Source organism: Arvicanthis niloticus, chromosome 19 (genome assembly GCF_011762505.2).
Source record: "Arvicanthis niloticus isolate mArvNil1 chromosome 19, mArvNil1.pat.X, whole genome shotgun sequence".
NCBI classification, from domain to species: domain Eukaryota; kingdom Metazoa; phylum Chordata; class Mammalia; order Rodentia; family Muridae; genus Arvicanthis; species Arvicanthis niloticus.
The window spans coordinates 42,164,295-42,236,383 of record NC_047676.1 but is presented as its reverse complement, the minus strand read 5'-3'; the positions used below and the strand labels follow the sequence as shown (position 1 = coordinate 42,236,383).

General features: G+C 42.9%; 1 long non-coding RNA gene across 2 annotated transcripts; it reads left to right on the top strand.

Annotated features, from left to right (window-relative positions):
* The first annotated feature begins 26,463 nt into the window (after positions 1-26,463).
* LOC143435086 (uncharacterized) lies at positions 26,464-48,748 on the top strand. 2 transcript variants are annotated; one of them, XR_013105070.1, is made up of 3 exons: positions 26,464-28,461; positions 41,213-41,304; positions 48,365-48,748. It is a non-coding gene; the product is annotated as an uncharacterized LOC143435086 (long non-coding RNA). The 2 variants fall into 2 exon arrangements; XR_013105069.1 differs by lacking the exon at positions 26,464-28,461 and having other exon boundaries at positions 35,528-41,304.
* Positions 48,749-72,089: the final 23,341 nt, after the last annotated feature.

The window sequence follows — 72,089 nt, the reverse complement described above, 5'->3', positions numbered from 1 at the left end:
GTTATGTGACTATCCTTGACAGGGGTTGAATGAAACCCAGAAGTGACAACTTGCTTTGTGTATAGAAAAGGAACTAAGTGTCAGGTGACGACAGTAGGGCAGCATATGTCTTCTGCATATTAGTAGGTCTACTCTATCCTCTACCTGCAATAGAATTCAACAAAACCTTTCTGTCCTCCACCACAGCTGTTTTAAGCTTTATAAAACAACTTACCATCTTCAGAGAGGAGCAAGAAATGCATATCATGTAATGCACTCAATAAATTATAGAATGGACGATTGCTGTTCTTTTAATAAAACCTTATTATCCCCCAAAGCTATGTCAGATGCATTTGTTTTACTTTTAAATGTTAAAAAAAAAAAAACAATGGGCTTTCTATTATAAAAATAAAATAACAAACACATGAGGGTAATGACGCTGTTTCTAAGGGGCATTGATGTTAATGTTTTCCTGTGTTTTCTTAGAGAATGTCCCATTTTTGTTGTTGCTTGGTTTAGCAGGGTAGGAATGGAATCTTAGCTATAATGAATGGATGCAGTAATTTTACAATTTCAACTTTCATCAACATTAGTTGGGTTTCAGTTCTGCCCATGCTTTGGAGTCCCGTCATTAATATTGGTTCTGGGAATGCAGAACAATCAGGGCTGAACAGAATATTCATGGTGATAAACTTGCAGAGATGTGCAAAAGTGAGATAACTCAGCCTCAGTTGCCCTGTTGGATGCGTTTAGAAGCTCATCTAAGGACTCCGCCCAAGTGTTCTTCTGTGGTGTTCATGTAAATATATGAGCAACATAGTCCCCGCACAATGAGAAACCAGAGAAGGGCCAGGGTAGCCTGGAATTCTTGCAAAGTAATTTGATGTGAAATCAGATGAATCCTTAGAAAAGAGTAGGAATTACTCACCTTAGTAAGTATGAGGGGTTGACTATCTGCATGCCCCTCCCCCACTTGTATGTTGAGATCCCAGTCCCCAAGGTAATGGATGGTCTTAGGCAGTGCAGCCTTAGACCTTGAGAACTGACGCCTCACAAATGGTGTTCCCTGTTTCATAAAAGTAGCCTAAGAAAGATGCCCCTTGTCTGGTGTGAGGACAGACTAAGAAGAATCATTTCCTATGATTCAGGAAGTAGACCCTCATTTCAGATGCCATTTTTTTTTTTTTTTTTTTAAATCACCCGGGTCACAAACTTCTCAAACTTCCAGAATCACAAGAAATAAATTTCTAGTTTATGTTCCTTTGTGATGGAAGCCATAGCACATGAAGACACTAAGTGACTTCAAGTGACAGCAACGTGGATAAAAGTGTATGCTTGAGAGTTTCAGTCTTAGGCGCAAATACTGAGTTCACCAACTACTGGCTCTGCAGCCTGAGACAGCTCTTGTTCATTTTTTTTTATTATTCTGCAAATATTTATTGAGTAGTAACTCCATACCAGGTATTTTGTGTGCTGGGAAAACAGCAGCAAACAATAGCGGTTCCGTTCTCCTGTGATCTTGACATGTGAAAAGGTTCGGATAAAAAGTAAATAAAGCCTAGAAGAGTTAGGCGGATGGGTTAGCAAGTATGATTAAAATACATTGTATGCATGTATGAAACACTCAAAGATTTAATAGAAATGTCAAATATGTAAAAAATGTAAATCTATGTTGAAGCAAAAAGAAATGGGAATCATGGAGGAAAGTCTAGTACAGATTGTCTGTCTGTCTGTCTGTCTGTCTGTTTCTGTCTCTGTCTCCCTGTCTTTGTTTCTCTCTGTGTTTTTATCTGTTTCTGTCTCTTGTCTCCTTTTCTGTCTCTCTCTCTCTCTCTTGATCTGTCTCTCTCAGTCTTTCTCTGTGTCTCTTTTTGTCTCTGTCTTTCTCTCTGTGTGTGTCTGTTTCTGTCTCTCTGTCTCTCTCTGTGTTTGTATCTGTTTCTGTTTCCTGTCTATTTCTCTCTGTGTCTCTCTCTTTTGATCTGTCTTTCTCTGTCTCTCTGAGTCTTAAATGTCCCTCTGTCTCTCTCTCTCTTTGTGTCTTTGTCTCTCTCTTTAGTACTAGACTAGACAGATTGTCTGTCTGTCTGTCTGTCTACCTGTCTATCTATCTGTGTGTCTCTCTCTTCAGTATTAGAGGTCGAATGCAGGGCCATATACATGCTAAGAAAGTGCTTTCATTTGAGCTGTATCCGTAGCCCTTTATTTTTTAATTTACTATTACTATTATTATTGCAATGCTGGACATTGAACACATGTGAAGCCATTGTTTTACCAATGAGCTGCATCCTCAGATCCTCTTTTCTATTTTATATTCAGAGACAGACTCTTACTATGTTGCCAGGACTGGTCTTGAACTCACACAGTAGCCCAGGAAGGGCTTGAACTAATGATCTTCCTGTCTCAGCCTCCAGCGTAGCTGGAATTACAGGCATATACAGGCTACCAGGCCTGGCTCACTTTACTCTCTAAACAGAATAATGATAGCAACTCCCTCAAAAGGTAGGTAGAATTATATGAGGAAATGGTAAAACTTGAACAGCTGAAGCAAAATATTCCCTTAATAGTATAGATATTATCTTGATTCTCCCATCTGATAGACAGAAGCAGGCCAATAAGAAAGCAGTTGATTACCCTCAAACTTTCATGCTGTTATTGTACCATTAAGAACATTGTGATTTAATCCTAGCACTTGGGAGGCAGAGGCAGGCGGATTTCTGAGTTCGAGGTCAGCCTGGTCTACAGAGTGAGTTCCAGGACATCCAGGACTACACAGAGAAACCCTGTCTCGAAAAACAAAAAACAAACAAACAAACAAACAAAAACCCAAAAAAGAAAGAAACATTGTGCTGGCTAGTTTTATGTCAGCCTGACAGAAACTAGTGTTCTCAGAAAAGAGGAGCCTTGTTTGAGAAAATGCTTCCAATAAGATCTGGCGGAAGCACGCCTATAGGGCATTTTCTTAATTAGTGATTGATGTACTCATTGTGGTTGGGGCCATTCTTGGGCTGGTGGTCCTAGGCACTTGGGAGGTAGAGGCAGGCGGATTTCTGACTTCGAAGCCAGCCTGGTCTACAGAGTGAGTTCCAGGACAGCCAGAACTACACAGAGAAACCCTGTCTCGAAAAAACAAAACAAAACAAAAACAAAAACAAAAACAAAAAAGTAGGCTGAGCAAGCCATGAGGAGCAAGCCAGTAAGCAGCACCCCTCTACAGCCTCTGCATCAGCTCCTGTCTCCAGGTTCCTGCCTTGTTTGAGTTCCTGTCTTGACTTTCTTCAATGGTGGACTCTAATGTGGAAGTGTAAGCTAAAGAAACCCTTTCCTCCCTAAGTTTCTGTTGGTCATGGTGCTTCATCACAGCAAAGACAACCCTAACTAGGACATAAAACAGCTTCCCTGGCAGGTTGGTATTGTAGCATACATGCTATGTCCAGTGCGGGGTAAGATTATTGATAATTTTCTCTCCTGGTGGGCTGCATAATACCTTTTTACTATGGAAGTTAGACATCAAGGAAGAAGTTTCCTAGTCAGTTTAACACTGATTTCTCAGTGTCCTACAACTAAAGTGTATGATGTTTTCAGCAATAGGATCTTAACCATCTAATAATAGTGGACAATCAATAGCAGTAGCAGTAGCAGCGGCAGCGGCAGCAGCCAGTGCTGTTTTGGAGGCCTGAGGGGCATCCCTGACCAGTAATTCATAGGAAGAAAACGGCTCATGCCTGGAGCTGAGATTTTCATTTAATGATCCAGAAGACATGAGTTATTAAATTAAAATGTCTTTTGCAGACATCAGTGTCTACCCATGCAAAGTATATCCACTTAAATGTCTTGCAGCAGCAGCAGCAGCAGCAGCAGCAGCAGCAGCAGCAGCAGCAGCAGCAGCAGCAGCAGCAGCAGCAAACAGCTAGCTTATACAGTAGTAGATTTCCCTAAGGCTTTTCTATACATTCCTAGTTTTCATTCACACACTCCCATCACTTCCTCTCCCCCATTCCCTTACTCCTATCCCCACTTAAATCGTTAATCCCCAGTATTGTCCCCTTCACTCATTAATGCATCCCCCATGAACCTTTTCTGGTTTTCTGATCTCTGTCGACACTCTAAGTTAAATATGCAAAGCTAAAGATTCAGAACCAGGGTCTAGATGAGAAAGAGAATATGTAGTATGTGTCTTTCTGGGCCTGAGTTATCTCACTTGGAATAATAATTTCTAGTTTCATCCACTTCCCTACAAATTTCATCATTTCACTTTCTTTATAGCTAAGTAATATTCCTTTGTGTATATGTACCACAGGTATTCTTCTTACCTCTGTAGGCGGGCATCTAAGTTGATTCCACTTCCTAGCTATTTTGAATAGAATGACAATAGATGTGGATGTATAAGTGTCTCTAGAGTAGGGTATAAACTTCTTTAGGTATATGCCCTGGTGTGGTGTAGCTGGTCATACTATAGTTATAGTTACGCTATATATAGGTGGCCATACTATAGTTCTATTTTTAGTTTTTAGAGACTCTAGACCAGTGGTTCTCAACCTTTGGGGGGGGGGGGGGCATCAAGCAACTCTTTCACAAAAGTCACAAACAAAAAAAAATCCTGCCTATTGGATACTTCTAATTCATAAGAGTAGCAAAATTACAGTTATGAACTAATTTTATGTTTGGGAGTCACGACAAAGTAACTGCACTAAAGGGTTGCAGCATTAGGAAGGTGAAGAACCACTGCTCTAGACTGACTTGCATAGTGGCTGCGAGTGTATCCACTAATAATGGACAAGGGCTCCACTTTCCCCAAATCTCCTAAGCATTCGATATTGCTTGGTTTCTTAATGATAGCCATTCTGACTGGAGTGAAGTGGGATTTCAAGGTGGTTTTAATTTGCATTGATAGCTAATGATGTCAAACACTTCAAACACATCATTGGCCTCTTTTGAGCACTTGTTCAAGGCCATAGGCCACATTTTGACTTGTTGCTTGTTTTCTTGGTATTTACTTTCTTGAGTTCCTTGTATATTCTGGATACCAACCCTCTGATGGATATTGTAGGCTTCAATTTTTCAAATCCTACTTTTAATAAGGGTTCTTAAATGCTTTAACCTACCTTCTAGTTAACCACCTACCAGAGTCAGTGGGGGAAAAAATGTTATTAGGATACAGGGAAAGTGGGCCTGCTTAGAAATTGTTCTTTGGAGCAAATCTAATCTGTGTTGTTAGGAAATCAGCAGTCCAGTTCACAGAAATCAGTAGCTTGATTCACTCGCAAACACCTCATGAATATACCAGCAGTCCAGTTCAGTAGTGTCAGGATAGTAAACACAAATCAGCAGCAGTGGCACGACCCAGCAGAAACATCCAGGCTTCCACCTAATCTGCACGGCTCAGTAGGAACGGCTAGGATCAGCAGGGACCAGGAGAAGTTCTCTACCATGCCTCTTCCAATGAAGTGAGGATCAGCAGAGCTGAGGATGGGAGATCAAGAAGTGTTGCAGAGCTAGCTATGCAAGCAAGCCTCCATCCCTGTCTGTTGAGTCCCACTAACACTCTTCCGAAACATCACAGGTCCTTCCACAGGTCTTGCCTCAACCAAATACCACATGAGTCTGTCTTAGCAAAACTCCACATGAGTCTGTATCAGCTGACATCACTCTGCCAATTGGCCCAAGTTTACAAAAGCGGCAAGAAACCTCCAGAACACCACCAGGAGGGTTTTTTTTTTTTTTTTTTTTTTTAATTGGTTTTCTTTCTATGAAGCCAGGACAAGTGAAGCTCAGTGACACATTGTAAGGTGAACTAATAACGTGTGTTGTTAGCGAAGAATCCCTCATCACTTGTCCTTTCATGTGCTTGCTTTAGCAAAACATCCTTTCACCCGTGTCTGCTCCAGGAAAACACTTCTTCATGTATCTGTCCCAGCAAGACACTGTCCCACATGACTGACTTTCCAAAGAAACCGAAGTTTCCACTACAAGATGGGTTCCTGCAAACATTTTTTCCCATTCTGTTGGGTGCCTCTTTATTCAACTGACAGTTTCCTTTGCTATGCAAGATCTTTTTAATGTCAAAAGAGCTTAGTTGTCAATTATAAGCCTTACTTCTTGAACAAGTGGAATCCTATCAGAAGATTCATATTTATGCCTAGATCTTGAAGTGTATTTCCTTCCCCTTGCCCCAGCAGCCTCAGAGTTTCAGGTATTATGCTGATGTCCTTGATCCCTCTGGAGTTCAGGTTTGTACAGGGTGAGAGATACAGACCTAGTTTCTTCTGGATGTAGATTTACAGTTTTTCCAGGACTATTTGTTGATAATGCTGTCCTTTCCACAACGGGCATTTTTGGCATCCTTGTTAAAATCAGGTGGCATGTAAAATTGCATGGCCTTATGTCTGGCCTCTATTCTATTCCATTGATTTAACAATTTTTATACAGTGTTATGCTGTTTTTATTGCTACAGCTTTTTAATACAACTTGAAGTCAGGTATGATAAGGTCTCCAGCAGTATTTTTTTATGTTCATGACTGCTATTGTTATAAAGGGTTTTTTGTTCTTATATATGAACTTTAAGATTTTTAACATTTCCATGAAGAATGCCACTGGGATTTTGATTGAGATTTCATTGAATCTGTAGATTGCATTTGGTAAGATGATCATTTTAACAATGTTAATCCTACCAATTCATATGCCTGAGGAGGTCTTTCCATTTTCTAGTGTCTTCCTCAGTTTCCTTTCAGCATTTTTCAGTTTTCATATAGATGTCTTTTATATCCTTAGTTAAGTTTATTCCAAGGCATTACTTTAAAAAAATATATACTTGTTTCTATATCCTGTGTATGAATGTTTTGCCTGCATGTGTGCCTAGTGCCTCCACAGGAACGAAGAGGGTATTCGTCCCCCAGAACTGTTACATTACAGATGGTTATGAGCAAGTGGATGCTGGGAATTGAACCTAGGTCCTCTAGAGCAGTAAGTCCCCTAAACTGCTGAGCAAGCCTTTCAGCCTTCCAAGGTCGTTTTAAAAAGGATATTGTGAATGATTGCTTCCTCGATTCTTTTTCATAGTGTGCTTGTCATTGATATATTGGAAGGCTATTGATTATTAAATATTAACTGGATCCTGCCACTTTTTGAGCATGTTTCTCAGTTCTGAGTTTTAGGCGAAGTCTTCAGGGTCTCATGTATAAATCATCTGCAGATGATATCCTTTGATTTATTTCCTATTTGCGCCTTTTCCTGTTTAGCTTCTTCTCTCATTTTATTGCTTTAACTAAGATTTCCAGTAACAAATTGTATAAGAGCAAAAATATAGACCCTTTTTTTTGTTCTTGATAGGAGAAACGCTTCTAGGCTTTCCCCTTTAAATAAAATGTTGTCTGTAGGTTTGTCATATATAGCTTTTATTATGTCGACATGTGTTCCTTCTATTCTGCATTCTTTCAAAAATTTTAATATGAAGGGATGTTGGATTTTGTCCAAAGTTTTTCTGCATATATTAAGATGGCCATGGGATTTCTGTCCTTGAGACCATTTATGTAATTTATAACATTTATTAATTTGCATATGTGGTACCATCCCTGCATCTCTGGTGGTGAAGACCATATGGATGTGTTTTTAAAAATTTGGTTGGCAAGCACATTGTTGAAAATTTTTACATCCGTGTTCATTAGGAAGACTTGTCTATAATTTTTTTTCTTTGCTGCATCTTCGTCTGGTTTTGGTATCAGGGTAATACCGGCTTCCTAAGGAGAGTTTGGTAGTGGGTCCTTCCTTTAGAATTTTACAGAATAGTTTGAGAAGCATTGCATTAGTTCTTTGAAGAATGGCATGGTGTGAACTCCCATTTTATAAGTTTTTGATGTGGGAGGGAATTAGGCTTGGTGAAGATAAAAATTAAGTATTAGATCTGGTTGGGAAGAAAAAAAAAAAAAAACAAAAAACATTCTGGTTGGGGTAGGGAAAGTATCCGGAAAGGGAAAGTCTGGGATACAGATATTTCACTTTTAAACATACAGATGTTACAGCTAAGAAGTAAAAAGATGTTGGGATAAAGATAAGAAAAAGAAAAGACGTGGGAACAGGAGGGGGAGTGCACTCGATGTGGCTGGCGAGTGTAGTAAAGACTACCCTATAATGAGCCGCTCAAGAGCCACGAGCAATGTTCCCCAAACATAGCCAAGCAGTCTATAGACAAATATGCAAAAGTAGAAATCAAATAGCTGAAAATAAGGCATAAAAGGAGTATGCATGGACCGATTGCGGGCACAGCTGCACTGAGATGAAAGGCAAAGGTCTCAGCTCTCTCTGGGTCTAGCAGTTTCCATGTCGTGCTATGTGGTGGAGGGGAATGTGGAAGCCATTGGTCTGCAAAACCTCAGTGTTCATGTGGTTCCTTCCGCTTTGGGGAGGTGAAGGAAGGTGGTCCTTTCCTGCTAGTTTCCTCAGACCCCTGCAGTCCATAGCAATCTGTTCCGGTCCTGCAGGTCCTGTGTGTGTGAGGAACAACACCTCTCTTGCTCTGAACCAAATTCTCCAACCTCTCGCCCCCATTCCCATTTGTACCATGCTTGGCCAAACTGCCAGCCCTTCTGACATTGGTAGAAATTGTAATGCATTTAAGAACAACTAGGCCATGTTGGAAGGATGAGAACTCGGGGTCTGTCTCTTTACGCAATGCAACGTTCCATTTTGCTCTTTAAACCAAGGTTCTATCTAACAGGGAAAAGTAAATAAGACACTTCTGTTCAGCTTCATAAGGATGTTTCTGTGGATACAAGGCACTCCCTGGCTTGGAGGGGTAATATTAAAACTCATTAAACTTTGAGTAGACAGAATGCACAATGGCGCTATTATGAAGACACTCAAGAGACAGCTTGAATGCTCCGCCCGCTTGGCATTTCTAGCTAATGCATCTTAAAAACCAAAGTTCCCACATTTCCATTGGTCCTACTACATTCTGGAACCTTAGTGTTTTCCATGCAACGTCTGAGAAATGACTTGTCCTTTTTGTAAACGGAATCAAGCGCTTAAATCAGTTTTCAAATGTTCATGTACCAGGAAATGTGTGTGTGCGTGCATATGTGTGCATGAACGTGTGTGTATTTGTATGTGTGTGTGAGTGTGCATGGGTGCGTGTGTATGTGTGTGTGCATATGTGTGCATGAACATGTGTGTATTTGTGTGTGTGCATGTGTGCAGGGTGTGTGTGTGTGCATGCGTGTGTGTGTGTGTGTGTGTGTGTGTGTGTGTGTTAGAAGTGATAGAAAATTGGTATAAAAAGCAAGCATGTGGAGGATTTCTGCACAACTTTGGGACATACTTACTTCTTTTAATGCTTGTTCTATACTCTTTCTGTCAGAATTCCCTCTGGAACATGGGTCTAAGCCTCACTGACCTGCCCTGATGTCCATGAGTGTTTTGACACTCCCCTTGGCATTTTGATAGATGTGGTTCATTTTGTTTTGTAGATGGTTTCATTTAAAATGAGAACTAGTTCTCCACAGCGTTTGTCAGACAGACAAGACTTTTACATACCCCAAGGCCTCTTGATGGTCTGAAGGGATGTCGGCTTCTAAGTTTCTGAGACCCAGGGTATATCTGGATGTGTTCGCATTAACATTGCTGTAAAGAGATTGGTATTGGCAGAAGAATGTGACTATGTGACATCCCTGTTTGAGACACATTTCCCATTTCACAGGTATGCATTAGGCTGTGTGGTATTCTTTCTTCTATTCCTGGCTTGTGTGCATTTGTGGGACTCAAGATGGCTGAAGCCAGTGGTCAACATTGTATTCAGGTTTATCTATGACTGTCATCCAGTTGCTTCTGACTATTGTAGGCCTCTCATTTCCTAATCATCTTTTCCTGGTTCTCTCATCCCGAGTTTCATGGAATACTGCAGGGTCTTAAGATTCTGTTTTGCTTTAATTTCTGTAGCTGTAATGAAATACTCTGACAAAAGGGGGAGAAAGTGTTTATTCCACTTATAATTCCAGGTTATAGCCACCATTGAGGGGACATCAAGGCAGGAACTCAAGCAGCCAGCCATATCATGCCCACAGTAAAACAAAGAGACATGATGCATCCAGCCTTACATGCTTGTTGGCTTTTATCTAGCTTTCTTTCTCTTTTACTGTTCAGGACCTTCTGCCTAGGGAATGGTGTTGCTCATAATGGACTTGGTTTTCCTAAGTCAATTAGCAATCAAGACAATCCCCCACCGACAAATCTGATCTAGATAGTTCCTCATTGAGACTCTTCCCAGGTGATTTGAGGCCGTGTCAAGTTGACAATTACCCAGCACAGACCCCCGAGAGTGATTTGGATATAAAGGTCTTTCTGTTGCTATTTGTTGAAATTTTTACCAGAAGAGACATGTGTTTGGCTCATCTTTTTCACATTTTAACAAAAACTTAGATAATCTAAGAGAAAACCAAGATAAATGTGTTTTGGGGAATATAAACATCCAGGATGTCACTCCACAATGTGTCACATACCACATATACTGAAAAGAAAGGAAGAAAGAAAGAAAGGAAGGAAGAAAGAAAGGAAGAAAGAAAGAAAGGAAGAAAGAAAACAGCTCTTGTGAATCCATAAAATTCCCTTTCTGTTGAAATGCTCTTATAGATAACTATATACTAATTTTTAGTTATACAAATAATATGCCTGCATTTTTATTGCATAAGTTAGACATAAAATATAAGGTTATAGCTTCTTTCTCATCTTTTGACCTGGACCTCTATTCTAGGTTCTTCCCTGGAGGAAATTTCTCTAAGTATCATGGTATAACTCTTTATATATTTTTTCTCTGTCTTCCTAGATATGTGTGTGTGTGTGTGTGTGTGTGTGTGTGTGTGTGTGTATAGCTATATGCCATTCGTGTTCTTTAACACAATGACTTCTGTTAAAGAAAAGAAGTCTGCCAGTGGAAAGGGTAGAACCATGTGAGTAGGAAACACTTTGGAAGGCAGAAGGGAACTTCCTGTGCAGGGAGAAGTCTGAGCCTCAGAAACTTGTAGTGTCCCAACAGAACAGTGGAGAAAATCTGCTTTGCTCCTGGCATTTGGCATGGCTTTGGCTCTAGACTGGGTGGTGCTTACCTTTGGCTATGGATTGTCCAACACACCGTGATAGCTAAGAGCTTCTAACTGCTGGTGGTGCTGAGGAAACCATTTTTTTTAAATAGTTCATGCTGAGGGGACAATAGAGATCAAGAAACCCAAAGAATACTGGCTTTAGAGTAGACCAAGTCCCAGGGACAGCTCTGAGGTGCCGTGTCTCTGCCATCTCTGATGGTGGAGCAACCATGGCCTTGTCTGATTCACTGCGGAGATCTGGGATTTTTAGCGATCACAAGAGAGAACCATTAACTTTGCTGGAAGGGTTTAGAATAAATCAACTTAATCTATTAAAAAACAAACAAACAAACAAACAAACAAACAACAAAAACACATGTAACCAGTGAAGTGGAGAGAAGAAAGGTTTAAAACCACGAGTTGAGACATCTTGAAAAAGAGAAAGGAAATCTAAGAAGTTCATGTAAGAGCAACTGAAAGTAAGCTATGGTCCCATCCAGTTATATCACAACTTCATTTCTGCATGTAGGCTTGATCAAGATCACAGAGCTTGACAGTAAAGTCGGGAGAGGGAAGAGTAGCTGCCTGGTTGAAAATAATTATAAATCAATTCTTCTGAGCCTCTTGTTTTGGCAGAAGCGGAAACACTCAACAGTGGTGTGCACGGGATGCCCAAAGATTCTGCAGTGTAGTGGAAGAGACCTCCTGACATCGATGCCTTCTGAGGGAGCCGTCTTTGGAACGGCACCCGTGCTCCAGTCAGAGAACAGAAGGCTCTCTGGGGCTGATGCTTTTGGGAGCTTCCACGATCCATGTCTTGTTGCTGGCTGTGTTCCTGCTGCGGTTTATATTGCTTCACTTTGTTCTTGTCATATAATTGTCTTGACTTCTGTGTCCTCCTTTGCAAGATCTCAAAGCTTTGCCCACAGTAAGAACTTAGGGACTCTTCCTCTAACTTAAGTTGCCTTAGTTCTCATTCACACAGTGGCAGAAAGATAACAGCAGGAAGACAGGAAACGCTGGTCGGTTTTCCCCTGGTGACCATGAAGCACCTCTTGACAGAACTCCTAGACTCTACCTTATCATTTTTTCTTCTCTTGGGGCCTTTACGCTTCAGAGGAGTCCCGGAAGAGCTTGAAATATAGATTTACCTTTTTCTTCAGACTTCTGTGCACCGCAAGGTCCCCTCTACCCTGTCTTTCACAGTTACAACGTGAGAATCACAATGGACCCAGGACTAGCTTTTAATTTTCTTTTCTCAGTTTCTTAGCAGCACAAATGCTTAGAAAAGCCTCAAACAAGGTTTTAAATTTGCTTTAGGAAAGGGAAAATTGAAGATAAATTGGAAAGCGGGTAGGAAAGGGGACAAAGCTTCGCTCTGAGAGGAGTAGGTGCAGGTCCCTCGATGCTGAGAAGGGCTGGAGGAAGCAGCTGAGTTCCCTGGAGCCCTTGAGCCTTCCTTCCCTTTCTGCTGGGCAGCTGTGCAAGGTGGGGAAGGAAGCCTCTGATCACACCAACCTGCATTGGAATCTAGGTTCTGCTCGCTGGAGCGTGTGCTGCCGGAGTTCCCAGACAGCTAACATCATCTAGAATTCACGTCTTGAGGAGTGTGTTTTCTGAGAGCTTCAAACAAGCAGTCTGAAAACTGACACTAGGAGCAGTCCTTGTTTCAGAGTTTAGATTGTTCTAAATGACCAGACGCTCTGATGGTAACAAGCAGCAATCTGTTGGAATAAAAGGTTTCTGATATGTTTGAGGGCACAGTGCTGTCTTAACTCACGATGGATGCAGCCCAGCCTGCTGGTTCTAACACCCAGAAGTATACAAACCAAGCAATCTCCTGTTCACAGACCGCGGACTCTACCTGATTGCTGATGTTGTTTAGAAAAGCACGGTGTCTCTCTCGGGTTTCCTTAGTAATTCAGATCACTCATAAGTCTTCCCTGATTGTATTCACTTTAGTCTTTTTTTTTTTTTTCTTTTAAATCTAATTGGCTGCACTTAAAGCGTCTGAACTTGAGAAAAAAATGGAGAAGTGCATTAAATGGGTTGCATCAAACACAAATGGCTTGATGCTGCATTAAAAAGCCATGTATTGTTCTACTTAGTGGGGTAGGCTTAGACTGTCACCATTGGAGAAGGAGCGGTAGTTATGTAGTCATTTTATACATGTGGTTTTAAAGAATATTTAAGATTTTCATGAGGGAGAAACAGGTTGGAAGACTGTATTAGGGTGATCCAAATTTTCCAAAAATAATTATATATATGAACACATATAAACAGATAGATATATAAATAAAAAAGATTGAGGATTTTGATAAAACAGATCAGATTAACAGTGCTCATTTAAATTTTAGAATTGAGCATGAATTTAATTTTCTTTGTATTTTTTTTTTGGGGGGGGACTGTTTATATATTTTTACGAAGCTTTTTTTATATATATAAGAAAAATACCATAGAGGAAAACCAATTAAATTATAATCTAACTTTACAATCAAATGCCATCCTGAAGAAAACAATTTTTGCATTTGAGAAACACTTGGTTTCCTGCATGTTTGGGAAGGAGGCTCAGGAGAGCTGTAGCAGGTTCAGACCCTGCACAGCTTTCTCCAAAGCATGGACGTTTTTCTTTCTAAAAATGCATCCCTGATGTGCTCTTCCATGAGGGAGACTATTTCTCTCACCCTCAGCGTTCCTTAGTTGCTTGGTTATCCAATACTAAGCAGTCAGCACTGAAAACCTGTACATACAATGACATTGTACTAACTGGGCAGGCTGTAGTTAAACACTTCGGACTGTATCTGTGCATACACATCTAAGCATATATGTGTATGTAACAACAGTTAAAGAAACAGAGATTATGTGTTTGAAAGAGAGCAAGGGAAAGGGTTGGAAGGTGGAAAGGGAAAAGGAAAATACAATTATAATCTCAAACACTGAGAGAATTATAGTAGCGAGTCTCTGTAGAGCTGCAAGCTTTTAATCTCCAGATCTTTGGAAGAAGTGGTTCACTCCTGAAGAAGCCACGTGGTTGCATGAAGCATTCTTTTAGGGTTGCTGACTGGGCAGAGTGGACAGCACCCCAATTTTCTCTGATGGATCAAAGGGCCACTCTGGAAAGCTGGTCTGACTGGGACAATCTACAGCTGTCCCATAACGAGGCCCTGTCTGACCTCTTTTGTGTGCTTGTGTTCCTGTGCTTGGAATCCAGGGACCCACCGGTGCATGGTAGGTGAGCACCCAGCTGATCCCTGAGCTCCGCCTCTGCCTCCACCTTCGTCTCCATGTCCTCCCTGTGTCTAAGCAGGCATCCAGACTTGACAATCACCCCACACTAGCCTGTGGTAAGTTGACTATCACCCCACACTAGCCTGTGGTAAGGGCTCCTCTTTTGTATTCAGAATCTCAGCTTTCATCTTGAGACCAGGGACATTGGGCACATGATGACACTGCACAAAGGTTACCCCCAAAGGCTGGTCCCCAAAAACAAATGTGCAGTTTGTCTCCTGCCCGGGCATGCCTGCCACACCCAGTGAGGTCTGCCTCATATGTAAAGGAGGTTGGGCTGGCAACCAACAGTGAGATTGAGACCAGGACACCTTCATGTTCAGAGTGTGGTGTTATGCTCTTTGGCTGTCTTCTGAGCCAAGATTCAAAAAAAAAAAAAAGCCAAACCAAACCAAACAAAAGAAGCCCCCAGCTTGCAAAGCAGCTGGAAAAGTGCTATAGTTGTTCTGGTGAAATAGACTCTCGGTAATGAGACCCTCCATCACAGAGCCTGTGCACCAGGCACAGAAATAACATCTTCATTCCAGATAGGACTTCCAAAAGAGATAGCACGTACAACTGCTCCACCTACATGGCAGACACTCAGCAAGTGTTAGCTCTTCCTGCTTGCTTGAAGCACTAGGCAGCAAGCCCATGGCTTTCTCTCAGTGTTGTAGAACGGTTTTCCGTATGGCTGAGGTGCTGTTACTTGTAGAATAGAAATCTGCCTTTGAGAACATTCTCCTGGTGTGGTGGGGGATGGGGAAAGGGGGTGAGGAGTGTGGTGGAACGCTATGATCTTGAATCCCTCTGTTTCTGGCTTTATGATCATCTACATAAATGATTATGTATACAACTCCCTGGAGGAAACTTCTCTTGATTAAGAGATGAGCTTGTCTGGGGTTATTTCTCCTCCAAGGAGGGAGGATGGTTTGGGGATGGCTAGGGTCCTGGTGAAGTGGATTTTTGTTGCAACAATCCTCTTCACACTGAGTAAGTCAATAGATTCTTTATTCTGTCTCTCTCCTCCCTCCTTCCCTTTCCCCCTTTCCCTCTCTTTCTCCCCCCTCTCTCACTTTCTCCCTTTCCTTCTCCTCTCTTCTCTCGTTCTCCCTTCCCCTTCTCCTCCCCTACCCTCCTCTTCCTCTGTCTTTCATCTAAAGACCTTGCAATGATCCACCACAGATAGGACCCGAGCAGTGCAAAGATGAGAGTCTGCTTATCTCCCGCCATCCCGTCTGTGCTGTGTAGCGGGGATTAGCATGATGAAGCAGGCACATTCCTCCACTGTGGCGGTTATCTGGCAGTTGAAAGGCAAAATTCAAAGGATTGCACATCTGTGAAAAAGCCGTTTCTCTCCGACTCTCCTCCAAGGAGGGAGGATGGTTTGGGGAGGTCCCTCATCCCACTGGAGGAGGAGACAGAGCAGACACTCCCATTTTAAAGGGTGCTGTCGGGATTTCAGGTTTGTTATTAACACTGCCCTTCCCCTTTGTCATTTCCTGTCACACTGATTTCTTAAACTGGAATCTGAGGTCCTTCCCCCATTCCTCTCCCCTCCCGTTCCTCCTGTAGACTTCTGCATTGTCTTCTGTGCTGTGTCCTCACAGCCTGGGGTGCAGTTCTTCCTTCCTTATAGAAAAGATGGAGGTCTGTGGTTTGACAAACATAAGATAACATGGTAGTTACTTTTTCAATTGCTGTAACAAATACTTGACAAAAACAGTTTCAGGGAGGGAGGAAGGGTTTATTTTGGCTCACAGTTTGAGAGCACAGTCCATAGGACAGGGGTGTGAAGCAGCTCTCTCTCTCTCTCTCTCTCTCTCTCTCTCTCTCTCTCTCTCTCTCTCTCACACACACACACACACACACACTGGTATTTTGCTGGTGTTCTCCCTTTCTATTCAGTCTGGGATTCAAACCCCTGACATGTTCAGGTCAGGGTGGTCTTCCCACCTCAGTTATAATTCTCCCAGACACACCAGCTCCTTATCTCCTACCTGATTCCAGATCCCATCTTGACAACCAGAACTGGCTGCCTCAGGTGGGATGCAGAAAGGTAATAAGTGAGGGGATATTACTTTCCATACAAAATGTGCACCAGCACCATCACTGTACAGGCTTAAAGAGGAGGCCGAGGAGATGGAGTGTAGGATTACAAATGGCAATCGACCTCTAAATTAAGGTACAGGTTAGTGGATTTAGAAATCAAGGTGAGGGCTTCACAGCAATTTAGCAGCCCAGTAGAGCTTCAGCTCTCTTAATTGCTTCAATAGTCCCAATGTGCTCAACACTTAAGACACACACACACACACACACACCACATACAACATACACATACACACACCACACATACACCACACACACAATGCACACACACACCACACATACACCACACACACAATGCACACACACACATACATACACCATTCATACACCATACACACAATGCACACACACACATATCACACATACACCACACACAATGCACACACACACACATACAACACACAACACACACAACACACACACACACACACACACACACACACACACACACACCCCTGTGGTGAGGACCATGGCTTAGTACTGTTGTCCAGTGGTGGAGTAGTCACAAGGACCTGGATTTGACCCCCAGCATTACAAAACAAAATAAAAAAATAAAAAAAAAACCCCAACCAAACAAAAACCAACCATCCAAACAAACTAACAACCACCCCCCAAAACCTTAAAAGTCTGTACACATTTTATAACTGTTAAGAACACAGGTGTCAGTAAGACATTCTTGTGCATATCATAGAATTATGGTCAAAAATTGTGAGTGACTAAGACCCAGAAGTCCTATGCAAGGTGTTGTTAAAAAACAATCTTCAGTGACAGTTGGCTAATGGCTTTCTTGGAATTTTCTAGAGTCATAAAGATTCTAAAAGTTTCTTATTGCACTAGCAGTCACAATTTGGATTGATATTTCAAGTTATTCATTTGTTTATTTTTAAGCACCAAGCTTGAGCCAATGCTGAGTTAATATTTGTTTTTTTCTTTGTGCCTATTGAGGTAGCTACAGGTCTTTGTAATAATTATAGAAGTGTGGGATGCAGGCGACACCAAGGAAGATGAACTTGTGAGAAGCAGAGGAAAGGAGGTAGAGAAATGAGTGTGTTGTTTTTACATAAAAAGAACCATACAGACAATTCTCTAGTGTATCAACAACTGATCTCACAGGGAGGAAATTTGGGCCGAGAATTGGAAAGACTTCCATATCTTCACTTTCATGGACATACTTCATAATATACATCATGATGTTTTTGTCACACGTTTTCAAATGATACTGTGAAGTTGTTATAGTTGCTGATGGTAGTGGTATGTGTGTGTGTCTGTGTGTGTTGGTATCTTAAAGCAAATGACAAAAATTACTACATTGTTCTTATTTATTTTACATAGTTCTGTGAGCCATCTGAGAAGCTCTAGTCTCTGAGACCTTGTAGCTTTTTCGGTTGTTTATATGGTCATGTGATGAACACACATCTGCTATCTCCTGAGGGCCAGACCTGGGGAGCTACCGGCTTCAGTGGAATCGCTTAGATAGCTGGTTTGGCTTTTTGAAACCTCACCTTGCAGGGAGAGAAATCTACCTGGAGAAAGGATTCAGTCTTGTGTTGACCCTGTTTAAAAACACAAGTATCTACAGCTCAGCAATAGCAACAAGAAACAAGGATGCACCAAAGAAAGAAATGGCTCTGTACACCTTCCTCTCTAAGCTTCATTTTTCCCCCTGTGTGCCAGAAACAAGCAAAAACACCTTCTTTAGGCCGCATCTTCCCGCAGACAGCCTCCGCTGGTTTCAGAGTGGAAGCCAACAAGGACAAAATGGCCCCGAAGAGGCAAGTGGGAAGACAAGCTTCCTTAAGGGGTAACTTCAGACAGCTTAGTGACTTTTTAAAATCTCTCTCCCAGAGACCTCCAATCTTATGGGGGACTAAAGAGTCCAGTGCTTTATAGAAAAGTCATTCATCAAGCTATTTCTGAGGTACAAACTACGTAAAATGGGCAACTGTCTGGTTTTGCTTAATTCACAGACTCACATGTATTGTGTGGCCTGAGAGGGACAACAAGATAAAGTGCCAATGATCTGTCTTCCCAAGGGTCCCCTTTCTTTAAGCATGACAGGGATCAACTACCTTTGCTGTCTGTTCTCAAGAGGAGGAAGAGAACTGACTAATTTGTTCAATATTTTCTCACTGCATCCCAGCCCTGTCTTGTTCAGCAAGGTCGGCTGTGAGCTGTTTGGAGGACCCACACAGAACGAATTCAGCTCCTAACATCGATGGGGATGAGCATCGAGGGGGTGAACCTGGGAGTTAGGAGGCTTGGGCTCAAATTTCTGCAGCATCATGGTGGGAGCAACTTTGGGAACTAGGGCTAGCTTTAAACACTACCTGTGACTGGCTGGCTGGGTGAGCTCAAACCATGCATCCTTTGAAGTTGTAGCTTTCTTATCTATAAAAATGACCGAGAAGGTGTTTGCTGGGAGTGGATGGATCATGGTCCTGGATGAGGGGTTCATTTGCATGCAGTACTTAGGGCAAGCCTTACCTCATGCAGTGCCCATTAAGGAGCTATTTCCATGGTTTGAGCTTAGAGTTTTGGATAAATGGTCCAATCTCTTCTATATCTGCATCCTAGATTTCATATCATTGTTTTGTGGAAAGTAGCAGATTTTGTGAAAGTGGTTGGCTCTCAGAAACAAGGAGGAATGATCAACAAGAACTGCCTCTGGGTACGGGGAGCTTCTAAACTTGGGACTTTACAATGCTGGCTTGTTAAACCTGTTGTCTGTTGAAGGTAGAAAAGTGATATAGAGTATCGGGCTATAGGACATGACACAGGGGCTCAGCCAGGGCCAGGGAGGGCAAACACATTTGGGAGAATGAATAAGGTCATAGGAGAGAGTAGACATAGAAGCAGGCTCAGAGACCAGGGTTTCCTTACCTCGCAAGGCCTGATGGAGCTAGGCTAATGCTTCCGTTTGTCCCTTTATTAGTGTCTACAGTTTTTGAAAACCCTATTTTTAAGATGCCATATATCTGTACTTACAGCATCTCCACTGTATCCTGTCTCCACTGCCTCATACCAAGCATACAGTAGGCAACGATGCTTGTGCAAGATCCCGTTCATGAACACAACTGCCATCCTCGTGTCTTCCTTGACAATAGAAGCTTAGTTTTAGTGCACTGGCAGCAGGCTCAGTTTCAGTAAGTGCTTCTGACCGTCTGACTCAGTTATATAAGTCCATCCAGTGACTGCTGTAGAAGTGGCCACGTGACCACTGTTCTGACCCAGGAAGCATAATGGCATTTTGCACAGGCTGTGTGGTGACACGCGACGATCCCACACAGCTGTCCATGAACGTTAACTTCATCAGTAGCATGCTTTGATCGTCGCACTGTGGAATGGCTTACCTCTGTTTGCTGAGTGTAGTTAATCTACAATGCCTTGAGCTTTTGTCCATGTCTGACACAGAAGGTCGCAGAGAAGAGGCTGGAGAGGAAGTAAGAGGCAAACACTTTTAGAGGTGTGTTAAAAGTCTTGAAGCACTCTGGAAGATAATATTAACATGTCATTATTAATGAGCACATAGTAGATGTTTCTAGCTTCCCGACCTTATTAAGGTAATTATCATCCACCTTTCTAAATTGGTAAGATTAGTAAGATCCATTTTTACCAATTCAACATCTGTGTATATAGATGCTATTTTGACCATGTAAATGGTTCCAAGGAGATTTTTTTTGTTTATTAATGTAGGATTAAAATCCAATAGCTTACAGCAATATATTCAGAATTCTCGACTTTTATAATAACACAGGGTTAGGAAACAGATGGATGAAATATGAAAGTTTTGAAGCAGAAAAAATGTTCATGTGCTTAATTTTAAGTGGAAAATTTAGAGCAAGATGGGTGTCCCAGTCCCTGACCCTAGGAATAACCATATGGAAGCATGCTTGTAACCACTAAAGAGAAAGAAGTGGAGATACTTTGGTGAGTTGCATACTTTTGGGTACAGAGATAGGGGTGACTGTGTCTTTTCTGCAGTGGGCACTTCAGGAAGTGGAGGAGGTATGGTCCCTAGAATGGGGTACTGGCAGGGCTCATCCCTGAAACTCTTTGTCTGTGTTACGTTCTGCAGAAGCAGACCCAGAGATGACTTTCATAGTTCAGATCCCAAGAGGTATCCCAGGAAACCCAGCTGGGTTGGGGAAGGCAGTCTAGAAAGGAATATGTTAACACTCAAAACACATTGTACAGCCAGAGCTTAGCCCTTCTAGGGAACACTGGGAGGCAATGTGAACTCATTCCCCAGAGCCGATACCCTTCAGGGTAAGCCCCTCAGGTAGGGGTTGCAGGATGCATCTGGAGAGTGTTAATTCACCAGCACTTTCTATCAAACATACTACAGGTGCACTGGCTCTGGTATTGAGGGTCAGCTACAGACCAACAGGTGCAGGTGCAGGTGCAGGTGCAGGTGCAGGTGCAGGTGCAGGTGCAGGTGCAGGTGCAGGTGCAGGTGCAGGTGCAGGTGCAGGTGCAGGTGCAGGTGCAGGTGCAGGTGCAGGTGCTGGTGCAGGTGCTGGTGCAGGTGCAGGTACAGGTACAGGTGCAGGGGCAGGGGCTGGTGCTGGTGCAGGTGCTGGTGCAGGTGCTGGTGCAGGTGCTGGTGCAGGTGTAGGTGCTGGTACAGGTGCATTGATGATGGCTCTAGTATGGGAGGAGATCTAAGGAAAGCAGTACACAGCAACATGCCCCACGTACCTTACCTGGCAAACCCGAATGCCAGTCAGGTGTGTGCCTACAGAATGCCTAAGAAGAATACATGGGAAGCAAAAAGCTCTAGTATAGTACTTGATATAAAATAAACATTTGATAACCTTATTATTGCTTTCATATTTATGTTTTTGTTAAAGTAAAATTCACAATCATCAGCAGTACCAAGCCAAGTGTAGTATCTTTTGCTCATAGCAGCGGAGAAGAAACAGCAAGGGCTGCCTGTTATGGCCCTTCTGAGGCCCTGTTTGAAAGGCTGAGTCAGGGTCTTTGAGGTCTCTGACTCTGGAGTATCCTGGCTATACAGATGTAAGTGCCTGCCACAGACATACTTGTGCTCAGAGCTGCTTGCCTCTGCTGAAGTAGAGATATTGGGTGTTGTGAGTGGGCCTGGGAGAGGTTTGAGAAAAATGTTTGAGGCGATTCCTGAAAGAGGAATATTAACAGAGCAGGCTGAGACAAAGGAGGGTTGGTATCCTGAGAGGCACACAGAAGCTAAGCATCACGACTGAATTCGGGCAGGGGTGCACGGGGCAGGGAACTAGAGGTGGGAGGGAGTGTAAGCTGGGTTTGATGGGAGATCTGATGTGCTATGCTAACACTCTGGGACTTTTCTCTACAGGAAGTGGAGCCTCCCAAACTTTTGATTAGGAAAGGGATATAAGGAGATCTGGGACGTGTGTGTGAGCTGGGGAAAGAGGAGGAGAGGTAGACAGAGAGAGATAGTGTGAGAGGTAGGCCAGTGAGTTACAGGTTATTCCATCATGGAGGAGAGACAGAAGAATGACCTAATGGGGGCGTCTGAACAAGTAGTTTAGTGGTTGTGTGTGTGTGTGTGTGTGTGTGTGTGTGTGTGTGTGTGAGAGAGAGAGAGAGAGAGAGAGAGAGAGAGAGAGAGAGAGAGAGAAAGAGAGAGATGTTTGTATGTGACTTGTATATGTATGTATGTGTGCATCCGAGATATCATTTCTTAGCTTCTACCTTGTTTGCAGCAAGGTCTTGTGTTGTTTACAGCTGTGTATGCTAGGGTACCTGGCCAACAAACTTCCGGGGAGTCTCCAATCTCCACCTTTTGTCTTGCCATGGGAACAATGGGATTACAGGTACACACTAGTATGACCCTTCTGAAAAATTACATTTATTTATTTATTTATTTACTTATCTTCTCTGTGTGTATATGTGTCAGTGCAAGCCACGGTGTGTGACTGAAAGTCAGAACAACTTACAGGAGTGCATTCTCTCCTTCTACCATGTGAGTCCTGGAGATAAAAGTCAGGTCAGACTTTGTAGCAAGCACCTTTACCTGTTTATTTATCCCACCATTCCCAGGGTCTAGCTTGATGTGGGTTCTGGAGGTCCAAACTCAGGTTCCTTTGCTTGTGCTGTGGTATTTCACCCATAGAACCATCCCCCATCTCCAAAATCAATCATTTCAGAGGACTGGATAAAGATGTGTAACAGTAGGGGAGGTGGAGAAACCTTTTCCTTGGGAGAGATTGAGGACCAGCATTTGAAGACTACTGACTAATCAGTTGCCTCCTCCCAGAGCTTAAGGATGTCATTTTCTCAGCAACCTGAAGTGAGTACAAGGTCAATTTTGGACTCCTTTGAAATCCACTGTCAGCTTATGTCTGGATTTGTTTCTAGAAGTCTTCTGTTCAAGTATATCAATGTTGGCATCTCTGTTGTAGGTGCTTGGAGAGAATATCTGATCCCACGGCTGCTTCTATTTCTTGCTGGAAAGAAGCTTTCTCCTGGATCTGCATCAAAAGAAGCCTTGGGAAAACCTGCCTTGGGATGGAACATGCCATGACCTAGAAGATGCATGGACATGCACTCAGTTAGAACATGCTCTGAATGAAAGATGCAAGAAATGAGGCATGCACATAACGGATAACTCATGGAACTAGAAAGCATGCACAGGGATGAACATAGATGGGGTAGAACATGCATGGGATAGAACATACATGGGATGGAACATGCATGGACTATAACATGCACTGGAATGAGAGAAATACCGTGGACTCATGTCAGCCATTTGCAGAAGTGATGCATGATTTGAAGAAACATGTACTAAGTTCACCCTTCTGCTTAGATTGGATCAAGATTCAGGTGCAGTATAAATTCACAGGCCTTTAGGTCCAAGTCTGTTGTAGGGGAGCCAGGCACTAGTAAGTTTCAAACTCCTGCAACTATACAAAGAATGAAAGACAAGGCAAGTCGTTTCTTTTCGGCATGCAATCTATAGAATCCTAAGAACCCATCTGTAACCGTTTATGGCTAGAAGCACACAGACACCAACTCTCAGAGTCTTCTATGCGGTGCATTCCAGAACGGCAACGTTGTACTCTACCCTCAGTGAATAATGAATTATTATACAGCAAAGGAAAGCTTGTTCCAAAGAACCACCCATTTGTGCTCAACGACAATAACTTTATTCTTGGATCTTAACCACCCCCAGTTTTCTTGGACTGTGCTTTTTCCCTCCAGATGTGCATAACATCTTACAAAGAAGACTACAAAAGAAAATGAGATGAAGGCTTGACACTTAAATGCTCTTTTGTCATACATGCTTGCTTATATTTGTAGTAGACAGTATCTTAGTCATATTATATATCTTAATAACTGTGCCTTAGGTGCAGAGTGTAATGCTGTTGAGGACTTCTGAGTCCCCAACTGCCTGCCCAAGTTCTTTTTCTATTCTTCATAACACTTGAGAGTCTCTTTAACTTCATTTTCAAAACTGGGTTGATAGTTTGGTTGATAGAGTTATTCTCTTATAAGCCTGGAGACCCCAGTTCAATCCCCTAGAATCCACATCCGTTATCTGGGAGTGGTAGTGCTAGCTTGTAATCCCAGTGTTGACCTCACAGGCAGGCAGAACCTCGGGGTTTGCTGGTTACCCAGCCCATCCTATTTGTCAGGTTCCAGGCTGATGTGAGACCATATCTCAAAACAAAACAAGGAACTTGAGATGGTACTGACCTTAACCTCCAGCTTACACATGCGCATGGACACGGGCATGTGCAGACACACACACACACACACACACACACACACACACACACACACACTACCACCACTATTACCACCACTGCCAAAACAACTGGTATATTTGGGAGCAACCAGCAAAACAAGACAGTAAACATGAAACACCCATACACATACACACACCCACACATACACACACACATATTCACACACTACCTGATTGAGATAGAACAAATACAAATATATAGTAGAATAAAAGCTCCAAATATGTGCTTGGAATCATAACATTGCTTTTATCTAGAGTGGGTTGCCTGAACCTTTTGGGGGTCCTATCTGCCCCTGAACCATTATTATTATTATTATTATTATTATTATTATTATTATTATTATTATTATTTTCCTTCATTCAGCCATTATAGATCCTTTGGAAGGAATAAAGCAGAGTCTTAGAAAGACAGTGGGTAGGTTTCAGAAGTACCTTGACTTTCCTATGTAATAATCCTTAGTTATTGCAAGCAATAGCTAAGGTTATTAGGTTATCAAGGGTGTTAGATACACAGTCTTGTTTTTCTCTCTGGATCCGAAGGTCAGTATTCTCTTATTGAGATAAAATATCCTGTTTAACAGCAGCACAGGATGTGGAAGGGCTTATTTGTCTTAGAATTCTAGGTTACAGTCCATTACTGAGGGCAGTTAAGGCAGAAACTCAGGCTGCTGGTCATACCACATCCATATTCAAGAGCAGAGAGAAACAATTGTGTACGTGCTGCCTGCTTGCGTGTATTTCAGCTGGGCCAGTCTCCTCCACGTTTTCCATGTCACCTGTCGGCTAAGCTATCTCAACTGTCTCAGATTCAAACCACTCCTTGATCTTTCTACACAATTCCATCCACTCCACATAAGGAGGAGGAAGCCATTAACACAGGTTGATGTGCACAACACCGTATAGTCCTTCTGCTACCAGATGCTCAGTTTAAAAGGGACTTCTTATCAAAATGGGACTTTTTTTTTAAATTGGCGTTTATTACATAGGATATCATTATATGCAAAACTCAAGTGCAATGAGCTACATCATTCCCAGGGCTGGGGATGTGCAGATGGCTTGCTTCAAATGCATAAAGCCCTGAGTTTGATCCACAGGAATTAGAGTCTCCTGGGACATTCCTGTAATTCCATCACTCAAGGAGGTGGAGGCAGGGGGATCAGAAGCCCAAAGTCATTTGAGGCTAGCCTATGAGACATAAGACCTTGTCTAAAACAAACAAACAAACAAACAAACAGTAAACAAACAAAACCCCTAAAACGAGCTCTTTGAAATTGAAAAGAGTTTCTGGTTTATTAAGACAGGAGATCATGTCAGACAGGGGCCAACAGTTTCCAGGGTATCCAGTGGCTGGATTAAAGATAGCACCCCCCTCAGCCCCCCAGTTTCTTCTGCTCCACCAAATTCCATAAAGGGGAATCACAGAACAGTTTAAACCTCTGAGTGGATTCACCCAATAGTCTATACAGCCCCCGTCTTTTATTCCTGACCCCTACAGATTACCCCGCACTATCTACCCACTTCCTCAAAGCTCCACTTGTAAATCCACTCAACAGTGACTTTTCCCTCGGCTGAATTGGAAGTGCGCCTTAGGGGTTTCCTTAGAGAAAAAAGGAAACCAGTTCCACACAGGTGTAATGCCCTGCCTTTCTGAAGATGGGCTGCCTGACAGCCTGGCTGCCGCCCTCCAACAGAACCCAGTTTTGCACAACAACGCCCCCTCACCCCCACCCCACCCCTACCTCCCGCCGCCCCGGCTGTAATGTGAGGCTCCAGGCAGTGCCACCGGTTTTCACACAGCCCAGTGTTAGGGTGCTGCAGCTACCCATTCTAAAGGTGACTGTCTCTGTGGTTGTAATTACAAAAGCTTAACTGCATAACCTGAAACCTTGCTGGGAAACTGTCTATGGACACAAAGGACACACAGACCCTATCGCTTCAGAACTCGGTCCTTTCCAAGCTTTTTTCTTTTTAAAAGGAGTTTTTTGTTTGTTCCCGAGTCTCTAGGATGGAAGAAAGAGCAGATCCAGGTTGACAGTTGGCTTGGAGCTTGCCCATTGGGAAAGCTGTCGCTGGAGATTCACAAACGCCTTACTGTTTAGCTTAGGAAAGCCAGGTAAAAATGACAGCGGTGTTCCTGCATGCATGGTTCGAGGCTGGAAAAGAGAAAGAGCAGGAGAGAGCATGCCACCGGAGTCCCTTGAAGGAGGTGTCACCATGTGCTCATTCTCCTCTGCTTGCTCACCCGCACCCCCACCTTGCTCTGAGGGCTGAATACTGTAATCACCACGCAGAGTGTGGGGAGACGTTTATTTTTAACGCTACCGCCAGCATCATCACAGCGTGTGAGATCCAATTTTACACTAAGCATCTGCTCAGCGTGTGGCCCTGCTGCCAACCCAGCTGCTTTCTCCAAAGCTGAGCCCTGCTGAAATTTCATGTTTTACCCCAACAGAGTATGCGACAGGAAAAACGGAGGAGTTGAAACGCACACTCTCAGAAGCTTAACAAATGCATAACTTGTGGTCTGCTGTTCACCAGAGCCGAGAATGAAGACTGCCTGGGAGCTGGGACACAGCTCCTAGAGACAGCTAAGTCTCTCCCCGCTTTCTAACTAACAGAAGCTGATTTCTGGGGCGGCCAGGCGATCCGCTCAAAGCTCACATTTCTCTTGAGCCGGGCGTGGCCCTGTGACCAGGCTCTGGCAGATTAGAGTGTTCTGTGAGACTTCCAGGAAGGCTTCTTAGACCGAGGGGGGGTTGGGAGTGGGCCGATGTTGTCTTTGCTGCTCAGTTTCTCTACACTGGCTGTAGAACAGTTAGGAGGGCGGCACTCAGGGTAATCCTGCTGGATTCTGAAGCAATTTTCAGATAAACTCTATGTCGAGCTTGTGGCACAGAAGTAGAAGGCCCTTAGGCCTTACAAACCTTGCTGAGTCATGCAAGCATCAAGCCTTGACCTGCCTACTTTAAGGTTTCCTCCCCTCCCTCTGTCCCTCCCCTCTCCCTCCGTGCCTTCCTCCCTCCTATCCTTACTTCTTTCTTTCCTGAGAGAAAATACTTTTATGGACAGAAAAGTCACTGTTTTTTTGATTCTGTATCAGAGCAGTCATATACAATTTTCTAACTGTTGTATCAATCCGAGGTTTATCATTAACAGAGACTGGATTCTAGGTTTTTATAGACAGAGTGCAGGGAACAGTGCCTGGCATCTAGTAAGTGTGCATAAAACCTGCCTATTAATACTCTACAAGGGAATTTCCATATTTACCAATCATCTCTGAGTTTACACTCTGAGGGAGAAATGACCAAATTTTAATGTGGCTTCATGCTGGGTTTAAAAGACCTTTATAAATAGTGTAGCCCAGGCCTGCCTGGCCTATTTGATCTGTGACATTTGAATATGCGTTCAGTTGTGTCTTCATTCGTTCCTTCAGAGAGCATTTATTCAAGTATCTGTTATGTATGGGGCACAGCTGACCACGGTGGTGATGTCCTAAGAAACGAAAGGAAGACCCTGACTTTGAACTGATGAGGTTAGAAAGGGTATATAATAGCAATACCAGCACCACCCAAGCCCTTACTGTGTGGATTTGGTGTTTTCATTTACTGTTGGTAGCAGTTCACTGAAGCGGGTGTTTGTAGAGTTTTCCTGGTTATCCCAACATAGCTAGAGATGAGGCAGGAAACCAGCAACTGCTGTAACTTAAGAGTAAGTAAAGAAGCTGCAATAAGGTGAGTTCAAAGCTCTTGACCTCAGGCAAGCAGAGCAGGCCATCATTTATAAGCAGGGCCCTGCCCTGTGGTGTAGGGGGGCTCTCTGAGTGTGGTCCTGAGACCTGCAGCTGAGTGTCATCTGGGGGGGAACTGGAAATGCAACCCCATTGGCCTTCTTGAGGGTGGGGCCCTGGAGTCTGAATTTTAATATTCTTTCTAGGTAATTTTTACGTAATTTAAAAACCAGTATGGCAGCTCCCCAGTAAGTGAAATTTAACTTAGCACGAGGGATAAGCAGGCACAGCCAGATTTAGAACTCAACCACAGATAAAATATGTGTGCACAAAGTTTCAGTTAATTTTCTATTCTTCGAGAAAGCCAGGAAACCAGATTTGTTATGTCTCTTCGTTAGTTACTTATTTGAATATTTGCAGATATCTCTACATTTGAGAATGAGCTTTAGGTTTGTTTTCTCGTATCCCAGGAATCCCTTGTGTGTGCCTTATCACTGTTGAGAGCTCACAGGCAAGCCAAGCAAACAAGTTGGAGACTGCCAAAATGATACAGCTAAAAGCAAGTATGGGAAACTTGAAAACCGTTTTATAGTGAAGTGTGAAAACCGGGTGTGTCTGAGTTATGGGTATGTAAGATGTAGAACCAACATCTTCCTCACCATCTCAGCATTCCCAGCTAGAGCCTCCATATCTGCACAGAGCTCTCTTCTGCTCTAAATCCCACGTCTCATCTGCCCAGGTCTTTGTGGAGGCTGCCAGAAAGTCAGATTTCGAGAGGAAATCTTTTATCTTCAAATATAGAGACACAATTAAGCTAAGAAAAAAAATAAATAAACAGGCAACATAAAAACTGCTTGCTAGGTGGGGTCCAGCCCAGGAGCCCTGCTGAGGAGGCTGGAAAGGCCACCAAGGTCGAGTCTGATGCATGCAGGCAAGCAGGTCCCAAGGTCACAGAGAGGCTCCTCTGCTCTGCTCTGCTCTGCTCTGCTCTGCTCTGAGGAGGCTCCCGATGCTAAAGAATAAGAAAAACAAAACAAAACAAAACAAACAAAACAAACAAACAAACAAACAAAAAACCCATTGAGAAATGTCTAACTCTAGCTCACTTTCAAGACCTAACTCCAAGTGTAAATGGAGATTTTTGCCATCAGTTTCCTTTTCTGTGGTTTCTATAATGAACTCAAAGTCAATCACAAAATCTAATGTCCGGATGACACTGAGGGATCACTATTGTGGACTTGCCTGAAAATTCCCAGTTCTCTTTCAATTATGTTAAATCTAGTGATATGTACTTCTTGCCTTCTTTCTTGAAAAAGCAACCTATTTTAACTTTTCTCATCTATCTATCTATCTATCTATCTATCTATCTATCTATCTATCTATCTATCTATGTCTAAAATAACACAGGCAAGTGCAACAAGGCAACAAGAATGGCTATCAAATCCCCTTCCCTTGACCCACCAAAAGCAAGGGAATTATTTTCACAGGAGGCACCATGACTAAAAATGGAGGTCATAGGAAGTTCTTTCACTGAACCAGGGTCTGGTGTGGTGGCACCTACAGGGTGACCTCACATAACCTTCACTGCCTCCCAAAGGTCCATTTGATATTAGCATAAGACTTTGAGATTAGGTTTCCCACATGAATTCCAGGGCCAATCTTCAGACTTCTAGTCTATGGGCTGTAAAGGAGGGGGGAGAAGTTGTCTGTCCTTAGAAAACGAATTTTTTCTCCTCAGACAGGTATGTAGCCTGAACTGGTTGTAAACTTATAATGTACATGGCTTCAAACATGGGATCCTCCTGCCTCAGTGTGCTAAGTGCTGAGATTTCAGATGTACATTACCACTACTGTCCTCCGCCAACTTCTCATCATATCCTGACCTTAAAAACTGGATCGTGGGCCGAGAGATCTGCACTTAGCTCCGACTCTGCCTAGAAAGTCTCTCCTTCTCTCCAGACCTCTGTTTTTCTTTCTGACAATGAGGAAGTAAGACCAGCGTTTGCTTTACTAATTTGGATCTATGCTTTTTGGAACACAGACAAGAGTATGCTGTTCCTCTCAGGCATTTTCCACACTGAAGATAATAAAGGAGTTGACAGAAAACTGAAAGGGCAGAGTCCTAGGTTGTTTATAAAGGACAGGAGTACATCTGGAGGCTACCGTGTTGACACAAAGGGTACCAGTGAGCCCTGCTCAGAGGGCACCTTCTAGGAGGCTCTGCTTCCATGTCAAAAGTGGCCAACTAGCCACTTCCCTGTACTGTCACCTTGGTGGGGGACGGGGAGTAGGATTTCAGTGTGTGAATTTTGGAAAGACCTTTATACCACAGCAGAACCTTCCAGTTCCTTTGTCTGAGGCAAAGATAGAGCCGATAGGCATCTCACCTGAGAAAGGTACCATGACACCTCCTTCCTTGGAGGATGTGCTCACACACTGAGGCTGTGGAGAATTTTGGGTGACAGAGGGTATCGTGAGAGAGGACCAGAATAAATACAGATCTCCCTGGAAGAGTGGTGTTTTTATAGAAGCATGCGGTTTCATGGTCATGTTTTCTCCATAAAGAGCTCTCATACCTCCCCAGCTCCCCATATTGTGTCTGTCCTGTAATTTTCAATTTGTTCCCACCCAGCTTTCCACAGAACTATGTGTCCAGTGAGGGTCATGCTTCATTTCAGTTCATAGACTTTCAAGACGCCTTCCAGCCCAGTGGTTCTTTGTTTTTTTTTTTTTTTTTGTTTGTTTGTTTGGTTGGTTCCCCCCCCTCCCCCAACAGATACAGATTTTAAAAGTTTGATGGCTATGTGTTTGCCTGATTTAATTCTAGAAAGTGATACTGGTTTCTATCTGTCATTGGGGATGAGCTTCCCCTTGGCAAATACATCTCTGGAAGTTAAAAATAAATAGTTAGTTTGAATGAAAACCAAAACCAAAAAAAAAAAAAAAAAAAAAAAAAAGGTAATGAATGGTACATATGTACAACATAGAGTTGTACATTGTTTTTTTGGTGGGGGTGGTAGGGGAAGGAGAGAGGGGGTTAAAGACTAACTCAGTGAAAAGAAAAGAAGAAAGGAGTTTCATATCTGAAAGTAGCATCCACCTTGATCCATAAGCATGAAGCAGAGAGCTAACTGGGAATGTCTTGAGTTTTTGAAGTCTCAAAGCTCATTGCCCTGCCCCCCATGACATATGTCCTCTAACAAGGCCACACCTCCTAATCCTTCCCAAACAGTTTCACTCACTTCAGACCAAGAATTCAATATGGAGGCCATTCTCATTCAAATCACACACCTGCTTTGTGTATAACAACGTAAAAGTTTAAAACAAGCAAACAAATTAAAAACCAAAACAAAAGTTTACTTAGTCCTTTCTTTAGCTTTGATTTTTACCTCTGATAACTTTTCATTGCTATTTCTCAGACATGAAGGCAGTTCAGGGACTGGTGGGTGTTGGATGCAGGTGGTGGTGTGGGTCATCCCGGGGTCATATCGAAGATCTCAGAATGGTTATCTCTAGTTGTATTATGAAAAGTCAAGGTTGGCTCAGATTTATAAGGGCGCACTATCATAAAAGCCAAGCAACAAGCAAGAACATTAAATCAACTTTGGGGCTCTTCTGTGCTAGGGCAGCTGTGATCTGCCTCTTGTGGATGCTTTACTACCTTGGTGGTGGATATCAGCTACCACTACTGTGAAAAGGGCACTCAACCTCAGTGAGTTCTTCACCACCAAATGAAAAGGCTAGGGGTTCAGTATCCAGAGTACTTTAGGCCTATGAAAACACAAAGCGTTTTAGTTTTATTTCAAATCTGTATTTTTAAAATCTTCCTCTTTTGGGGGATGTGTAGGGGTGTCTTGTGAAACAGGGCATTGCAACAAATTCCAGGCTGGCATGGAACTCACTATGTAGAACAGGGTGGCCTTGAACTTGTACCCATCCCACTGCCTCTGCCTCCCAAGTGCTAGGACTACAGGCATGTGACACCACACCCCGCTGGAGAATTGCTTTGAAACTTCTTCTCTAAGGAGTTACAGTGATGGAGAAATCATGGTAAGTCATTTCAACAGTTTGGCTCTCCCCATCCTCATCTCAGAAACTGGACTGCTAGGCTTGGCCAAGAGTAAATGCAACTTGGGTTTCAAAACCTTGCCCGGGCAGCTTTTGCTTCTGTGGCCTTTGAAGACCAAGATGTGAAATGTAGCAAACCTCAGGCAGAATTTACCAAGAATTGTTTTGGCATATTAGACAAGAAATTCTTCATGGCCAGGATTCCCAGAGCCTTCCCTTTCCTTGTCTGAGCGGCCGGAACCACACAGCGTCTGCAGCTCTCTTATCTGCCTAGACGGTCTTTGATCCACCCACCTTAAAGGGAACAGGAACATGTTTGTTTTCAGTCACTGTCAGACCCTACATGGAAACAGTTTAAGTTGTGTATTAGACACAGCAAATTAAAAACATCTAAAAATAACACCTTAGAATGGGTTGTTTATCATTTCTTTTGAATAAAATGTGAATTCCGGTTGGAGGAAAAAAAAAAAACTTGACAAAAATAATCTTGCTGAGGAAACTCCTTTTGGCAATTTGAAATTTTTCTTGTCCTCTCCAATCTCTTCCTGTCCTTTTCGCTGTCCTTTAAAACCATAAACATTATATTGGGATCAATTAAATCTATTAAAATCTTCTGGAAACAGTTCAATTCTTGTCATCTTAGAACTTGCAAATTGGCATTAGGTATTTCAATATTGTAGTTTCTTAAGGCATCCAGAGCTTTGGAGTCATCTGTATGAAGAGATTAATTTCCATTTGTGCTGTAATCATGATAGAAAGCAAAATATACCCCCTAGAGGAGTTGTTATATCTAACCATCTCCCCTGGAATGGACAGCATTAGCAAGAGAATCTAAACTTTTAGTCAGTTCAGTGTTAATTTCTCAATATGCATATATCTAATGATCCATTCTTTAAGAGAGAAACTGTCTGGACTTCTGGAACTTGTAGTGGTTTGAAGACAGACTAGGCCTCCTAGGCTCATATGTATGAAAGCTTGTTCCACAGTTGGTGGACTTGTTTGGGAAGGATTAGGGGGTGTGGCCTTGTTGGAGGAGGTGTGTCACTAGGGATGGGCTTTGAGGTTTCAGGAGTCCATGCCATTTTCAGTTAGTTCTTTCTTTTTCTAACTGTAGTTGTTGTCTTAATATGAAGCTCTTAGTTACTGCTACAGTGCCACGTCTGCCAGCCTGCTGGTCAGGATTCATCCTGTGAAACTGTAAGCAAGCTCCCAATTAAATGCTTTTAAAAAATAAGTTGCTTTGGTCATGGTGTCTTTTCACAGCAATAGAAAAGTAACTTCGGTAGAGCTCAATTATACTGGAAATATTTTACTTAATAAGTAGACAGGAATGAAGAAATTGAGTTGAAATATTTCTTATCATTTCTGAAAATGAATCTAAATTCCAGTTCAAATCATGTGGGAAGCATACCTTCTAGTTTCTAGAATCTAGAATCTCTATGAAGACTCTCATAGTCTAGCTTTGGAATTGGGGCACGAACTCTCCCCATCATGTGGGAACATTAAAGAATCTCCCACATCATTTTGATTAGATTGGAACCAAATGAAAGTTCAAGTTCTTGTAGTTCTTAAAAATGAGAATGCGAGACCCAGAGGAAGGTGAGGAGACTAGAGCATTTCTGGCTTGTGAGGTTGGATGCATCACATGACAAGTCAAAAATAAGGTTTTCAATGTAGCTCTCTAGTTAAAGCTCCACACCAAAATATGTCGTTATTTCTATTGGGAAAGAAGTTAGGAATTAGATCACTGGATGAGTTTTGATGTTATCCTTGAATTACATACAACCTTTGCTTTTATCCATTTTTAGGTTTGTGCCCATAAGCAGTGTCTGTGAGCCCTAATTTCTCAGTTGTAACATGGCCAAAACAACAGCATATGATATGGTTTTATGGCAGCTGAATGAGAAAATATACAAGTCACCTGCTAACAGAGGGCATTATCTCAGTGTCCTTAGTATAACATTAGTAGCATTAAGAACCCGAATACTTCATCATTCAGTGTACCTCTCCAGGTGCCTCAGGTGTCTTGTATGTCCTGCTTTCTCATGTCCAAATCCCTTTCATGTGTGCTCTTTTTTTCAGCCCTGTTCTTCTCTGCATGATCTGTTCGACCTCTAATACATAAACCTCCCACCTTAGGCTACTCCACCTGACTTTATCCCCCTCCCCACTCCACAGCCAAATAACTTCTTGTTCTGAAGCATTTTCTTATTGTCCGAAACAATTCAGGTATGTAGGTTACCTCTAAAAACACACATATACAGGTTTTTTTTTTTTTTTTAAAGAAGAAGAAAAAAAAAAAAAGCAACGCTGTTCCCTTTCAGTTCATCTTCATGTTTTAGTTTTTTTAAAAAATACATTCTGGGACAGAGAAGTGGTTCAGTGGTTAAGAGCATTCACTGTTCTTCCAGAGGACCCTGACTTGATTTCCAGCACCCACACGGCAGCTCACAACCATCTATAACTCCTGTCCCAGGGGGGTTGATTTTATAGTCTCTTTAGACACTGCATGCACATGCTTCACAGACGTGCATGCAGGCAAAGCACCCACACATGCAAAATAAAGATAAATATGCCTTCTGTAAATAACCACAGTGAAGACAGAGAATTGTGTGCTGTATGGGAAAAGTGCAGAGACGCAGCTTTCTGTCCAGCTCTGGTGAGCTTCCTCCACTCCCTGGGTGTATTTATCAGAAGCTCTGTTTCTTGCTGTAAGATGAGGCAGTTAGAGAGATCATTCTTGAGGTCCCTTCTAGTTTTAAGAATATCCTGTGAATTAGTATCTCCACAAAAGAGAAATAGTCTCCCAATGCTGGTGAGCTAGGGAGTACAGCTGACCACAAATGGATGCTCAGATTATCCCCTTAGTTCCTTGTTGCAGAGAATGAGCCTAGCCCAGCCCACAGCGGCATGGGTGGGCACATTTCTGCTGGTGGGTAGATTTTTTTTTCTTTTTTTTTTCCTTCTCTAGTCCTTGGGCTGGTTGATTTTTGGTTGCTCTTAGATGGCTCCATTGTGTATTCTTGGTTGGCCTCTCCTTGGGTTTGTGAGACAGCTGGGGGTGGCAAGGGGTTTAAATATTCAACCTCTGTCCTGAAAAAGAATAGATCTATATGTGCTAGAAGCAGACCATTCCAACCAACGGGTTTGTTAGCCTCCCAAGGGGTGGGGCAGGGGGAGAGGCACCCAGGGAATTCAGAAACAGGCATATACAGAGAAATGCTCTTCTTAGTCCCTTGCTAGATTTGTTTTTTAGAGTATGGAGAAGGCACAGCAGCCTCCATGATGACAGCAGTCTGAAGAGCTGGGACAGAAGGTGCTGTGTTAAAGGTTAATGTGAAGCCTCGCTGTATGTTGAGTACTCAAGGCACCGCTAATGGGAACTGTCCAGGGAGAAGGGTGGGTGTTATTAACATGAAGATATGTATGAGGATCCCTGAATGAAGGCTTTATGTGACAGAGTTGGAAGATTACAGGACCCCGGCTGTCGGGGGAGGGTGGGGAGGGCAGAGAATGGCACTGGGAGGTAGAGAGGGAGAGAAGGAGAGGGGAAGAAAGGCTTTGTGGGCTGCCTGTTCGAAGGGTCTAGAAGGAAGGTTTGGGAGACACTTTGCAAAATAAGAGATGAAAGAGAGGCAGCAGCCTGAAACTCTAAGCAGAAAATACTAGGGATAGTGTTTTCTTAAAAAGTAAGTTTTGAAGGTGAGGACCCTCTGGGAGGAAAATATGGAGAAATAATTGTCTCTGAACTTGGGCCACGCTGGTCCAGTGATTGTGCTGGGTTCCCTGATCTTTTGCAGCTAAGGGCCCTGGCTGCTCAGGCTGTACAGGGCTTGGAAAATGACATTGCTTTTACAAAACAGCTAGGACAGAGTGTTCCCGGCCATAGTGCCTTAGGTCCTCAGATGGGTGCTGCAGACCCAGCCGGCTCTGTCTGCTAACTGGCCCTTTCCATGCTCTGTTTCCCTTGGATGTGTCTACCTGAGCCTCCATCTTAGACTAATCTGGCCAACATCTGACTGGGTGACAGATGCTGTGCACATTTCCTCATTTACCCCTCAGAATGATCCTCTGACTGGGAAAATACTATTCCCATTCCATAAACGAGGAAACTGAGGCCTAGAGATTAGATGTGTTTTCTCTTCTTACCCCCCAGAATGACTCAGAGCCAGGGTTTAATCCAGGAGATTTACCACTCTGTACCCAGTCTACCACACTAGTACTCGATCCTGTACCTGCTTCTCCATAATTCTTTCCTGTTTGTCTGTCACTATGATTATAACTATCCCAGGATAGGCCTCCAGCGGGTTCTACTTTCAGGCTGGCCATCAGATAGATGCCTTCAAAATGATCTGCCCTCTTCACTTTGCTGACACTCATGGGTCTGCCTGCTTCCTGGGTCTTGCTATCTTGTATTTTATGGACCTGTTGCTTATGGAGGACCATGGCACTCCCCTGAGATTTCCTTACTACCACAGGTTGCCCCAGGTTCTACAGAAAAGTGGGGCTCTATGGGCATCGTGGCTACCAACAGACAGGAAGTGAATTTTGGGCAGACAAGATGTGCACGGAGCATTAATACTGATGGGTGTGGGATCAAGCCCTTAGCAGTCTCAGAAAGAGATGAGTCTATAGCTTTGACTTTTTAGATGAGGCCAGGAGTGACCTTTCCCCCTTTTGTGGGTCAGGCTCACTTCTCAGTGGAATCCTTGCTGTATCCCCGAAGATTCTATAGCAATTTGTCTTCTTTCCCCTTCAGACAGGTTTTATTAGCCCAGGCTGACCTCAAACTCACTATGTAGTGAAGAATGACCTTAACCTTGAACTTCTGACCTTATGCATCCATCTCTCTAGTTCTGGAATTACAGGTGTGCACTATCATGTTATATGATGCTAGAGATCAAACCAGGGCTTTGTGCATCTTAGGCAAGAAAGTATTCTACTAACTGAGCTACATTTCCAGCTCCTTTGTCTTGAACATAGTCTATGGCATCCTTTGCCAGGCTCTGACACCTTGTTTCTGGGCAGAGGATCTTAAGATCTCACTATGCATCCCGAGTATGTGTCAAGTTTCTAAGAGCTCCTGACCCTTCTAGCCCATCCTCAGAAGGGACTCTATGGCCTGAGGTAACAGCCAGGCACCCACAGTTTTATTAAAAAGTGATCTAAGTTCTTCTGATACACAGCTGCGACTATGACTAACCACTCATGAGCTGAGGAGTGGGGGGTAGGGTGGTCCTGAGCGGAGGGTATCAACAATGAATAGGAACAGAGCAGGAGGCCCAATAGCCTCATCTTAGATGTGAGAGTCAGTCAAGTAAAGGCACAGGAGTCATGAGGATGCTATCCAGGGTACCCAGGAGAAGATAGCAGGACAGGGGAAGCTGGATGTGTGCTCATCACAATAGGGTTCTCTGCAGGAAAGGTAAGGCACTCCAGGGTGGACAGATAGGACTGAAGAAGATATGGTTCTGGATTTAGTAGGCTCTTGTACCTTTTGCCATCTTAGGAATGGACCAGTCTCTCCCTGGCCATAAAATAAGATGCTACACAGGCAGATACACAATGTTTGCATCTGAGGAAGAAAGGAGTCTTTCATGTCACTTTGCATGTCTGTATATCAAAGAATCTAAATCTGATTGGAGAAGAGCCACAGAGTTGTCACTGACCTAGGGGAAGCAGAATATGTACTGAAAGGTACTGTGGGTCAGGGCTATCTAGAGAGAAGCGTGGATCCAAGAGGCTTTTCAGGGGCACAGGACGCTCTTTGTGGTAGCTCCACCAAGGAGAGTCACGGGTGTGGAGCAGAGCTGGCCTGGGCCTAGGAGACAAGCTCTGTATGCTGAAAATGGAGCTCTTCGGAGCTCAGAAGATTGTGAGTGAGTCCCAGGCATTGATCACCCAGCTTCTTACACTGTTGGTGTTTGTTTGCTTTGATTTGACTGTTACTGTGTCCCAATTCTGCCCTCTTGTAACAAGAAAGTATATGGCTTATTATTATTATTATTAATTTTTATTTTACAGGAGTCCACCATTTAGAGACATTGGGACTTTTAATAGAGATTTTGGAATTTTAGACATTGGATATTTTAGAGAGATTTGGGATATTTTAGAGAGACTTTGGATCTGTTTAAGAAATGTTGAACTTTCAAAGAGATTTTGAATGTTTTAAAGAGATTCAAGTTTTAAAGCATTTGAATTTTAAGGATGGTAGTGTTCCGAGCCCCTCCGTGTCCCCTTCGCCCGCGAAAGAGACACGTGAGGCAGTGTTCGGGTGGTTACCACAGCGAGGCTTTATTCTTGTATATGCAGAAGTGGAAAGACCCAAAGCCCGGAAAAGGCACTGCTAATATACACCCTAGAGTGATGTGTTCACTTCTGATTGGCTGTTCACTCATTACCCATAATACGCCCCGGGATGGGCAGTGACTTTGGCGTGCTTTTTGCCTTTTGCACCTGTGCAGTCAGTTGTTTACTAGTGGGAGGATAGGATGCCCGCGCCATCTTGTAATGGCGAATGTTGTCACGCTCACCGAGGCTCCTAACATGGTAGAGTTTTAAAAGTTGGAATATTTTATATTGTGGTATTATATGAGACTTGGGAGACAAGAAAGGAAAGGTTATGGTTAACAGGAGTCAATTGTCCTGCTTAGTTTTTATCAACTTGACACAAGCTAGAATCATTTGGACAGAAGAAATTTCAAGAGAAAATGTCCCAAACAGATAATCTGTGGGTAAGCCTGTGGGACATTGTCTTAATTAGTGATTGATGTGGGAGGGCCCAACCCTTTGTAGGTGGTGCCATCCCTGGGCAGGTGGTCTTGGGTTGCATAAGAAATCATTCTAAGCAAGCTTTAAGAAGCAAGCCAGTAAGCAGCACTCCTCCATGGCTTCTGCATCAGCTCCTGCCTCCATGCTCCTGCCCTGCTTGAGTTCTACCTTGACTTCCTTCTAGATGGACTGTTACCTGGAAGTACAATACACCTGCTCCTCCTCAAGTTGATTGTGGTCATGATGTTCTATAACCGCAATAGAAACCCCAACCAAGATACCCATTGAGCCATTTCCCTAGACCCACTTCTAGATAATTTGATATAGAATCATGCCAACCTTTTGTGTAGACCAGGCAGTAGAACGGGTCTTAAGAAGATAGTTATTATTTCGCAACTGTAGATAGAAATGTGAACCTAGCAGTGCACATTTCAGAACTGTTAAGTAGAAGATTTTTTTTTCACATTCTATATAACAGTGATAAGACTCTTGGAATACCTGCCTTGATGAAATTCACTCTGGGTTAAATAAGTAAAATATTATTGAAAAATCTGTATGTGGCATATAAAATGAGAGATGTAGGCGATCTATCATCATTCATCAGGCCGTAAAGTTAGATGATTTAGTTTGTTTTCCCAAATCAAGGTGACGATCTCGGTCACAAGATATTTGTGCCATTTATTTTGGAGTTAAATACCCAAAAGCATGACTAATGGAATGGGGTATATAGCCGGAAAAGAGAAGTAGCCCGTATTGCAGTAGTTTGGTATCCAGTTAATGTTATTAGTAACAGACTCTGGGCTTAGCAGAGCTTTAGAGAAGCATATATGATATCTTCAGAGTTATCTATTGTCAAATGATGGTTGGACATTTCTTTGTCTAATATTCCCCATTTGATAGAAGACTTTCACAGTGCCTAGAACATGTGCTGTCTGGGCTCCTATGCATTTAAAATTGTCATGGAGGCAGGAAAGTATAAAATCAACCCATGGTGCACAGAACAGCCTGCTAAAACAGTGGCTGAGCTCAGAAGGCTGTAAGACGAAGTGATAGGGATCAATTGTGTCCCCTTAGAGTCAACTGGGAAGTCATCAAGCACCCGTTAGTTTCCTTGTCTTCATAATTTACATAGCAGAGGCAATGGGGTGTCTGGTGGCCTGTGTCAGGTGAGTCAGATCTGAATTCTGATTACATTACATTTCCCCACCATATGTTTTAGCAAGATGCTTATCTTAGTCCATATGGGATGCTGTAACACAACACCTTAGGTTACATAATATATAGACAATGGACATGTATTGTCTCCATCTCTGGAAGGGAGAAAGTCACAGGTGGCTGTACCAGCAGATTTGGTAACTTGTGAGGGCTGGTTCCTTCAATTGAAAAGTGACAAGTGTGTGCCCTAGAGTTTCTTCTTTTCTTTTTTTCTTTCCCCTCCTCTTCTTCTTACCTTTCCCTTCTTTACCTTCTCCCTCTCCTGGTTCATATCCTCCATGCTTTCACTATATAGCCCTGGAAAGCCTTAAACTCACTATGCAGTCCAAGATATTTCAAGCTTTCAGTGGGATTTCTACCTCAGTTCCAGTGCTGGAGTTACCACCATGGCCCACTGTGCCTGGCTTCCTCAGGCTGATTTTCTGATGCAACTAATTCCCTTCATGAGGGCTGTGTTCTCAGCAGTCAGTCACCCCTTTAACAGCCCTGCCTCTCAATCTATCACATTGAGTGTTAGTGTCAAACATTTGCATTTTGAGGAGATACCATCTTTTGGGCAACTACAATGCTTAACTACACTAAGCCTCGGTTTTGCCACCTGTGGTGTTACTAAAAGCTTCTTGAAGATGTTGGGATGGGCTGTACCAACCAGGCAGAGCATTCAGCACTGTGGCAGTGATAATACACTAGCAGATTTGGCCTTCCTAGAGTAATATACCAGAGGAACACTTGGGTAAATCACTGCTGTCTAAAGAGTTTGGTCAAAGTCTCAGATGAGCTCAGAATAATATGTCAGTGTGGAAGGCATGAGTGGCCTTCCCTGGTGACATGGAAGTAACAAATTTTCTTTCTCCACTAAAGTATGATTTTGGTAGATTGTAGAAAACGAACAAAGGATGTTTATTATATTTCATTCTTACCTTTCTCAGGAGCCTGTTTGAGTTTGTTGTTGGTGACATTCCTTCTAGAGATCATGTCCCTATGTGTTTTAAAGAACTGCCCTGAGGTAGGGCGTTAGGTTCCTTCATCTAACTTCGTGAGTCATCCTGGCTACAGATGGATGTCTGAAGCTTGAGGAGATGCTATTGGTATAATCATAGATTAGACATAAATCGAGGTATTTCTTATAACTTTTGTTATGTTTATTATAGAATAGCCATTTCCCTACAGCTTGCTAGGGAGGGTACTGAGCCTCAAGGGTCTTCATGGGAAAGAGCAACCTGACTGGTTTTTGTTTGTTTGTTTGTTTTTAATTTAAAGAAATGTCACTACCATCTTTTGGAAACATCAGGAATGTGGTTGCAGGAAGTCAGTGATGGACATGAAGAGTCAAGATTGAATTCTGAGTTCAGGTATTTTCCTACATCAAGAATTTGCATAGTAGAAAAAAATATGAATGTTTTAGTACCTAAACAGCAGGTTTGTATTGTACAGCTCTTGTGGTTATAGTGAACCAATGAGGAATTGGACCCCTGTGAGAAGGAGGAGTTAGGGCCCCACAAAGCCCAGGTAGATGCTGTTAAACATTTGCTTAGCGAGCTGCTCTGAAGTTTGGCGTCCCTTCACTGTTGGTAAAGCATGGATGTTCAATAACCAGAATTCCCTGATAAAGAGCAAAGGGAATGAAACAGACTATGTGACTACCAAGTATATCTGTTGTCAACTCTGATCAATGTCTATATACATTTGGGGTCTGATGGTAATACATCATTACAAGGTTTCTATGTTGCGGATTATCAAGACTGACATTCTAATTTTAGCCCCAGTCTTTCCACTATGACTAAAACAACTAGTTCAGTATTTCAATTCTAGATAAAACCGGTTATTTTTAGGAGTTTGGTGTCACATTGTAATACAAGAGTGATAAAGACTGATACCGTAGGATGCTTCATGGACGCAGTTCCAAATTGGTATGAGAACATCTGTCTGCTGCCTGTGTTTGCTCTGCGGATTTTACACTTGCCCATCAGAAACAGTGATTGTGTCCTTTGTTATCTCCCTGTGATGCTGGAGTTTAATGGTGACTTGACCTGGATTCTGGTTTTGAAAGGGATCGTTTTCCATTAAGTAGATACTCACTGGCCTGATGGTATTTTTAGTGTCTGTCTACTGTTTTCCTGAAGCAAAAAAGAAAAGGAGAATACACAGAAGTAACAAACTGATTTGCTATGGCTGCTCTGATGGTGTTTATTTTGGGTAAGGAAATTATGGAGGAAGGGCAGTATGGAGCACAGTAGGTCTGAGCACCTACTATGAGCATTGTGATAGGAGGTGGATGAGGAAGTATAACAAAAGTTTTTGTTTTGCTTGACTGTGCTGGTCTTATGTCAATTTGACACACAAACTAGAGTTATCTGAAAGGAGGGAGCCTTAACTGAGATAAGATGCAGCTGTAAGACATTTTTAAAATTAGTGATTGATGGGGAGGGTCCAGCCCATTGTGGATGGGCCATCCCTGGGTTGGTGGTTCTGAGCTCTAAAAGAAAGGAGGGTTAGCAAGCCAGGGGAAGCCAGCCAGTAAGCACCATCATGGCCTCTGCTTCCAGGATCCTGACCTATCCTATCCTGACAAATGTAGTATATAAACTACACTCAGATAGCAAGTTTATTTGAAGAGAAGCTGTCCATGAGGCTAACATCAAATCATCGCTGTGTCTCAGTTAGGGTTTTACTGCTGTGAATGGACACCATGACCAAGACAACTCTTATAAGGGCAACATTTAATTGGGGCTGCTTACAGGTTCAGAGGTTCAGTCCAGTATCATCAAGGCAGGAGCATGGTGGAAGAGGAGCTGAGAGTTCTGCATCTTCATCTGAAGGCCACTAGGAGAAGACTGGCTTCCAGACAGCTAGGACGAGGATCTTAAAGCCTATGCCCACAGTGACACACTTCCTCTAACAAGGGCACACCTACTCCAACAAGGCTGTACTTCCTAATAGTGCCTCACCCTGGGCCAAACCACTACACTCTGTTTTGGGTTTTCATACATAGAATACTTTAGTTGCTTACAGCTGTGTTTGATCATCTCTTCTGAACTTCCCCTCTGCTGGGTGATGGAGACTACCAGTTTTGTCTTTCCTTCTGTAATCTAATTTTCAGGAGACCTATCTCAGAATTCCCATTTGCTTCAGTTTTCTACCTTTACCCTGTGAGAACTGAAATTCCTCATCCTGAAATAATTGCCTATGGATATGATATATATGTATATGTACATGTATATGTATAATTTGCAAGTGCATAGGTATGTGGCATGTATGCATGTGTGTATACATGTTCACATGTATGTGGGCACACTTTTTCCCCCCTGAGGTCCACATTCTCGTTAGCACTGGGAAGATGGCTAGGTTTCTAGGACCAGGCATGATTTCCCTCCCGTTGAGTGGTCCTTAAGTCCAATGTGGCAGCTGTTGGTTGCCAGTGACACATGATTGCTACTTATTGTGCCTTTGTGCATATCTTGCCGTGCTGGTCATTGTCATGATTCGGAGATGTGGCAGCTGGGTAGGACTGTTTAATTGCTTCCTTCCCTTGGCAGCTTGCACAATATTTTCTGGAATCATGGAGGCTACACTGCAGGAAAGAGGCCTTCAGGTCAGATCCAGCTCAAATCACTTCAGCTCTAAATCCCAAATGTATGGTGTCTTCAGCAATAGGGGCCTACCCCCAGTCCCGCGAGGCAACGACGGGTTATAGCAATAATCTATAGTGTTTTAGGAGTTACTCGGACTACCCTGGCTAACCATTTGAAAGGAGTTTTCTTGTGCCCTGAATTGGGAATTTGTTAACCTAAATGGTTTAACTTTCTCTAAGATCACACATACATGTGAGCGCGCGCACGCACATATTGTGTATAATATTAATTAAGTGGAAAATGATGGTTCCTTGAAGTTTTATCAAGCAACAGTGGTGTTATTGGTCCCTTGACCTTATTCTTTGGTATTGTCCTCCCTCTTCCCTCTTTCCCTCTCTTTCCCTTTCTCCTACCTTTTCTCCCATCCTCCCTCCCTCCCTTTCTCCTCTGTCAGTTGCTCTGACTGGCAGGACACAAGCCGGGCTTGGTAGCCTCTGCAGTGGCCAGTGTACAGACAGTGCTTTAAGTCCCACTTGAACTCTCTTGCTGGGTAACTGCCTATAACAAACAGCAAACACTTGCTGGATCCTTTAGATTTTTGCTGTTACTCTTTCATTTATTTCTCTAGGTTTTATCTTTTCAGTTATGGGTTTCTTGTTTTTATTCGGTTCCCTTTATGTTTTCAAAATCCAAGACTGCCACTTACTTGGAGAAATGGTAAAGCACTCCTGGGTATTATTCTCACCCCATAGGACGCCTTTCCAGATGGTTATGTGGGAATCGTTTGCTCATTTACTTTTGCAAGGCTGGGGATCAAATTTAGGCCCTTCTGCGTATGTGGAATTTCTTAACGTAATTTTATTTTCTGAATAACGTCTGGCTCTGTGTTTCTCAGCAACTGATTTCTTTCTTTTTTTTTTTTTTTAAAGAAGATAAAATGTTTTAGAAACTTGATTACAATAATGACATAAGTTAGACATCCCAAGGGAGAGAGTTCACAAAGAGACGTCTCCAGTGGCGGAAGGGCAAGTCTATAACTGACCCTTATGCTTTGTTCTCTTCATGGGAAGGTTGATTTAAAAATGTGCACAAAGCTTAGTGACTATTACAGAATACGATAGGCTTTAGGGTGTAAGCGAAATCGTATATCCCATCTACATGGTACTGGCAAGTCAGGTGGAAGGCATCAGAAAGGGTACTACTGGGGATGTGCATTCACATGTAGACGTAGGTGTTGCCTGAGGTCTGTCTGGTGAGCCTGGGTCAAGACTCCAACTGCAGAACAGAGTTGGAAAGACCTGGAGAAGGGGTGTGTTTTACTACAGGAGAGAGGTCCAGGGACAAGTGAGCCAGTGTGCACACAGCACAGAAAAGCCTGATAGGACAATTTGAAATTCCATAATTTAAAGTTCCTAAAAAAGGTCACTGTGGAAGAAAGTCAAGTTCTTTACTATTCCTTCCAAAGTAGAAGAGCCCTTACCGTGAGGAGAGGGATGGACAGGTACCAACAGACTGAATTCTTGCAGGCATGGCAATACCAAGAGAACTTCTATTTGGTGTGGCATCTCCAAGCTCCGGTGCCTAAAGTACAGGACAGCCACTCCCCTTAGTCACAGATGCCATCTGGGCAGAGGACAGATGGGCAACCCTCCTAATCTCCCTGCCTTCCAAGGCCTTGTAATTAACATAAAAAAGTTGGATTGAAGCAGTACTTTTGTTCAGACTTTTGTTTTTTTGGGAGTGACTTTTGGCTTTGTGGTTGTCGCTTAGTTTTGAAACGGTGAAATAAAAGGTCAAGTATTTACGTGGAAAAAAATTAAAAGATGAGAACCCCAAATTGCCAAGACCCTGAAAGATCCCTCTGTTTCCTAAGCTGGAATCCAAATTATAACTTCTTTATCCTCCACTGTCCAATAGCTTCAGACTCTGTGGTAATTGCTTCCTTGACTTTCTTTATGGGTTTTTACTATTAATATGGGCATTTCTAAACAATGGAGGTGATTGCTACTTACCATTTTCTGTGTTTTCTCATGTCTTACTTTTTTTTTTTTCATTCTACATGGTATTTGCACACTAAAACTCTGGATTGATAATTTCCTTGTTGTATGGTTCTCTGTTGTGTGATTTTGCCACAATGCAATTTGTTGATCCACTGTGTTCTTAGCAGACATTTAGGTCATTTCTGATTTGGAGCCATTATAGACCAGTATTGTCACCAAACATTCATAGCTAGACATGCTGGGGCACATGTGGACAGTCACTGGGGGATTAGGAACAGAACCACAGGTTCACGCCTTACTGGTTCCCAAGTAGAGCGCCCATTTCCTTCTATGAACAATACTCCACACGGGCGGCCAGGAGTGATGGCAGCTACGTGCAGTGTTTGGAGTGGGGTGGTCTTTGAGTCTTCCTTATGTTATCTACACTCTAGTGCTTTGTTCTCATCATATGTGTCCCATTTTCTGGAGTCTACGTGATTTTATGCTGCATTGTAAAACTGGATTTCAGTGATTTCCCATTCCAAAGTGCAGCAGAGACCTTGGCCTCCTGGCTCTCAAGCAACCTCTTTGCTGAGATTTTTAATAGAACAACTCAAGCTTGTGCTTTAAGCCAGATAGTTTCTTAAGGATATTTTCATTATGTAATGAAGTAAAGGATTAAAAAAAATGGACAAGCTATTCCCTCAGAGGCCTGTCTGTCCTTTTTATGATTCTGAATTAGCTTGACTTGGGTCTTGGTTGAAAGCAAGGAAATTATATAAGAGGATCGTTGAAAGTGATCGGATTAAAATATCTGACTGGCTTCTGCTGGAGAGGACGAATCAAAACCTGGAGTGCTGTCTGAGGCATATGGTGAATATCCATCTAGTAGGTGACACGTTTAGATGTCAACCATCTATCTCATGGGCATGAGACCACAGTGAAGAGGTTCAGAGGCTACTCGTGCTGTTAGGAGTTCTCTCTGCCAAAGTGGCAAAATGTCAAGATGGAGACTTTCCACAATGTTGCCCTTTGCCAGAAGCGAAGACTGAAGCAAATGAGGACTGGAACAGCCTGGGCAGCCGGCAGGCCAATGCATGTAATGCATTTCATTAAAGATAGTTAGCACAAAGAAATGGTTGTTATTATGCTTCGTCCAAGTTGGGCTTAGTAGCTAATTAAGTATAAGTGCCTTCTTTTTCCCCCATGGCCATATGCAGTTTTTGAATTCTTCCACCACTAACTGTTTTAAAGAAGAAGTTAAATGCAGAATGCATTGAGTTTGGTAGAGAGTTTAAAGGTCTGCATTTTCCCACCAAAGCTATTTAATATCAGCTGCAGAGTGGGTGTGTGTGTGTGTGGGGGGGAAGGGCTGTGACCTCCCTTATTTTTACAACCATTGCCATGATTTCATGGTACTGGCAGCAGTCACCCAAAGGGAAGACGTAGACTTTATTACAGTAATTATATACCAGAATGTGGGTATTAAAACAGAAATACTTTTCTACTGATAATTAAATGTCAAAGGAAAAATGACTTTGCCCAACTGGCAGCCCTTCATTGTGTTTTTAATACACTAATGGCCTCTGTGAAAACAAGGTTGTATCCATAGGTTAGAGGTTCAGATTCCGAATGGCCTTCTGGCTTTAGTTTCAGAATGGTAAATAGAGCAGTTGGGGAGGACAGGTGTGTCAGAACAAGTTAGGTTGATCCCCTCCTTCCCCTAGAGTGTAAAATCAGATATGTATTTACTTGAAAAGATGTGGCCATTAGATCTGCAGATGGGTTGTGACCTCCACAGAATCACACTGCTGTTTCCGTGTTTCTGTGGTGTCAGGAATCAAACTCAAGGTCTTGTGCATGCTAGGCAAGCATGACACAGCCAAGCTGAATCCCCAGACCGTACTGGATCCCTTTATCACTTTTCTCTAAAATGTTTTGATGCATTTGTGAATGCCAGAAGAAAAAAAAATATGACTGGAAATTCATCCACAAATATGGTATTTTTCTGACTTATTTAAAACTGTAAAATCCTAAACAAGATAAAGAAGGAATGAATAAGTACCTGAAGATGTAATTTTTAAAACTAGTCATATGCTGAAAAATAGGAGCTCATGGCTACTAAGTTATACTCATCATGCAGTTATGTTGTTATATTGTAGATATATATTGTTATATTGTAGATCAATACATGTCTGGGATGGTGAATATGATCCATATGTCAAAAGACTGCATCAGGCCACATTTGATTCACTCTGTAATTGAATTTGGTTCAAGCACCAAAACAACTTCTGAGTTTCTTTGACCACCCTCAAATAGCTAAAAGGTATAGTTCTTTTTAATCTTTGATTTGAAGTGGGCACTTAGTCCATTCTCTGATGTGCTGATTGTCCTGAGTGGATAAATAGAATATTTGTAGGAAGTCAGTACCAAACATCAGAGCAGATTTGAGAGCTCAGTCTCCATCAAGTGAGAATCTAGATGTAACACCCTTCTTGAATTTTCAGCCAGTTGTTAATCCATGTAGACTATTTGAAAGCGATCTTGGATTTTTCTATAATACCCATGCTTGATCCTGATACAAATGCTTGAGGGTGATTTTCAGTTTGAGTTTCAGCCTGTATTGTTTTCTTTTTGGTCACATGGAAAGATCTGGGTTCAGTACGTCTAGAGGTTAAGTTGCTGGTGGATTCTGGAGTGGAAGATACCTGCAGGAAGCCTTGATCTGGGAAGCACTGGTCACCCCAATTCACAACAGCCTGGGGTGCTTGCTGCTGCTGACAGCTTCATTGCTGGAAGTCCAGACTGGTCCTCAGATCATGACACTGATTCCTCTTCTGTGTTTCTTCTGTTCTCTGCAGTGGGTTTGTCTTCAACAATGAGCTATTCATGGGCACTGAGCGAGCAACCCAAGACAGAGAAGACGGCTGCAGACCCTGCGGGCATTTGGCCATGCTCCAGTCCAGATATTCTTGGGAATGTGGAATTATTTGAATCAAAGGGAAATAAATCTTTTGCAAATGTTAATACAAATGGCTGTGGGAAGGGTTTGCTGCTAAAAAGAGTAGCTGAAAATTCTTGGTGCCTACTGAGTTATTTTTTTTTTTTTGGCAGGGAATACTAGGTTGCTATGGGAATGATAAAGACATGATAATAGTCATATTTTAATGGTTCTTCTTACAGTGTTGTACTGTGTCCTCTTCAACTGCATTGGGATGATAAAGCGTGCTTTTTGAATCACCCGACTACTCTTATCTTGTGTTTAGTTTCTTACTTGATTGCATTTGAACTTGAAAGCATAACTCTGACTCTGTTCCTGGATCCAGCTGTTGCTTATTTTCTTTGCACCAGCACATTCAAGGTTTTTATTGCCAACTGTAAGCTTCCCTTTTCATACGTTAAGTTGGAAGGGGTGTACCCTGGGAGATCTGAAAGTCTATATATATATACTCTTCTAATATAATGGAAAGGGGAAACTGTATAGTACATGTCAAAGGCCAGTTGTTTCTGGCTCCTTTGCCACACTTAGATAATGTCACTGTGGGGAAGTCACTAAACTATGTCTCTATATTTGTAAAATAGAGATAATTATATAACTACTCTGGTGGCATGAGCTTCTTAGACCATGTACATAAAATTCTAGCAAGGTGGTCACAGTACCTGTCTCTCTCTCAAAACAAAACAAAACAAAACAAAACAAAACAAAAAACCAAAAACCAAAAAACAAAAAACTAAAACTAGATCTATCATATGACCCATCTATAATACTCCTTTTCTCAAAGGACACCAAGTCAAAATAGCAAAGATGCTTACACATCAGCGTTTCGGTCTATTTCTCAACAAGAGGAAAATCATGTTGGGCACAGGAAGTCTAGCCAACTAGTCAAGGCTGGTGAAGTCATGGATCTTGGGGAAGAACATACAATTCCTACTTAACTAAGCCAGCATTATTCCTAATTGCATTCTAAAAGGAAAAAAGGAAAGAAAACATGTTCTATATACACACTAGAGATTGGTTAACCATAAATATGAATGAATATATATGGTGTGCAGGAAATGTATGAGCCTGGAGACAATCAGATTAAGTGAATTGAGACAAACACCACATTTTCTCTCACTCATGGGCCCTAGATTTTATATAGCTTACATAACATTGTGTATGTCCATATGACACAAAAGTAGAAGTGTAAGTATCTAGGGGAACAAGGGGAAATAATGAGAGACATAGGGAGAAGATGCAAAGAGGAGGGGACGTTACAGAAATATGTTTAATGTATAATATATACTTGTATAAAAATGTTCTCACATAGCACAGTACCATACATAATGAATATATACAATGAAAACTGCACAACAAATATGCCTATTACTCTAGGCAGGCTGAACCATAGGGGAAAAAAAAAAGCAAATTTAGCCTCCTGTGTCTTCTTTGTTCCATTATAGTTCGGGCTGCCTTTGGAATCATCAGTGTGGGTCATGGCCTACTGAGAATTCTGGCCTCCAACCTTCGTCTTCCACTCTGGGATCTTCATCTCCTTTCTGTCTTTTCCTCTTTATCCCAATGACCCTTTTCACTATTATCTGCATGTTAATGATACCAATATTCATGTCTCCAGGCTGGAGATAAATCTCCTTTGTGTATTCTACTGCAATCTTGAGACACACCTCTAATAGGACATGTCTGCTAGTTATGCCAGTCAATTTTCTTTTCTTTTTTTAAATTTATTTTTTATTGGATATTTTATTTACATTTCAGATGCCATCCCCATTTCCCCTCCCTAGAAAACCCCTATCCCATGCCCCCTTCTCCTTTTTGCTTTTATACAATTTTTTTTAATGTTAACCAAAGGCTTTATAAGTTTGGTAATGCTCAATATCAATCAGAAGTGTAACCTAATACCCAACCTAGATATATGAACTATCTTTGACAGGCAGAGACATGTGAACATCTGCCTCCATGTCTGACCCCCCTCTCTCTTTCTCTCTCATCACCTAGCTCCTCCTCTCCTTTTCTTCCTCCTCTCCTTACTCCTCCTCTCCTTTTCTTCCTCCTCTCCTTACTCCTCCTCTTCTTCTCCATACTCCTCCCACCTTAGCTCCTCCTACATATCACCCTTCCTGTTAAAATAAAACTTTTCTCTCAAAATACAGTTAGAGCATAACTATACCAATTTATGTCAGTAAGGTGCAAGATAGACCTAATACCCAGTCCATCATTTTGTTGACTAAGCAGAACCTCTGTCATCTCTCCTAAATAAAAGACTTAGTTCTGAACCTGGCTTTTTTTCTTGGCTTTAGAATGAATGTCAGCTGAAAACCATCTTCTCAAATCTTTTCTCTCAAAGTAAATAGCAAGGATTGGCTATGAGACTATAAGTTTTCAACTCAGTCAGAAATCCAGAATGATTGAGTTAACTGACATTATGGGAAGCACAAAGCATAGCTTCTAAAACTTAGCCAATTTATAGAGACCGCTGAACACCTGGACAGTCCCTATACTATGCCAGTCAATTTTTTTAATTGGATATCTAAGAGGCACATTTAGGACTAAACTCATGATCATAATCTCCTGAAATCAAAATCCTCCTCCCCTGGCCTTTATCTTTCTTGCAAATGTCAATTCGACCCAAGATGCCTTGACTTCATCTTTGATTCTTTTCCCCATACTCCACACCCAACCCAATGGAAGGAAAGTCCAGTTGGTCCTAGCTGCAGGAATCTAATAGCTTGTCACCAGCTCTGCTGATACTGTCACAGTCCAAGACACTCCCCTTCCAACCACCATCATCACCATCATTATATGACTACAACAGGTCAACAGTCTGCTGCAGCCCCATCTCAAGGCAATGGCCCAAGCCAGTGGTTCTCAACCTGTGGCTCGCAACCCCCGCAGCAACTCTCCATCTCCACAAATATTTCCACTGCGGTTCATAACATTAACAAAGCTACAGTTATGAAGAAGCAACTGGGTAACTTAATGGTCTGCGGTCACCACAACACGAGGAACTGTATTTAAGGGTCACAGCATTACAAAGGTTGAGAACCACTGGTTTAAGTGAAAGCAGTTGGGTTCTCTTTTATACCATACCTTCCAATTCCAAGAAACTGAATGAGTTGTTCCTTGCGTTGTCCCAAGACTGTGCTACCTCTGCTTTGCTCAGACTTTGGAAACAGCTACCTCCTGATCTGTACAGAGTTGTTCCCTCCTTTCTCCTGTTAATTAGTAAGGCCATCTTCTGCACCCTGCACAGTGGCCGCCCTTCTCCTCTCCAGCCTGGAGTCTACTCTCCCCTCTCCCCAGTTGTGCTGTCTCTGTGGCACCTGCCAACATCCGACATATGTCTTTACACATCTGAAGTCTGTCTTTTCCTTCAATACCAGATTTAAGAAGGCAAGAACCTTCTTCTTGGCAGTAGTACCAGCACCTAGAAAGTTCTAGGCACATGCTGGCATTTAATTTTATGTCCATCTATTAAATAAATGAAACAAATGGTTATGAAAATTTGCCTTTAAGAACAGGAGATTGAAATAACCCTTTTAAGCCTGAATAGGATTTTATTTTTATTGAAATATTTCAGTATCCTAATTTAGTGTTTATCTAAGTTTATTTACACAGTTGAACATGGGAAGATGCTGGGATGATAATTAATTTGCCCTTCAAGGCTGGTGATACAGAGAAATATTTAAAACTGCTTGGCTATAACATGGCTGTCTTCGTGCATGCTCCACTGAGCTCTACTGCTGAGTTACTTATTTCCAAGAGGAGTGGTAATTTCTTAAAGGGATAAGCATCTTTAGCCTGGACTGATGCAGTCACTCATGTAAGAACATGGAAAAAAATACCAATTGCTCATGTCAAGGAGCAAAGGGACGAACAAGACAGAAAGGGGCTAAAGCCATCTCTCTTTTTGGAGGATAAATACACATGGAGTTAGTTTCACTCAGTAACTATATGGCTTCACTTCTTTAAACCTTAATTCCACTTTGTGAAGTGGGAGGCATAGAGTATGGTATTTATGAAGCCCATTCTCTTTCTCTCTCCCTCCCTTCCTTCCCCCCTCCCTCCCTCCCTCCCTCCCTTCCCCCTCTTTCTCCCTCTCCCCTCTCTCTCCCTCCCTCCCTCCCCCTTTTCCCTTCCTCCTTCCCTCTTTTCCTCTCTCTCTCTCCCTCCTTCCCTCCCTCCCCCTCCCTTCCCCCTCTTTCTCCCTCTCCCCTCTCTTTCTTCCTCCTTCCCTCCCTCCCTCCCTCCCTCCCCCTTTCCCTTTCTCCTTCCCTCTTTTTCTCTCTCTCTCCCCTTCCCTCCCTTTCTCCCTCCCCCCTCCTCTCTGTCTTACACACACACACACACACACACACACACACACACACACAGAGAGAGAGAGAGAGAGAGAGAGAGAGAGAGAGAGAGAGAGAACACTAAAAAAGGTCACATCTTCAGACTCTTAGATAAAACTTCTGTTAAGGGACTAGAGCAATGGGTTACTGGTTAAGAGCGTTTATTGTTTTTGCAGAGTACCTGGTTTGGCTCCCAGCACCCATATCAGATGTCTCACAACTGCCTGTCACTCCAGTTTCAGGGCATCTGATTACACCTGATGCATATAATCTCATGCAAGGACACACACAGCCATGTATATAAAATAAATCAATCTTATAAAACCTCCTGTTAAAATGGAAATCTCCCTGGGGGCCAATCTTCCTTTCCGCAAAATGAAAAGATGTTTTTGTCTAAGGCAGATTCTAAGGGTCATATTTGTGCATGTGTTTTGTTTGTCCGTTTTTCTCCTTATTTTCATCGTGCTTTTTAAAATTCTGCCCCTCCCCCAAAATGATCATGAAATTAAATCTCTCTCTTTCCCCCTCTCCCTTTCTTCTGTTATTTTCCTTTTGTTTTTGAGCTGTTTTTTTGCAGCTGTAGTCACACATATACACAGAAGATGAGGTCTTGCGTCACACATTTATAGACATGCTATACAAAGTTTTGTTTTGGAGACTGTCAGCAATGCCTTGAAACAGTGTGGGGGAGCAGAGCTCACTCTTGAGAGCTCAGCTTTGCAGGAGGACAGGAAATAGTCTATTGAGAAACTGATGACATGAAAACGCTGAAATCCATCTTCAGCCTTGGTTCTGGTCAGTTTGATTGGGAAACAGCAGCATTTGAAAACCGGATGTCTCCTTCTCTTATTCCTGTGATCTTTGTTATGATTTCTAGGTGAAGATTCAGGCTGCTAGTGTAGGCTTTTGGTTGGCTGATCACTCAAAAGGTCGACTAATGATTGTCTCCTAGCCGTGGGCCTTGGGTGGTTGTACAGGTGCAGAAACAGAGAAAACAGAAGGCCTGGGTTTGAGATGCCCTGATAAAAGCCTGCATGAAAGGGACTTCATGTTAATATTTAACAAATGTGCATGGGCACCGGGCTGAAGTGGGAGCAGCTTTCTGGAAAGATGTTTATCAAATGGCTATCAAATCTACAGTCCTTTCTGGTGTGTGTGTGTGTTAAAATATGCTTGTAATCTGTTCTTGGGTAGTTGACAGACTAACTTTTTGGAGTGGTTATAAAAATATACACTCTGATTACGTTTAGAATTAAATTTAAAATGCCTTTACTGGGTTGTGTCAATTGAAATTATATCAAAAATGTTGGCAACCAGAGAGCAGAGACACATTCTAGGTGATGACCTGATTCCATATGCAGACCAGCACTGGGAAGCCAAGGATGGGGAGACTCAAGGGCGAGTTCTAGCTGAGGAGAACTTGCCTTTGCCCTTGAGGGGTGGGCATAGAGTGAATAGTCATCATAGGACATCAGATACATTGCCTGTCCCCCTGACTCATTTAACGGTCAAGAAAAAGATGGTGGAGAGAAGGGTGGAATGGACAGACCAGGAACTTATTATAGTGTATGTATTTCCCCTAGCATTTTGTCAAGCACACCCAAATGCTCACCAATTCTACCATCTACACTTTGCATCGTTCAATCCATCTGAAGAACAGTAGTCCTATAAGTTTTGACAAAGATTGTGTGACACAAACACACCTAGGTACAATGTATACTGTCAACTGTGCCTCTTCCCAAGTAATTCCTGGTCCTACCACACTCCCAGAGGCAGTCCACAGCCATGTGTGTGAGATGGGGATGCATGTTTGTGTCTTAACATTGGCTAATTTTGCCTGTCTAGGAATTTCATATCATACTCATAAAACATGTGCTCTCTTGTATATAAAGATCCCTTTACTTGACTTAATATTTTTGAGATGTCTGCTTCTGAAAAGTTGAACTAATATCCATCAGTCTTTGAAGATTCATGGGTTAGCATCGGGAATGCTGGGTAGTGGTTGAGCATACCTTCCCAGCACTCAGGAGGCAGAGGCAGGTGGTTCTCTGAGTTCAAGGTCAGTCTGGTCTACAGAGTGAGTTCCAGTTCAGCCAGGGCAACACAGAAAAACCCTGTCTCTAAAATCCAAAATCCAAAAATAAATCTATCTGTTTGTCTATCTGTTTATCTATCTATCTATCTATCTATCTATCTATCTATCTATCCATCCATCTTTTTTTTTTTTAAACTGGAGTGGAGAGGGTAAGGGGAGGAGAGGAAACAGACCCTAGGGATAGAAACTTTGGCCTCTTAATTTTCTGATGCAAAATTGAGGACGGGTAATTGTCAAGGTCATGCAGGTTGAGCTGAAACTGGAACCCAGATCTCCTGACCCACTCTTCAAACAGTGAGCCAGGCAGCTGAGTGCGGTGGTTGTTTTGAGCCGATGCCATGTGAGACTAGAGAGTTTCGACAGAGCTTTGCTTAGAGGATGTGAAACTACACTAACCTCATGTGACGAGAGATCCTTGGAGGCCTTGGTGTGGGGCCAGGAGAGGAAGTCTGCATGGCTTCTGGTTACCAGCTCCACCTCTGAACCCACTGGCCTGGGGTGACTTACGGTGAACCTTCTCATTTGCAATAAAACTAGACATGGGGCAGGAAAAGCTTTTCTGCACTGGCACGCACAAGGCAGGGCGCTGCTAAAAAAGGTGGGTGGGCGGGGCCTCTAAAAGGCACCTTCAGCCGCACGCCCCTCCCAGAGCAGGGGATCTGGAGCTGAAAACAAATCCCTAGGGAGGGAGAGATGCTGTGGTTACAGACACAGCCTTTGTGTCTTGTATGCATGTTCCAATTCAGCCCCAGATGACAATGACCTGGTAGTTCCTGCCTGCCAGCTGTTGGCTGGCCTCTGTGAAAGTCCCCAATGTTTGGGCCAATGCCTTGTGGGCAGGTATCCATATCATGAGGCCAACTGGCATTGTTGGCACCTTTGTTGGTCAAATGAGCACAGTGACTTGGGACAGAGGTGGCTGATCCACCCTCCCTACCAGCTAGCCGGTGGGATCCCGCCTGTAGGCAGGTGCCCTGGGGAGAGAGGGTTCTGGTTTCCATGGTAACTGTTCAGAAAAGGAGGTTCCCTCCTCAAGGTCAGTTTGGTCTCTTTTCTGCCAGGGGAAGAAATGGATCTGTGGCAGCCAGGCCACAGGTCTATATCAATTTGTGTCTCATCTGTTTGGAATCTTTACTTCTAATTAGACCTATTATTACTGTCTGGGAGAGAATCTGAGGGCTGGTGGATCTGTTGAGGGATGTCATTATAGTGAAGACTAGGTCACCAGAGAAGTCCCAGAAGAATTGCTCCGGTGTATACCAAGCAGAGCTGGACAAAGAATTCCAAAGGCTTTTTTTTTTTTTTTTTTTTTTTTTTTTTTCAGACTTGCAGGTTGGACGAGTTCTCTGGGCTATTCCGGGATATGGAGATTAGCTCTGACTGAGGCTTTCACCCTAGATGTCCTTTGGCCAAACTGTCCTGGGCACAAGGGTGAAGGGACCCTTGTCAGCTTGCTGGGCATGGCTAGTTTCTCACAATGAATTCATTGTAAAGGACCAAGCATTCTTGTTGATGCTGTCTCTTCTGTAAAGGTTTCATGTATGCCTTTACCTTGGACGGACATTTCTGGCTTTGATCAGGAAGTCCAAACTCCTTCATCTTACTATTTCTGCATCTCACTTCTGATGAAAGCTGTTCTCACCCAGGTCACTGGGTTCAGTGTCAGTGATTTTCCCACTCTGTGTGTTTGTATAAAGATCCTCCGTTTCAGGCCTTGAGATGCTTGGGAGATATATTAGCATTGTGTTAGTGTGGGAATTTCTGAGCCCACTCTCGGGGTGGGTGGTGGGGTGGGTGGGTGGTTCGTGCTCTGTTCTGCCTACTGATACCAAGTTAAAATTATTTAGATAGGTCAGTAGGTACTTAAGAATAGGAAATATGAGTTATTCTGGGTAAGCACGAACACCTTGCCTGCAGGTGTAGTCGTGGACACAGCCGTCAACTGTCTAACGTGGCACGCAAGACTAGAGTAGATCGTCCCCACTGGTCTTTGCCAGCTGGTTTTGGAGACTGAACTTTTTCTTGTGTATAAAAAGAAAAGTTCCCACTATATTAACCGATTAAGTATTAAGGAGATTTGAACGAAACATATTTGTTCTGGGTATAACTTTCACAAAGGAAATGTCAAAAAATAATCAATGATCAAAATAAATCATCTTATAACATAATATCTTAAAAGAAAGAATGAGGAAAACCCATGATGAACAAATATGAAATTTTTAAATAAGGAGAACATTAGACCCTGCATGCCTATGTCTTGCCTTTACCCTGTTTTTCTCCCTGACTCCAATAAAACTATATTTATAAAATTTGTCAATTTGATTTCTTTTTTAAAAGGAGCATTAACTAATAGTTTGGATGATTTGAGACATAACAGAACTCTGGTTTTAGAGGGATTGGCATTAAGAGAGGTTGTCAGGAGAATAAGGTGGGGTTTCCTAGAAGATGAGACGACTATAATGCAGACATTTCTTCTTCGTGGTGGAGATTAAAGAGAGACTTGTAATAATGTTTTAAAAAGTGGTTTCTTGCCAGGCAGTGGTGGTGCACGCCTTTAATCCCAGCACTTGGGAGGCAGAGGCAGGTGGATTTCTGAGTTCAAAGCCAGCCTGGTCTACAGAGTGAGTTCCAGGACAGCCAGGGCTACACAGAGAAACCCTGTCTCGAAAAACCAAAACAAACAAACAAACAAGCAAAAAAAAACCCAACAACAAAAACAAAACAAAAAAAACCCCCAAAACCAAAACCAAACAAAAAAAGTGGTTTCTTAGTCTACAACTGCAGTTCACCTCCCTCACCTGGTATCCTTCAGACACAGGCCGGCTTTGTAGCTTATCCCTTAAATGCACACCAATTTGAGAGAAGGGAAGGAAGAAGGTGATGATGGTATGGACGGAAGTGGGTTGGAAGTGGGGATGAAAATGTAGGAGGCAGGCAGGAGGCAGGGGAAGAGGCCCAGGAGAAGCCTCACCCACACACTTTTGAGGGAAGGTGGGGGTGGGCAGAAGGGATTTTCTGCTGGCCTTTGCAGTGTTAAACAAAAGGGGAGGCCCTTGGGCAATGGGTATGGGGTGGTGCCTGCCAGGCAAGTCATAGTATGACATAGTGCTTTGGTTTGCCCTCCGGGCCTGCTTCCTTCCTCTCGCCTACTGTCTTACCAGGAAGGTAGACCTGAGTAGACCACATCAAAAGTCTCTGCCCCCTGGCTTCCAGGTGGGTTGGAAGAAGAAAGCAAAGTGGCTAGGGGAAAGTGCCATCAGACCCTTTCCTGAGCATTCGTTTAAAGGCTGCAGCTCCTGATCAGCAACCTCCTCCATTCCCCAGGACCCGCAGGAATCACTTCTCGCTTTCCCAGACTAGTAGTGACAGCTCACTCTTCATTGCTCTGGCGCGTTGATTATCATTTGTGGTTTCTGTGTTAAACGCTCTTCAATGTGAGGATGCTATCTGACTGATACAGACATATGCTCTGAAACAGCCTTATGTAGAATATAGGAAGTTGGAGGTGGAGGAAGCAACCAGCTGTCTGGTGGGAAAGGAGTACAGGACTCCATCATGGATGGGTGATGTTTGAGCTGAGACTATGGGATGAGACCTTTCCCTGGGGTGAAGTCAAGCCCCACTCTTCTGTCTTTCAGGCTAGTGTTCACGTCAATAAAAAACGAGTGGCCACCTGGTCACAACAGCTGGTGATTACCCTTAAGAGGCACAGGAAAGTACAGACAATGACACCATCCAATTATAATCTCTGCTGCTCACCTGGCCCACTTTCCTGGATTCATTGCAATTATGATTGGCCTCGAGTTATGATTTTTTTAAACATCCTGTAAGTAATTTTTCTACCACTGAAAGAATTTTAAAATACCCATTTGGAGGCTCTTTCTCTCAGAAAAGGCAGAATAGCCCGAAGAAAAACTGAATTCAGACTGGGGTGTGACTTAAATGGCACCGTGCTTGCTGTGCTGGTTGTCAACTTGGCACAAGCTAGAGTCATCTGAGAGGAGGGAATCTTGGTTGAGAAAATTTCTCCAAAAGATCAAGCTGTGCAGAAGCTTATAGAGAATTTTATTAATTAGTGATTAGTAGGGGAGGGCCCAGCCTTTTGTGGGTGGTGTCATCCCTGGTCTAGTGGTCCTGGGATCTATATGAAAGCAGACTGAATAGGGTACAAAGAGCAAGCCAGTAAGCAACACTCTTCCATGACTTCTGTATCAGCTCCCATTTCCAGGTTTCTCCCCTGTTTGAACTCTTGTCCTGAGTTCCTCCAATGATGGGCAATGATATAGAAGCATAAGCTGAATAAACCCTTTCATCCCCGAGTTGCTTTCGGTCATGGTATTTCATCACAAAACCTAACTAATTGCTTGACATGCGTGAGGCCACAGGATCTATCTCTACCACGGACCGTGTAAACCAGCCATGGTGACACACAACTATAATCCCAATACTTGGAAGGTAGAAGCAGGATAATCAGAAGTTCTAGGTCATCCACAGTCACAAAGCAATTTCAAGCTTGGGCTGCATGAAACTCTACCTCAGAAAACATGAACAGGAACAAAGCAAAGAACTGAATGTCACCACATCATAAAGATAAACTGTGATTAAAAAATATTCTAGTAATTTTGTACATTTATCCTACTAATTTGTTTTTGCTTGCCCCAAACTTTAGGTCACTACTAAGGGGCCTGACTATAGGCATAAGAGTCTTTCAGGATTGTTGAGTTATTATAGGTTTTATTATTAATTACTATTATTATATTTGTTACCACCCCTCTTTTTTACTTCCTCTTTTCCCTTTCTCCTTCTTTCCCTTCCCCATCATCCTTCCATTTCTTTTCTTTCTTTCTTTCTTTTTTTTTTTTTTTTTTTTTTTTATTTTTCAAGACAGAGTTTCTTGCATCCTTCCGTTTCTTGAAGATTGGGTTTTCCTTTAGTGGAAGAGGACAAACAGCACCAAGGAGTCCATTTGGAGCTCAGGACTCTGTCTTGGACAAGAAGAGTCATATGTACATAGTAGCAACAGTGATGCCCAACTCCTTTCCAACCTCCTAGTGGAGGTGCTGCCTGTAGTAAACCTTTTCTTGGTGCCCCATAGATTGTAAAGACAAGAACAGAGCACATATGAAGGAGAGGAGGCTGAGAACATGGCCAAGAAGGAAAGAGGGGCAGAACCAATAAAAAGCATGAGAAGGGACTGGAGGCAGGACGTGATCATCAGTAACCTCACAGGAAGAACATCCAATGGCTGAGCCTCTGAAATATTGACACACTCACCAGACTCCCTACAGCGCAAACGATTATACTTACATTTCAAAGGAAAAGGTGACCCTGAAGCCTGGACAATTCAGAACCTTATAGGAAAAAAGAGAGGAGGAAATGGATGGAGAGCTTCTGTGTGGGAAGGGTTCAGTAGTACTGTGTGGGGAAGTGATGGGGTTACAGACGAATTAGGCAGGTAATATAGTACCAGACTGGCTCCTGGAAATGAGGGATAAGAGAAGACTGTGTTAGAGTTAGGACAGGGCCTTGGAAAGAGGGAGAGGTGGTAACTCTTTCTCGAAGGCTTCTGATGTTTTTGTGAGTGGTGGTTTTTATTTTTTTTTTATTTTATTATTTTATTTTATTTTCAGGGACTGAGCAAATAAAGAGTAATAAAATAAGTAGGGCCTCCTACTTCAGCCACTGATTCCTGTGATCACAGGCTTCTGTCACCCTGCCCAGCTTAGAAAGTACTATTTTGTAAGACTGAAAGGTGGCAAGGTGCACTGATCCTGTGTGTTATTTGTAATAAAATCTTATAGGAAACGAATTAACACTGTGTTGGGCTTGAACTCCAAAAGTAATATAATTCTGTGGGTTTCTCCTTGCTTTAGTTATCCCATAATTATAATAGTTTAAAATCGAAATTTAGCATGTATAACTCCCCTTTGTCCATCCATCCGTTTGTCTGTCTGTCTGTCTGTCTGTCTGTCTCTTTATCTCTCTGTGATTGTGTGTGTGTGATTGCGTGGGTGTGTGAGTATTCAAGATGTGTGCGAGACATGAAGTGACATTCCCCCCCCCATTAAACCCCAAATAAGTAACTTATTTATGTTCATGTTATTATTCTATCTATTTTTCAGCTCACACTCAAGCCTCTGTTAGTCAAGAAGCAGGGGGAATGACTGAGGTTAAACATCTGATGGAGATGCAGTTGCATTTTCACATGACTTTGCCAAATGGGATTTCTGTATTTAAACTGGACATTTTCCATCCGGAGAGCCGCCCTGACTTCACATTCAGATTCACTGAATAAAAGGCTCACACGATTTCTGGCCAAGGGAACCCAGTATCACATGATGAGCACATGGGAGCAAGAAAATGCATACGGGATTCCTGCTAGCTTCTGCACATAACTCGGGGCATGGCTTTCTTTTCCCTGCAAGAAGAAAGCATACGATCTCTGTAGAAAACCCTGGGGGGAAAATAACATTGGTTTTGGTGTAGGTCTGAAGGCCACGTTTGGTTGGAAAAGCTTTGGTATAGGAATCTGTCACAGGGAGGAACACATGGAATTTGGGAAGGAGGTTACTTTAACAATAATAACAATAATTAATAAACTTCTTTAAAAGTCAGAAGATGAATATCTAGTGCATTAGAGAAGTTAAAAACCTGTATCTTCTGCACCCATGGGGTCTTATGTTGCAGAGTGTGGAAAACAACACTCAGTGAGTCATCCTCCCACTCAAAAGTCATACTGCAAAATGTCAAAATGTCAAACAACACCCCATGACCAACCATAGGTGTTTCCTATGGGCGACATTCCTGGGTTGGGAAGCAGGATGGAGCTCTCCAGTATTACTCTTTATTACACAGTTGGAAGTTTGAATATGACATGGCAATACAACTGGTTTTCTTCCTCAGTTTTGCTTCCACTCTTTTGAACAATTTGAATGAAACCTAGAAGGCATGGTCAAACATCTGTGAGTTACATGCATTGGAGAGAGACCCCGAGTTCTATAAATGTACCCCCAAAGACCCCCACAGGTTAGAGTAGCAGATTATCAAGAGACTAGATTTCAAAGAAAAATAAATATTAGGCTTTAGGTTTTAAGAATATCAGCTGACTGGCTTAACAGAAGTTCATGTGAAAAGCCTCATGAGTTTTATCACTACGGGAATTCAGTGTCACATGACGAGAGTGAAGTCTTAGGGTGCATTGGAGCAAGGAGAATCCTTCTATCAAGGACAGCCAGGGTGTGTGTTTTAACCTGATCTTGCCTTGGCTGAGTTCCATACGGTTTAAACAGTCCAAGATAAACAACTCAGTTTGGAAATAGCCAGATGACACAAGGCAGATACATAACCATATCATCTATGAAACTGTGTGTGTGTGTGTGTGTGTGTGTATTAATGGAAGGACTCATGATTTGGCACTAAATGAAAATATTCAGGAGGAGGCAGGGATGATTTTTTTGTGTGGAAATTTTTATCTGAAAGGTTGAATGTTTAATGGAACTTAATGAAGTTTGTCTGGCATTTGGGCAAGGCTAGGGTCCATGTGTGATCTCATAGAAAAGTTGAATTCTCTCATGAGTAAGAGCTGTTCAAAAGTGGCACAGAAAACAGTCATGACTGATCATGCCCAGAGCCCCAAAAGTCAGGCAGTGGAAGGAAGAGGAACATGAATTCAAGGCCAACCTGAGCTAGCAACACCTTGTCTCCAACATAAACAAACAAAACTCCTGGGCTAGCAGCAGGGAGCCTCTCGGATCCTTTACAGCAAGGTCAAGCACAAACTTTCTTTTAGGGAAGCTGATAAGGTTCAAGTTAGGAATAATCCCACAGGCTCAAGAAGAACTTGGGAACTGGGTTCCCAGCTTTGCGCTGCTATTTTGAAGGCTGTAGAACCTTTAGAAAGTGGAGCCCATCTGGTGGTAGTGGGTGACAAGGGGCAAGCCTTTGAGGGTTATACCCACCCCTAGCTTCCTCCTTCCTGTTTGTTATTAGGTCAATAGCCACTGGTCTGTCTCCTGTTGCCCCAGACTCCCCCCAAATCCTTTCTCTGGTATCAGGATTCCCTAAAGACCTAATAGATCGAACAAAGATATTAAAGACGGAGGTATTAATGTGGTGTACAGGCTGAGGTTCAGGTAGTCCAACAATGGCTGTCTCTGGAGAGAAAGGCCAAGAATTCAGTAGTTATTCAGTCCCAATCTGGTGCCAGTGTCTCAGAGGATTCCTAGAAAGATGCAGGTCTTCAGTCTGTATTGTAATCCAGAAGAAATAGATTATAATATCAGAGAACTAATGACTCAGCAACCAGAAAGATGAACCTGCCAGCAAGAGTGAGAAGAAACAGGCAAAAAGTAAAAGGTTCCTTCTTCCCTGTCCTTGTATGTAGGCTGCCAATAGAAGATGTGTCAGAGATTTAGAGTAAGTCTTCCCATCTCAAACAATTTAAAAAAAAATAATCCCTCACAGGCACGCTCAGCTGCTTGGGTTTTCATTTGAGTTCTAGATATTGCCAGGTTGACAACCAAAATTAGCCACCATACCAGCTGTGACGGACTGGGACTCTCTAAAACTAAAAGAAATATTTCCTTTCGTATTATAACTTGTTTCTGTCTGCTAGGTGTTCTTTTTATTTTATGTTTCGAGACTGTTAATTTAATTACAACATTTCTCCCTTCCCTTTCCCCTCTCCATTCCTTGCCCCCACACACATGTCCCTCCCTGATCTCCTTCTAAGTCATGGCCTCTTTTTGTCACTAATTGTTATTGCATATGTATAATTGTATATTACATATGTATATGCATATATATTCCTAAATATAACCAGTTCAGCCCATATAATGCCATCGGTTCCCAGCTTTCCTCATTTGCCTATAGTTCTTTGGGTAGAGTTGAGGCCTTCAAGGCTTTTCCTTGTCCGATTTGACATGCTTGGTGTCATCTTTGCACCGTTTCACATTTGGGCAGTCATGTTGATGAGACCTTAAACACATAGCTTCTGATTTATAACAATGGCAAAAAAAGCTATCTAATAGAGGCATGTAGCCACACCGTCTCCCTCTTCAAACACTGTTCTCTAGGAGGCACACAGTTTGTCTCTGAAATAGCTGCTTTCCGCCTTTACATCACCCACAAGAAGAACCACATGCGTATTAATGACTTCCATGTTTCCACATCTGGAGTTCAGAGCTGTTATGCTTCAATAAATTTTTTACCAAATAAATGTGTATGTGTATATACGTGTGTGTATATGTTTGTGTGTGTTTATACATTTGTGTGTACATTGTGTGCACATGGCCAGTGTGTGTTTGGTTTGTACTCGTTTGTATGTGTGTGCATGTTCGTATGGCCAGAGTTGATGTCTGGGGTCTTCCTTAGTCACTTTCCACCCCTCTTCCTTACTTCTTGAGACAAGGTCTCTCTCTGAACCTGGAACTCAGCAATTTAGCTAGGCTGGCCGCCCAGTGAGCTGCTGAGATGGTCTTGTCTCCACCTCCCCTGTGCTGGGATTGGAGGCATGTGCTGCTACTCTCAGACTGTACGTAGCTGCTGGGGATGAAGTGCAGGTCCACATGCTTTTATAGCAAGCTATTATTAACCTTCGATTTCCTGTCTTATAGATAGATGTACTTCTATCCCTGTAGACTATACGGCCTCTCATGGATTCCATCTGCAACGAGGTCTTAAGGAAAGAAAGAAGCAGAGGATTAACTTGCATATTTTGAATGAACACACACACACACACACACACACAAAATCTCTGTATGCCATGGAAGCCACATGTCAGGGATGGTGAGCAACCTGTGTCTGCGCTGGGAACTGTGTTGGTCTGGTTCCTACGGGTGACAGGAATTATCCCTAGAGAGCACAGGAGAAATGGTCCGGCCCTGCCTGCTGTTCTTCTGTGTAAGTGGGCACATGGGCCCCTTCTGGTTCCATTTGATTTCAGCAGAAGAAGTAGAGAATGGAGACAAATATTTGGCTATGGTTGCATAGCTGTGATCGCAGCGTTTGGAAAGATTAATCCCTCCTCCTTTCCTTTCTCTTGTCTAGGCTATGGAGGTGGCACGCAGAGTGTCTGAGCTGGGAGAAGACAGGAAACCAAATGCTTTTTTAGGACGAAGAGTGGCTACTTCAGGAGATGGAGGAAAGGCCTGGAATAAAGGAGCGAACTGAGGAGTGGTTTTTTTAAATTCCCCCTCTCATCTAGCAGGCCCCTGGAGACCCCTTTCAGAATCCTGCTTCCCTTCCATTAGTCCCTTTGCAAGGATGTGCAGGGCCCCGAGGAGTTCCCGAGGAATCCTGCAGCTGTTGGGGCCTCGGAGGAGATGGGCAATGTGTCTCCCAGTCCTTGTTAATCCCACAAATGGCCCATTGAGGGGAGTGGGAGAAGGGAGAGGCATCCAGGATTGCCCCTGAGGTCCCTCAATGGGGGTACTGTTCAGGCTTGGGTGGAGGCCAGCCCTGACCCCAAGCTGGTTGTTAGGGCTTCATTCTTTTCCGGGAGGTGGCTAGAAAGGCAGCGAGCAGCTGAGGCTCAAGGGAAGGGACGGCTCTTGTTCCTCACAGGCGCTGCTGACAAATGAGGGGAAGTACTTCCTCTTTAATTGTTTCTATTGTTCATCACATTTACATCCCAGGCACCCCCCCACCCCCATCCTTCTCATTCTTCTCTCACCACCCAAGACCTCAGAATCATGGGCTTTTCTTTTCTCTCTCCAATCTTCCATCAGACAAGAATCAATATCATTTTCCCTTCTCGTTTGTATCAATTCCCTCAGTCTCTTGGCTTAAGGAGCAAGTGGACACAGCTGTGGCTTTGCTGTGGCGCTGCCATTCGTGCCTGTGCCCTCTACGTACACATCTGTCAATCATCCCTACAGCCCAGCACCCACCCTCCTCTTTCTGGTGCATTCCCTTGATTTTCCTAATGCAGCTAGGCTTTGGTGTTGTAGGCCTGCCTCTGGGTTTAGGAGTAGACACAGCATCTGTTAATAGAAGGTGGGCAATTTCTTCTCTTGGATTTGCAGAGCGGATAGTTGGGAATCACACTAGGCCGAGTCACTGGAATCTGGAAAGAGTGTGCTGGATGCATTGAGAAAGAGACTATGTCTACCGAGGCTGCCAAATGGGTGCAGTCTCATTAGGGAGTTGCGGTAATCACCTTTGCTACCCCTGGAGAAAAGCCATTGTGAGAACATAGGCCACCAAGCTGACTAGTTTTCTGTCAACTTGGCAACTGCCCCTCCTCATTTTAGGAAAAGGGAATATCAATTGAGAAAATGCCTCTACCAGCTTGGCCTGTGGGCAAGACTGTGATGCCTTCTGTTAATCAGTGATTGATGTGGAAAGGGCCTAGTTCTTTATGGGAGGAGCCACCCCTGGGCTGGTGGTCCTGGGTGCTATAAGAAAATAGGCTGAGCAATCCATGGTGAGCAAGCCGGTAAGCAGCACTCCTCTGTTGCCGCTCTATCGGCTCCTGCCATGACTTCCTTTGTGATAGACTGCTTCCCAAACTCTTGACCTTTCTAACTCAGGCTCCCATGACTCATCAGATTACAAACCTGCACCACCACACCCAGCTAAAACTGGATTTCCATCGCCTATACCCGAAACAAGTCTACCTGAGTGAAGGTAGAGACATTAATTATATTGTTTCCTGCTTCCAACTACCCGCTCAGGCTCCCCTTATTTTATAACTTGCAGCACCAGAGAGAAGATGCACTAATGTCATCCGAATCTCAATCTTGATGAAAAGAAGGTTCATCTATCTGGTGCTTCTCTACTAGGCCCTTTCTGTGTTCCCCAGGGTCTGTAATCAGAGGCCCAGCCTCACACATCCATTCTAAAGTCACTTATTGTGTACTGACTGTATGGCATGAGAGGGTCTTACGTAGCTTCCCATCAAGCCTTGGAGAGGTATGGCAGGCAACATAATGAGAATGACCTCTTCTTCCATTGGAACACCCACAGAGGAAGGGACTGATCAGTGGGTTGGAGACAGGCCATGCAGAGGACAGGAGCCCTGACTGTTCATTCAAGGATAGATAGAGGTCTCTTAGGTTAAAAAGCTTGGCCCTACAGCTTAACACACATCTGACCAGTGTACCTTGCTCTTTAGCGCACAGGCTTGTGGTCCCAGGCCACCGGTGCTGGAGTTAAACAGTGGGGAGAAAACAGCATCCTATATCCCCAGGCAAGGTGAGTGCACCACCACCAGGAGCTTCTTTATTTCTGTTTTCCTCTTCAGCCCTTCAATGGTGTGTAAACACTCCATCCCTATATGAAATCATTTGCATACTATGTATATAAAAATATACAAAATGCTTTTGACTTGACTGACCAGAGTAGGTTTTGTTGCTTATACTACAATGGCTACAATATTTATCATTCATTCTGAGATATGGTCTCCCTGTATAACCCAGGCTATGTTGAAACACACAATAGGATCTATTGCCTGTGCTTCCCCAGGGTTAGGATCCTAGGTGCACACTGCCAAAGCTAGCTGTAATTCTTGTTTTTAAATTTTCTGATAATTTGCTGTCTAAAAATGCTCCCTTTTCAGGGAGAAACTGCCTTCCCTAAGATTAGAGGATTTTTAGAAGTGGCTCATCTGTCATATGTAAACTAACTAACAGACTCAGTACATTGATGCCCCCCCCCAACATAACCCTTTTAACATATGGCACCAGTATTCAGCCAACCCTGAACGATGTGGTCCTGCGCCATATGACATGTCCTCTTCATGTGATGTCTTCACAGGGAATATATTAAAATTGTTCTTTGTATGTTGCTGACTTTCAGTGTCATTACTCAAACAGCTGGGTAAGTTAAAATCTATTGCAAGAGTGGAGGATGAAGATTGGGGGTAAGTGTTAAAGCCTGCTCAGTCTTGTTCCTCATCTTGTCTCTTGTACCAAGCACAAAGTTGGGCAGTAGTAGATTCTCAGTAAATGGTAAGCACGTGGACTTAAAAGTGAAGGCAAAAGGTCTTGGCATGATGTTTTTGAGTTTCGCCAAACCCCAACATTGTGCTTGGAACCCTCTTTTCCCCATCAGACCTCAAGATTTACCCTGTTCTCATCCCATAGCCACATCAAGTATATTTCTAAATCTTCTGGCATCTCTGATCCTGCTTCAGCACAAGCAGGGTGTGGTCTGAGTTCAATCAGGAGAATTCTCCACGGAGAGAGTTTGTCCAAAGTATTGGCTGACAGCCTATTCCTCTAGCTCCTGCAGTGGGTCAAAGGTTTGTGGACAAATATGTCCATTATTCATGGGCTACAAGGACATTGATGTTACTGAGAAGGTCTTGACCCATCCCAAGCAGATGAGTGTTATCAGAAGGACACCATGCTCGTGAGTCTCTTCACACAGAACCCAGCCCCACCAAGGCCATTTCTAAGTCCAAGGCTTAACAACAAAGCAATTTGTTATTGGTTTAAAAAATTATTATGAGAAGCTCATGGAGTTGTATGAAGTAAGTAAACCATATTTTACTATAACCTGTAATTCTGACCAGATTGTCAAATTAATCAGTTGTAGCCCAAATATAAGAGAGACAGCAAATGTCTACAGAATCTTTGCAAAACTTCAAACTGTCTTTATATATTCAGGGCCAAAGATGGAGGCAGGACAGAGGCCAAAGCTTCGTGGCTTTTGATGTCTTGAAAGAGGGGAGTTGTCTTTGCCTTAGAGGAATGTCAGAGAAGAACACTACTTTGGGTTCCTCAGTTGTTATTTAGTTGATACGAGTCCTTTGTTCTTATTTAAACAAAGATAAGTTTGATTGCTGGGGAGATTTCTAATTTTAAGAATGAAATATGAAAAACCATGGTTGTCACCTTGGCCAGGCGGAGATCTCATTGCTTTGAAGCCTAACCTAACCTTCCATTATACTGAGCAAGTCGATTAAACACCTTAATCCTTCTAAGCTCCAGGTTCCTCATCCATGAAGTCTTTAGGGACTTGAGATGGTTAATAAGTTTCTTGTATATTGTTCAGTCCTAACCTTGTAGACCTTCCGGAAGCATTAGTCACACTTACTGTTATAATTAAGATATGTAAGTTCATTGCTTTAAAGGGTTGCAGTCAGATGAATTGATGAGCCATACTAGACTAGTGATGACAAATCCTGAATATCCGTCTCTGGCTTGGTTTGTAAACATAGTCACCTGTGTATGTCTGGGATTGGGGAAGATATTGGACTTGGCATGATAACAGGTCACATGATAGGGTATTAGATGGGACATGGTTGACCATAAGTTCTAGGACTCACTTAAATAAGAAAGCCATTCAGTTTGAGGCTATACAAGTCCGTAGTGTCCACAATGGAAGGCAGGGCACCAGGCTTTGAGAATAGTGACAAACTAGAGGATACAGGGTGGTCAAACTTTTGGGGATGGAGAAATAAATTTACAGTATTTGGGAAGAGAGCAACTGGCTCAAACCGGCAGCAGTTTGAAGGTTGTTGGACGAAAATAGCTAAGGCTGGTAGGTAAAAGTTGTGGATAGGTATTTTTATCTATCTTACAGGTTGGCAAAGGGGTGGCAGAGACTTCTAGAAATGAGTAGTGGGGTGGGCTGCCACTCAGGGTTTCTAGAACAATTTAATATGGCTGGGATGTTTTCCAGGAATACTAAAGAAAGGTCTTGCTCAGGAGCACAGGGAAAGGACTGGATTTACAGCTGTGTGGGTAGGAATGATGGTCACAGTAGGAAAAATTTTTCCCCAGGGACAAAGTCTCCAAGAAAGAGTAGACATTAGACAAGGTCCAGAGCTAGGCACAGAATGGACCTTCAGTAACCATTAGTCATATTTATTGTAAGGATTATTAGCCAGATATTTCAAAAGCTTATGGACAAGTGGATTGCTGAGTTACACTGACTGCATGGGAGGTTAGAAATCTTGCAACATTTCCTGGGCTTTACCCTGGCTTGATGTGTAACTTCAGCTAGTTCTTTAAGCCAGTTCTAGGGAAAGATGGGAAACATTTTGGGGACTGGGTATGGATAACACATACAGGGACCGAGAGACCATGGCCAGTACTGATAACTGGAAGTAGTTTTCTATAGTGTAGTGCAGATGTGAAGGGAGACCAATGAGAAGAGAGCAGAGAACTTTATTTTTTCATCTCGAGATCAGACCATATTCTGGGAGCTGTGGGGAAGTATGCAAGGGTGTAACACATCCAGAGAATAATGTGTGGCAAGATCACTCTTATTGTCTCAAGGGCCCAGGCCCACAAAGAGAAAGTAGAGAGCCAGAATTTCTTGATAACCTACTGGAAACATCACGTGAATGATAGCATACCATACTGCCAGCCATTTATTGGGTGGATGATTGTCTATATCTTATAAATGGACAAAGACCAGAGGTTAAGTCTTTTTCAACATTGCCTAATTATTAAGCAATGAATTAATACTAAAAGCCTATTGGGTCTGATTCCAAGGTCTTGGCTTGTTTTAGCCGGAGGAAAACTTTGTATGTTTTAGAAATATGCAAAGTTGAATCTCCAGAATGATTAATGATTACTTAAGTATTGTCCCTATCACACTGAGGCATGTCAAGCCATAGACTTCCCTTTTGGGTAACCCACTGCTTCACGTCCTCCTTCCTAAAGCCATCAGGCCACAGAAAACCTAACACTCATGTCCAGAATCTGAGGTTGGTGTTCTGTTTGGTGTTTCTGTACCCGGTGGTTCTTATTTTTGAGTAGCTAGACACTTGGACGTTGGCTCATTGCTTCCCCCTATGCAGGTGGAGAAGCCGAGAGAGCAACTGCAGAGACGGAAGAGTGGAGCGGATGGTAGGTAGAGAGGAGAAAGAAAGTGTGTCCTACCTAGGGCTCTCTAGTTCTCTTTATCATCGGTCTGACATTTCCGATTTGGTGTAAATTAGATAGAGTTAGTCTCTGTTGCCTTGGAAGAAGATAGGGGAAGTAAATTCATTAGCATTTGTGAGTGACCGAGGGAGACAGGCAGAGGGCAAACATGGGCAGAAAATGATGGCAAGCAGGAGCTGGGTGGGTGGGAGAGGAGTCCTGTTATGTCTTCTCAATACTCCAGTGTTACCAAGTGTAAAAGTAAGGACTTTTCTGAATAGTGACCTGGAGACCTTTATATTTATTAAAAGCTTCAGGCACTATAGCTGGGTAGAAACTTGGCTGTTCTAACCTGACGATGATGACCTACATGGGGCCCATTACCTGCCATATTAGTCTTGTCCTATCACCTCCTTCATCCATGTCCTGATGGTGACTCCCCAGGTCCCGCCAGAGACACCCCCACCCTGCCTATGGGTCCAGATGTCTTCCCTTTTTCTCTCCTGCCCAGCTATAGGTTGTTCAGTTCCTTATTAACAAATCAGAATCTATCAGGTGGTAGAGAACAATGTTTTAGATTGCTGAGTCAGGAGATGCTTCATAATACCAAAGTCTGGACTGCAACCAGATCTCTAGGTACAGAAATCAACATTTGAATACACAGTGCACAAAGCCATCTCCCAACACCCAACCTTTCTTAATGCTATAGGAGCTTAGGCTTCTGATAAAAATAGTGAGATGAGATGTCACATCAAAATGCAGGCATCAAGGAACAAAGACCATAAAACTTTGGGCAGGTGATGACCTATCTCAAGCCCTAGAAGTGGGGTTCAGACCAAGGTTAATCAATACAAGGGAGTGGGTCTGAGCACACATCTGATTTATGATTGAATTCAGAGGCCTTGATCTTCAAAGGTTGAAGACTAAAATTTGAGGTGGAAGCTGGCCAAGTTCAGGGTTAGAACATAGTAGGTAAGACATGCAGGGACAGTACTGTCCTCCCTGCTCAGGATGTCAGGTTGCTACCTAGATCTGGAACTTTCTAACTTAGCATACAACAAGTTCATCAAGTCGGATCTGTTATCACATAGAGCATTTTTTTGGGATAAGGTTGAAGATTGTTGCTCTACACTGTCTACTCCCCCACAAGTATAGCAGTCCCCATTATCAATGTCTCCATCAGACTGGTACAATTGGTGGTCTTACCCTGACACACCTCTAACACCCAGACATATGGATCACACGAGGGATCACTGTTGTGGGTGAGTTGTATGAGTTTGAACAAATGATGTGGATTCAATGGTACAATGTCACAGAGTGTCGTTTTTGGAGACTAAA